At 28.7% G+C, this 52,586-nt stretch overlaps 3 protein-coding genes across 10 annotated transcripts; 1 reads left to right on the top strand and 2 right to left on the bottom strand.

Annotated features, from left to right (window-relative positions):
• Positions 1 to 509: 509 nt before the first annotated feature.
• On the bottom strand, positions 510 to 7,730 carry LOC135136507 (calcium-independent phospholipase A2-gamma-like). 8 transcript variants are annotated; one of them, XM_064065822.1, is made up of 9 exons: positions 7,649 to 7,730; positions 2,922 to 3,184; positions 2,536 to 2,865; positions 2,335 to 2,472; positions 2,005 to 2,278; positions 1,459 to 1,664; positions 1,127 to 1,318; positions 844 to 1,060; positions 510 to 790 (listed from the first exon to the last, which is right to left on the bottom strand). In XM_064065822.1, exons 3-9 carry the CDS (start codon positions 2,827 to 2,829, stop codon positions 537 to 539), a joined length of 1,575 nt encoding a protein of 524 aa, XP_063921892.1. In that variant the 5' UTR covers positions 2,830 to 2,865; positions 2,922 to 3,184; positions 7,649 to 7,730; the 3' UTR covers positions 510 to 536. The 8 variants fall into 8 exon arrangements, with proteins under 8 accessions (XP_063921892.1, XP_063921889.1, XP_063921893.1 ...); XM_064065819.1 differs by having other exon boundaries at positions 2,922 to 3,239; positions 7,504 to 7,718; XM_064065823.1 differs by having other exon boundaries at positions 2,922 to 3,170; positions 7,649 to 7,698.
• A 7,754-nt stretch (positions 7,731 to 15,484) lies between these two features.
• Positions 15,485 to 27,013, top strand: LOC135136111 (probable RNA-binding protein CG14230). The gene is made up of 5 exons (XM_064065240.1): positions 15,485 to 15,858; positions 15,909 to 16,088; positions 16,148 to 16,350; positions 16,451 to 16,926; positions 26,801 to 27,013. Exons 1-5 carry the CDS (start codon positions 15,628 to 15,630, stop codon positions 26,992 to 26,994), a joined length of 1,284 nt encoding a protein of 427 aa, XP_063921310.1. The 5' UTR covers positions 15,485 to 15,627; the 3' UTR covers positions 26,995 to 27,013.
• A 108-nt stretch (positions 27,014 to 27,121) lies between these two features.
• On the bottom strand, positions 27,122 to 38,915 carry Sps1 (Selenophosphate synthetase 1). The gene is made up of 3 exons (XM_064065241.1): positions 38,460 to 38,915; positions 28,115 to 28,519; positions 27,122 to 28,065 (listed from the first exon to the last, which is right to left on the bottom strand). Exons 1-3 carry the CDS (start codon positions 38,763 to 38,765, stop codon positions 27,553 to 27,555), a joined length of 1,224 nt encoding a protein of 407 aa, XP_063921311.1. The 5' UTR covers positions 38,766 to 38,915; the 3' UTR covers positions 27,122 to 27,552.
• Positions 38,916 to 52,586: the final 13,671 nt, after the last annotated feature.

Below are 52,586 nucleotides of genomic sequence, written 5' to 3'. Positions count from 1 at the left end.
GTGTTACTAAGGTGTTACATTATCAGTATCACACTCCTTAATTCTTCACACAAGATTGCCTAGTAGTTCATTTACGGCAGTTAAATTAACAAAATTCATAATATCGTGAACTGGCGGGGGGTTAAAATAATTTCTTCCCTTAGACAGTTAATCTTCGCTAGTTTTTGTTTTGTAAATATTTTGTTGATGAATGTTTCCAATCATAAATTATCTGATGTCCAATCTTAATCTCACCTAAGAATTATTTGTTCTTTAAAATATCACAAGATTGTATGGCGAATTTAAATGTCGTTATTGTAGTTTAATATCAGAGTTATAAGGATTGAACATATAAATGGAATTGAGATTAAATAACACAGAAACACGTGGCAGAAGGGAGGGCGCGGTTCCTAGTCGAGCTGGCGGGAGGCACGCCACTCTCACGATATTGCAATATGGAAAACTGTAGATGCTATACAGTACGAATACGATCCTGGAAGCTTTATAAGCAGGGTCCAGGATATTGCCATTAAATTTTATATTTCAACTTTATTGATTTAAATATTATAAATCTCTCGATTGAAATTGATAAAATCTTTACATTTCTGAACACACGTCTTCTTTTCAATTAAAACTTTAGCTGCTTCTTGGAATTTATCTTCATTTCTTCGCAGGTACATAATGGTGTCTCTTTGAAGTTGCTCCAATTTTTGAGGATTAATTTCTGTCATACTAATCATCTCGGTTAAATATGGATTGAAACGGTAATAAACGTTGTGGGGTAGTAAATCACTCAGCATTACATGGACTCCTTAAACAAAAACATTTAGTATTAATTAAGTAGTTGTAATCTAAAATTGTTACCTTCTGTGTCGGTTGCACTGTCTAAAATTTTATAAAATTTATGCGCCCAAGAAGTGTTGCTTGAATCATCTGGTGTACGTTTGGCATTATCTGTAGGGGTAGGTACGGTTCTTCCAGTTCCGAACGAAACAACGCACTGTATTGGAGTATTGGGCCAAATTAATTTAGCTTCGTGTAGAGCTACAGCAGTTGGATTGTTTACTAAAATGCCTCCATCCTAAAAACGTTAGTTTTTGTTTTTTACAAGCATTTCACAATCACCTCCTACCAAAAATACACTTACTTGGTGTAAAAAATTCCCTAACTTATATTCTTCAAAAATTGTTGGAGCTGCTGCTGAAGCTCTAGCCGCCTGCCACACTTCGTGTTCACTGCTGCCAAAATATTGTGGCTTGACTTTCCACGGTGGCGAATAGTTTCTAAATACAAACGCAGACAGATGGGACTGATTAACCACAGCTGATATAGCACATAACTACAAGAGTCAAAAAAATTAAATAAGATTTACTTTCTGAGTATTTAGAAGTTGTTTCATCTTAACTGATGGGTCAAATTGTTTTAAAAAATTTAAATTAAACACCGTTCAATTGGGATTAAACACTCTATGAGAACTACCTTTGGACAGTGCGAGTTACGATTCGTATCTATTAGGGTACTAGTTCCCAAATGTTCTCTAAGCTTCTTTTCCCATAGAGATGTGTCATAAAATGCTTGATTCCATACTAAATTTCCTGTTCCCCATAACCGAGATTGTTTAAAAACTGCAAAGCTGATGTCTTTGTAATGTTTGGCTATTTCGTCTAAACTTGCATGATGTATACCTAAAAATAGATTCATTTTTTCTGTATAACTTATAAACATTAAATTTATTTTCTTTGTTAAGTATTTCAAATCATAAATAAATTATTACATAGTTTGTTTTGCTGAAAAATACCTATACACCGTCAGGAACAGGCTAATCTAGTCTTATCTAGCCGAACTGATTAATGAGTATCAGTTGAGTTGAAATTATTCGTTGTTAAATTACAGCTTTACCCACACCGATTTTAATTTCCGATCATCTAACACTGGTGTCAGAAGTGGGATTCAGTATTATTAACAATTGGTTTTAGGACGATTCCCGGGCTGACTGGACAAAATTGAAACTAAAACTGAACATACCTAAACTAAACGCTAAGATGGCACCAGTACTAACTCCACAAAACAAATCAAACAGTTCATGTACTCTTTTTTGGGTCAATTCTTCCAACTTTTTTAACATTTCTAAAATAAGAAGTCCCCGAATTCCTCCACCATCCATAGACAGAATTCTAATACCATTTCTAGCAACAGGGTTTGCATACCCTAAACTGGCCAAAGCAACCCGGATTGCACCTTTTACGTTGTCGCTAGTAATTTTTTTATTAATTCGGAGCAGCATCGGAATTGCACCTGCCTACAAATTGTTTAAGACTACACAAATTCCAAAATTAGTAAATCAAAATTCGTTACTCTTATGGCACAATTTCTGCTTTCTGGATATTGCTGAAGATGTACTATTAATGCTTCAATACGCTTCAATAACGCATCTTCGTTTTCTGCAGTTTCTATAGATAAAATTGTATGAAGAGTTTGTGATGAAATACTACACTGAAGACCATCAGATTTACTATATAAAGATATGTCGGATTTTTTAAATTTGTATAAGCTTACCTTTGAAATTATCGTGCTCTTGCGATTCCATTTTGGTGCTACTACAATGGATCTTTTGATATTAAACTTTGTGTTAAAATGTTTCAAATTTTCGAGTAATAGTACATCGTTATTCTTTGAACGATCGATGCATTGTTCAACATATTTTAAAAAATCGCTGATGAATCTCACAGGTAATCGTTGAACTATTTGTAAAGATTGTTTTTCAAAAAAGTCTTGGACGATTTTGTTGTTTGTTATTTTTGAGACTGAATCCTTTAAATGATGAACGATTTTCTGTTGATTGAGCGACATTTCTAGTTTATTCCTCTACCAAGTTACCGAAATAAACTAGAAAAAAATCTATAAATAATGTTTCACATAAATTATACTTTGCTAAAGCTTACCACTGCAGTGACTATAATTATTATTATTCCAACGATGACGGCGTCGTTAATGATATGTTACACAAGAACTCTTATTTTAAAATTCTAGTTTAATTCTTCTTAAACAAATGATGACTTTTGGTTTCAGTATTATCGTTTCCGTTTTTGTGTTTTATGCTACTCAGTGCGCAGGTTTATCACTTCACACGTCATGGATCAATAAAGTACTTTATATCAATATGATGCAGCTGATCACTTTTCACATGGATCCTACCGCGAAAATTCTACATAATATAATATAAAATATATTTTGCAGAACGGAACATCCGATGACACTTTCTATGGAAACAGCGCAGAGCATGGGAAGTACATACAATACTTTTATAAAAGAAAAGAAAATTTCAATGTATGCAACCAGCAATACAGTGGAGTGATAATACGAGATGAACGTATTAATTAATACGTCCCCGTTTAGATAATCTCGGAAATTACCAGACCAATTGCTGTCAAATTTTATATGAATATTAGAAATCCGATATACCTAGTATATGGGAAAACGCTAACCAAAATTTGTCTAATCATCCCCGCCAACAATATGATGACGTCATCTCCAAAATTTACAAAATTAATTTTTTTTTAAATTTTATAGAACAAGACATTCCTGCATTTGTGCTGTATGAATTTGTAGTATATAATTTTTACCCTGGATATCCAGAGTTCTTGAAAAAAATCAAAATTCTACAGCAACATTTTGCAATTTAACTTTGAGGTTGCCAAACCGAATGCTGTAAAATCTTGCAAGCGTTTTAAGGTTATCGAAAGCGTAATTAATCATTAATAAAAATGTATCCCTTTATCCCTCCTTCAAAATGATGATGTCATCTTACAATTTTGACGAATATTCTTCAAATTAGTAAATGTTTACGCTAGGCATCCAGACTTTTGGGAAAAACCGAGTGTGCTTAATTAATTTATTAATCTCTACCTTGTACTGACCGAATTTGAATCAAAATTTCATTAATTATTCGTAACGACGACGACGCCACAATTTTCCCAAGGCGCAGAACTAATTCTTGCGGAAATAAGTGAATTTTCGACCGATGGTAACACGTGTAAATTTGATTCGTTGTTTGTAAATTCACAATTCATGTTAGGATTTTAATCGTTAACTGGTTCTAACTCAAGCTTAACCGTCAGAGATTTTTCCGATAAAGAATTTGCTAAGAGATTTTGCAATTTTTCACCTCATGCATTTTTTTTTCTCACAGTTTTAACTTCAGTAATTTTCTTTGTTGTATCATTTAAATTGAACGTAAATTTTTCTCTAGCTTCTATCCGCACGTAATTTTTGCCTGTACAAGTTTTTTTTCCATGTAAATATTTTGTTGATGAATGTTTCCACCACACAAATTTTCTGATGTCCAGTCTTGATCTCACATAAGAATTATTTGTTGTTTAAAATTTCACAAGAGTGTATGGCGAATTCAAATGTTGTTTATTGCTCTTTTTGAAACTTTGACACTTGTTCAGTTGTAGTTTAATATCAGTCATCGAAATTGAACATTTATAAATATTTAAATAACACCGAAATACGTGGCAGAAGTGGAGGGCGCGGTTTTAAGTCGAGCTGGTGCAACTTTGTATAGAGAAAAAAAATAGAGATGACGTTACGCTGTCGACTTGATCCAATAGTCGAGACCCAAACACGAGTTGGCGACCGTAACGGCCTGCTCGTGCGGCATGTCCGTAATAGAGAAGAGCTGTGCATCAGTCGCAGCTTTTGTTTTTTGATTTTCACAAAATTAAAAATTAAAACATCGAAAAGTTGAAAAATTGAGAAATCGAAATATAAAACAGTCGAAAAATTGAAAGAAATAAAAAACATTCAGGGGTCCAAAAACCGAAAAACTGAAAAATTCAAAAAATTAAAAATCGAAAAATAGAAAAATTCAGAAGTCGAAAAATCGAAAATTCGAAGAATGGAAATATTTAAACATCTCAAAACTGAAAGAAACATCCGAAACTTGAGAAATTAGAAAACTGGAAAATTGAGGAATCGAAAAACCAAAAAAGCAAGGTCGGAAAATCGAATAATTGAAGAACTGAGAAATCGAAACTTTGTGAAGTCAAAAAATGGGAAAATCAAAAATAGATTAACTGAGAAATCGGAGAACTGACAATTTATCAACATCAAAATTTGAAAAATAAAAATACTCAAGATAAATCAAGAAATCGAAAAAACAAAAAATCTAAAGTTTATTAAAACATCGAACAATCAAAATATCCCAAAATTGAAAGATCGAGAAATCAAACATCAAAAAATCAAAAAATTAAAATTCGAAAATCTAACATTTAAAAATCGCAAAATCCTCAAATCTTCAAAACACCAGAATCCTCAAATCCTCAGAACAACAGAATTCTTAAATCCTCAGAACAACAGAATTCTCAAATCCTGAGAACACCATAATTCTCAAATCCTCAGAACACCATAATCCTCAAATCCTCAGAACAACAGAATCGCCAAATCCTCAGAACACCAAAATCCTCAAATCCTCAGAACACCAGAATCTTCAAATCCTCAAAACACCAGAATCCGCAAATCTTCGAAACACTAGAATCTTCAAATCCTCAAAACACCAGAATCGTCAAATCCTCAAAATACAAGAATCCTCATATCCTAAGAACATCAAAATCCTCAAATCGTCAGAACACCAGAATCCTCAAATCCTTAAAACACCAGAATCGTCAAATCCTCAGAAACACCAGAATCCCCAAATCATCAAAAAACCAGAATCCTTAAATCCTCAAAACACCATAATCCTCAAATCCTTAGAACACCAGAATCCTCAAATCTTCAGAACACCAGAATTCTCATATCCTAAGGACATGAAAATCCTCAAATCCTCAGAACACCAGAATCCTCATATCCTAAGAACATCATAATCCTCAAATCGTCAGAACACCCGAATCCTCAAATCCTCAGAACACCGGAATCCTCAAATCCTCAAAACACCAGAATCTTCAAATCCTCAGAACACCGTAATCCTCAAATCCTCAGAACACCAGAATTTTCATATCCTAAAAACACCATAATCCTCAAATCCCCCAGAACACCAGTATCCTCAAATCCTCAAAAGAGCAGTATTCTCAAATCCTCAAAACACTAGAATCGCCAAATCCTCAGAACACCAAAATCCTCAAATCCTCAGAACACCAGAATCTTCAAATCCTCCAAACACCAGAATCCGCAAATCTTCGAAACACTAGAATCCTCAAATCCTCAAAACACCAGAATCGTCAAATCCTCAAAACACAAGAATCCTCACATCCTAAGAACATCAAAATCCTCAAATCGTCAGAACACCAGAATCCTCAAATCCTCAAAACACCAGAATCCTCAAATCCTCAGAAACACCAGAATCCTCAAATCATCAAAACACCAGAATCCTTAAATCCTCAAAAGAGCAGAATCTTCAAATCTTCAGAACACCATAATCCTTAGAACACCGTAATTTTCATATCCTAAGAACATCATAATCCTCAAATTCTCAAACCACAGAATTCTCCAATCCTCAGGACACCAGAATCCTCAAATTCTCAGAACACCAGAATTCTCATATCCTAAGAACATCAAAATTCTCATATCCTAGGAACATCATATTTCTCAAATCGTCAGAACACCAGAATCCTCAAATCCTCAAAACACCAGAATCAAAAGACCAGAATTCCCAAATCCTCAGAATATCAGTATTCTCATATCCTAAGAACACCATAATCCACAAATCCCCAGAACACCAGTATCCTCAAATCCTCAGAATCCCAGATCCTTAAATCCTCAGAACGCCATAATCCTCAAATCCTCAGAACACCGTAATTCTCAAATCCTCAGAACACCAGAATCCCAAAACTGAAATAAATATCCAAAAATGAAGAAATTAGAAAATAGGGAAATTGAGAAATCGAAAAACCAAAAAAGCAAAGTCGAAAAATCGAAACTTTGTGAAGTCAAAAAATGTGAAAATCAAAAATAGATTAACTGAGACATCGGAGAACTGAAAATATGACAACGGCAAAAATTGCAAAAATGAAAAATAAAAATACTGAAAAGCTGAAAAATCAAAAAATCGAGAAAACGAAAAATCGAAAGTTTATTAAAGCATCGAACAATCAAAATATCCCGAAATTGAAAAATCGAGAAATCAAACATCAAAAAATTAAAAAAATAAATATTCGAAAATCTAACATTTAAAAACTAAACTAAAGAAATCGAAACCCAGGAATTTAAAAAAATGGATAGCTGAAAAATCAAAACATCGAAAAATTGGAAGGAAAATCGAAAAACCGAGAAAAAGTCGAGAAATCAAACTATAGGCAATTAGTGTTTCATATTACCTGCAAATTTGATGACGTTACAGTAGGGACAGGGGTCTTTAACATGCTGGTGGGCGGGAGTTGACATACACAGACCTTACTAATAATGTAGGGACTTTGACGAAGTATGCACCCTCCTGTCATTCTACATCTATGGGGTTAACAACACATTGGCAACATTGCGCGACAAATAATAATGCGTTCATCTCGTATTTTCACTTTCCATTATTACCTATATTTTTGGTTGCATATATAAAAACTTAATTTTTTATAAAATGTAAAATCACAAAAATATTCTGAGTAAAGGTCCATAATCTACGTCTGTTGCACTGGATTGTGCATTAGTTACATACACAAAACACTCATATCACACATACCAGTACATATTTAACGCAGTTACATAGCGTATGCACACTCACAGAACAACCAGCTGTTATTTATGCTATAATTAACTAATCACCTTGTATAAAGCGTATTCAAAGATATTGAATAAGTATAGGTGGAGTATGCCGTATCGTATACCTTCCATCATAATTGAATTTGTATGCATAGATTAATATAGATGCGACATACAGGCTGATTTTGCAAAACCACCCTTATTGACATTGGAGTCCTCAACCGCCAAAGGCAAGCGCTGAGAACTTGGTTGATCTACAGACCAGAGCGCGCTCAGGCCAATGTCGACTCTAAGCGTTCAGAAGCGATTTGGTTGGTTTGGACTATAATTTCTGCGGGAAATAGTTTGGTCGATTTTTATAACGACTAATAAGTGAATATTTTGTTACATATTTAGATGATTTTACATATTTTGTTTAACTAAGAATTAATTCTTTATTTGTGTTTTATACTTGCAAAACGTCTTAAACTAAGAATATTGTTGAAATCGTAATAACCCAATGGATTTTTCCGGAAAATGTTTTGGAAACACTGTGTTCTATTTTGTATGAATCTTTAAATGTTTTTAGTGACAATTTTTGTGGTTGTTTTCGATACACTGTATGATATTAACAGTGAGCAAAAAAAACTGAAAAATTAAAATAATCGAAAATTCGAAAAATCCAGAAATCTAATAATCGAAAAATCGAAACCTTAAAAATTCGTAAAACCGAAATATTGAAAATCGAAATATCGAAGAACTGAAAATCGAAAAATGAAACATCAGAAAATCGAAAAAATGCAAAATTTAAAAACCAAATAACGAAAAACCGAGAAATCGAAAAATCAAAATATCAAGAAATCGTGGAGACGAAAAGTCGAACAATTGAGAAACCGAAATAGGCCAAAATCGAAAAATCGAAAAGTTAAAAATTGAACAATTTATAAATTGAGAAATTGACAATCAAAATATCGAAAAATCCAAATCTCGATAAATCTAAAAATCAAAAAATAGAGAAATCGACAAACAAAAAGTTAAAAGTTAAAAAATTGGAAAAACCGAAATAGGCCGAAATAAAAAATTGAAAAACTGAACATATAAAACCAGGAGTCTAAAAATCCAAAGATTAAGAAATATTGAAAAATTAAAATATCAAAAGATTGAAAAATCTAAAATTTAAAAATCCAAAAATTGAAAAATCGAAAAATTGTAAAAAGTTAGACACATCGAAAAATTCAGAAGTCAAAAATAAAAAAGCCGAAGAATTGAAATATTGAAATATACTAAAACAGAAAAATCGAAAAATCAAAAACCTAAAAAATCAAAAAATTAAAGATTTGAAGAACAGGAAAATCGAAACACTTGCAGGTCATGAAATGGGAAAATCAAAACATCGATTAATTGAAAAATCGAAAATTTGAAAAAACGACAATTGAAAAACAGAAAATCTAAAACCGGGAAGTCGAAAAATCAAAAAATTAAGAAATCGAAACATTGAAAAATTTGAAAACTTGAAAAATTGAAATATCGAAGAACTGAAATGAAAAATCGAGAAATCGAAAAATTTTAAATTTTAAAAGTTAAAAAATCTAAAATTTAAAAATCGAAAAATTGAAAAGTCGAAAAAGTAAAAAATCAACACATCGAAAAATCCAGGAATCAAAAATCGAAAAGTCGAAGATTCAAAATATTGAAAAATCTCAAAACTGAAATATCGAAAAGCAGAAAAATGAAAGAAAAACTGAAATATCCAAAAACTGAGAACCTAAAAAGTCGAAAAATTGAGCAATCTAAAAATCCAAAAAGTGACTTCGAAAAATCGAAACCTTAAAAAAACTAAAAAATCAAAAATCAAAAATCTGAAAAATTGAAAAATTAAAGAATTGAAGAATAGGAACATCGAAACCCTCGAAAGTCAAGAAATGGGAAAATCAAAAGATCGATTAATTGAAAAATCGAAAAATTGACAGTTTATAAATATCAAATTTGAAAAATTGAAAAATCGAAAAATTGAAAAAACGATAATTGAAAAACAGAAAATCTAAAACCGGGATGTCGAAATTTCGAAAGATTAAGAAATCGAAACATTTGAAAAATTGAAATATGGAAGAGCTGAACTGAATAATCGAGAAATCGAAAAATCTAAAATTTTAAATGTTGAAAAATTAAAATACCAAAAAATTGAGAAATCTAAAATTGAAAAATCGAAAAAGAAAAAGCCGACACATCGAAAAATCCAGAAGTCAAAAGTGGAAAAGTCGAAGAACAAAAATATTGAAAAATCCCAAAACTGTAATATCGAAAAACTAAAAAATGAAAAAAAAACTGACTAATCGAAAAAATGAAAAATCCAAAAATTGAAATATCCAAAAACTGAGAATCTAAAGAATCGAAAAATCAAAAAAGTAAAGTCGAAATATCGAAACCTTAAAAAAATCGAAAAATTGAAAAATCAAAAACCTGCAAAATCGTAAGATCGAAAAATTGAATAATAAGTAAACTGAAAAATCCCAAAAGTGAAATGTCCAAAAACTGAGAAATTAAAAAATTGAAAAATTGAGAAATCGAAAAATCAAAAGAGTGAAGTTGAAAAATCGACCTGAAAAAATAGAAACATTGAAAAACCAAAAAACCTGAAAAATCGACAAATAAAGAGTTTATAAAAGTCAAAAATTGAAAAATCGAAAGATTAAGCAATCGAAAAATTGAAAAATCGAAAAAGTAAAAAAATCGACACATCGAAAAATCCAGGAGTCAAAAATCGAAAAGTCGAAATATTGAAAAATCCCAAAACTGAAATATCAAAAACTGAAAAATGAAAGAAAAACTAAAAATGGTAAACCAAATCGGGAAATCAAAACATTGAAAAATCGAAAAATTTAAAACGACAATTGAAAACAGAAAATCTAAAATCGGGAAGTCGAGAAATCGAAAGATTAGGCAATCGAAAAAGTAAAAAAATCGACACATCGAAAAATCCAGGAGTCAAAAATCGAAAAGTGAAAGAATCGAATTATTGAAAAATCCTAAAACTGAAATACCGAAAAACTGAAAAATGAAAGAAAAACTGAAAAATGGAAAACCAGAAAAATCCGAAAACTGAAATATCTAAAAACTGAGAACCTAAAAAGTCGAAAAATTGAGCAATTGAAAAATCTAAAAAGTGAAGTCGAAAAATCGAAACCCTCGAAGGTCAAGAAATGGGAAAATCAAAACATCGATTAATTGGAAAATCGTAAAATTGAGAGTTTGTAAAAGTCAAATTTGAAAAATTAAAAATGGAAAATTTGACAAAATGACAATTGAATAAATAATAGTTTAAAAAACTAAAAAAACACGCTTTTATTGCTAATCGAACTAAAAACTAGAAAATAATTTTTAATGACAGAGTTTAATATTACAGTAGTAGAAGATCAAACAATCAATCATAATAAATCACCTCAAATTAAAATTATAATAAAATTTAAGTTATTAACAGAATAATTCAATTCAGAGTAAAAAGCGTGGGGTGCTTGATATTTTAAATATTACAATCATTCTATTGGCAACTATCTATGAGAGGATAGTTATGAACCGCAGTAAAATGCACCCCACGCTTTTTACTCTGAATTGAATTATTCTGTTAATAACTTAAATTTTATTATAATTTTAATTTGAGGTGATTTATTATGATTGATTGTTTGATCTTCTACTACTGTAATATTAAACTCTGTCATTAAAAATTATTTTCTAGTTTTTAGTTCGATTAGCAATAAAAGCGTGTTTTTTTAGTTTTTTAAACTATTATTTATTTTTCATTTTTTAGTCTGCGACAAATTCATAAATTGGGGAATTAATTAGCATGCGCAGATCGCGCGCTAGCTTTATCTCTTTTACTCCACTACACAGGATCCATAAAAGAATTTATAAATCCTGGCGGTCCTAATAAGGATAATGGGAAACTGTTATCAAATTATTGCATTGTCATCGATCCTTGAGACGTGTGCAAAGTTTCAAGATGATCAGACTTTTAGAAACCGATGAAAATTAAGCTCAAAGATTCCGTTACATACATACATACAACCCAAGCTAATAAAAGCGTGATAAAAACAGAAAATCTAAAACCGGGAAGTTGAAAAATCAAAAGATTAAGAAATCGAAACATTTGAAAAATTGAAATATGGAAAAGCTGAAATGAAAAATCGAGAAATCGAAAAATCTAAAATTTTAAATATTGAAAAATTAAAACACCAAAAAATTGAGAAATCTAAAATTTAAAAATCGAAAAAGTAAAAGTCGACACATCGAAAAATTCAAATATTGAAAAATCTCAAAACAGAAATATCGAAAAGCAGAAAAATGAAAGAAAAACTGAAATATCCAAAAACTGAGAACCTAAAAAGTCGAAAAATTGAGCAATCGAAAAATCCAAAAAGTGACTTCGAAAAATCGAAACCTTAAAAAAACTAAAAAATTAAAAATCAAAAATCTGAAAAATTGAAAAATTAAAGAATTGAAGAATAGGAACATCGAAACCCTCGAAAGTCAAGAAATGGGAAAATCAAAAGATCGATTAATTGAAAAATCGAAAAATTGACAGTTTATAAATATCAAATTTGAAAAATTGAAAAATCGAAAAATTGAAAAAACGATAATTGAAAAACAGAAAATCTAAAACCGGGATGTCGAAAAATCGAAAGATTAAGAAATCGAAACATTTGAAAAATTGAAATCGAAAAATCTAAAATTTTAAATATTAAAAAATTAAAATATCAAAAAATTGAGAAATCTAAAATTGAAAAATCGAAAAAGAAAGAGCCGACAGATCGAAAAATCCAGAAGTCAAAAATGGAAAAGTCGAAGAACAGAAATATTGAAAAATCCCAAAACTGTAATATCGAAAAACTAAAAAATGAAAAAAAACTGACGAATCGAAAAAATGAAAAATCCCAAAACTGAAATATCCAAAAACTGAGAATCTAAAGAATCGAAAAATCAAAAAAGTAAAGTCGAAATATCGAAACCTTAAAAAAATCGAAAAATTGAAAAATCAAAAACCTGCAAAATCGTAAGATCGAAAAATTGAATAATAAGTAAACTGAAAAATCCCAAAAGTGAAATGTCCAAAAACTGAGAAATTAAAAAATTGAAAAATTGAGAAATCGAAAAATCAAAAGAGTGAAGTTGAAAAACCAAAACACCTGAAAAATCAATTGATTGAAAAATCGACAAATAAAGAGTTTATAAAAGTTAAAAATTGAAAAATCGAAACATTTAAAAATCGTAAAATTGAAGAGAAAAACTGAAAACCGAAAAACTGAAAAATTGTAAAATCCAAAATTTGAATAATAAATAGCAGTAAACTGAAAAGTCCCCAAACTAAAATTTCGAAAAACTGAGAATTCGAAATTTGAAACAGCAAGAAATTATGGTCGAAACCGGTTAGGATGTGTATCAGATCACGGATCATGGCTTATAGGGGAAAAGTGCCTAAAATGATCCCCTCAGGTCAAATGATCTCCATCAATTGTAAGAAAATTTGTGGCTCCATCTACCAAACATAACTGTCATTTGATTAAGCGCTCTGTAATTAGTACCTTCTGAAAGTTTGATGGCGTTCTGTGTATTCTGCACAGTTTTGTGCCAAAATACGTAAAATAAGCACCTCTGATCTAAGGTAAGATATATTTTAAAAGTCCATTACTTCCATTTGAAAGGTCTTATAGCGGTGGTAGTTGTTTTGACAGAATTAGATACATTTCAGTGTTAGGTTAGTTATGATCTTTTTACCGCATGTAGAAATTGAAGGTTAGTTTACAATTTTTGAATGCGGATATGCTACCTAAGGCGAAATGATCACTTTTTCTTGAGGCAAAATGATCCCGGATCATTGGGCGGAGCTAGTACCTGCTAAGATAAGACTGATTTTTGCAAATCATATACCCTCTAAGAAAAGAGAGGGTGGGTGGGCGGGGCTAGTACCTGCTAAGATAAGACTGATTTTTGCAGATAACATATCCTCTAACCCCGCCCACCTACTCTTTATTTTCTTTGAGGGAATACCATTTGCCAATATCAGTTTTATCTTAGCAAGTACTAACCCCACCCACCCGCCCGTTATTTTCTTAGAATGTATGTTATTTGCCAATATCACCCTTATCTTGCCAAGCACTAGCTCGGCCCATCCGCCCTTTATCTTGTTAGAGGGCTAGTACCTAATAAGATAAGACTGATTTTCGCAAATGATATATCCTCCAAGAAAAGAGAGGGTGGGTGGGCGGGGCTACTGCCTGCTAAGATAAGACTGATTTTTGCAGATGACATATCCTCTAACCCCGCCCACCCACCCTTTAGTTTCTTCGAGGTAATACCATTTGCCAATACCAGTTTTATCTTAGCAGTTACTAGCCCCACCCACCTACTACCTGCTAAAATAAAACTGATTTTCGCAAATGAAATACCCTCTAAGAGAGGAGAGGGAGGGTGGGTGGAGCTAGTACCTCTTAAGACGGGAAAATTTAAATAATTTAAAAGAATTTTAGGGATTTTCGTGTTCTATTTTTGGGAAATTCTCAGTATTAAGAGGTACTAATCCCAGTCACCCGCCGTCACTTTTCTTAAAGGGTATCTCATTTGCCAAAATCAGTTTTATGTTAGCAAGTATTAGCCCCACCCACCCACCCTCTCTTTTCTTAGAGGGTATATCATTTGCCAAATTCAGTTTTATCTTAGCAGTTAGTAGACCCGCCCACCCGCCCTCTCTTTTCTTAAAGGCTATATCATTTGCCAAATTCAGTCTTATCTTAGCACTTACTAACCCCACCCACCCACCCTCTTTTTTTCTTAGAGTGTATGTCATTTGCCAAATTCAGTTTTATCTTAGCAGTTACTAGTCCCACCCACCCACCCTCTCTTTGCTTAGAGGGTATATCATTTGTCAAATTCAGTCTTATCCTAGCAGTTACTAGCCCCACCCACCCACCCTCCCTCTCTTTTCTTAGAGGGTATATCATTTGCCAAATTCAGTTTTATCTTATCAGGTAGTAGGCCCGCCCACCCGCCCTCTCTTTTCTTGGAGGGTATCCCATTTGGCAAAATTAGTCTTATCTTAGCACGTACTGATGACTAAAGTATTGTCTCAAACTCTTCCAGAAATTATACACCCCGTATTTTCGGTGCTTTTCAAACTTTTTTTGTTTATTTTTTTTTAAGAATTTATTTTTTTGTTAATTTTTGAAATAAAATATTTATCAGTTATGTCATGATTTGATTTTTCTTGTTGGTGCTGTCCCCTTATGGTCAAAATTCAAAGGGATCATTATGCCCATGCCGAGGAATCATTTTACCTATGGGGATGCCTAAAATGATCCTTTTGTAAGGTCCTGGAAAAACGTTAATAACTTTTTTTATAATTATCGAATCACCAATTGGCTTATACTGTTACCTAGATAAATCAATGTTCTTACAAATAATGCTACAGTTTTACATGAATAATAATAATTTGTATTTTTTAAAGAATTTCTCCCTTAGGGGGATCATTTTAGGCACCTTTCCCCTAAATCAAATCGTTTCCGAACGCTTAGAGTCGACATTGGCCTGAGTGCGTTCGGGTCTGTAAATCAAACAAGTTCTCAGACGACGAATTGTAATTCCTGTGACCTGAATTCAAATGAAGGAAACAGTAAACAGCTTGTAATATTCTGGTAAAACTAGTGTCAATTTGTCGAAAGTAAAACGCGTGTGTCACTAATATGTGTCATACAAAACAATGAGCGCTGTACTCCCTCTATAAATAAAACATCTTTGGGTTTAGGGGTTTAGTGCACAAATCTAGTGGATTTAGTGTTTTATGTTTTTAGAGGTTATGTTTATAGGTTATGTGGTTGTATTTTTTGGCGACGTAAATTTTCTTTATGGTTAACACGTGGATTATTTCACGTGTTTCGCAGTAAAAAATTAGTTTTATATTTTAACAAATATCAGCATCAAAATCGTGATGTCATGAAGCCCCCAAAAATTAAGCAAAAAAATAGTGAAACAAGTAATGGTGTTTCAGATATGAAATTTAGTGCTATGGAGAACAGCAATGTTAATGATTACAATTCTAATGCAAGAAACGATGGAAACAACAGGGCTGCAGAAGATGAGCTGAAGCGGTCAAAGTCTGTAAAGCAAATGATAACATCGTACCAACAACAGCGACTTACCATTAAAGAGGCCCTGTGTAATCTTGTAAGCTAAGAAACGTTTTAATAAATAAGTCTGACTAAATAAAATTGCAGGATAGAACACCGAGTAATAAAATTGTCTTTGATGAAGATAGCAACATAGAAAATAATGAATTAGAATATAATGTTACAGAAGTAGGGAATAAAAAGTCACTTTTCCAAGATGATGACAGTGAAGAAGACAATTTCAACTTTGAACCTAATAAATATCACTTTACTAATGAAGGACAAAAGGTTTAATAAAAACACACCTATTCTCGAGTAATTAATAAAGTATAAGTTATTTTTTTCAGCTCTATGAATTACAGTCAAAGTTTAAAGGTGACCGCAGATTTCAACTTAATGAACGTTTTCTACCAGATAACAAAGATTCAGAGCCGTGTAGTGTAAATGAAGCATGTTCACTAGAAGAAGAAAAGAAAAGTGAAATTAACATTTTAGAGCAAGTACTTGGAACAAAATTACGTCCAAAGAAGCAAAATTTGGTACCAAAAAGGTATAAATATATTTTTTTTCTTTTGGTCATTGCAAAGTAATAATCTACAGAAAGGAGCAAATTTTTTTAAACATGGCTTTAATGTTGTTAAAACTTGTAGTTCACTTGAAAAGAAAATGTTGAGGTTTGATCCAACTCAGTCAAACCACGTCCAATATCAAATTACGGCCCCAAACAAACCCAATGAAGTGAAAATTAAACAAACTCATCAAAATGAAGAAGAAGAAGAGGAAGTTCAACAGCCACTTGTTTCTAAAGATGTTTTTTACCAAGTCGACAATGATTTGAAGATCAGTCTTCAGTCTCAGCAGGAATTTAGTCTGCTTAAACAGTTTGGTAAAGATGAGGACATGAAATCCGTTGCTGACGTGGAATATGAACAGAGTGAAGAAATCATTGAAAATCAACACAAGTTTGATTTAAACAGCACTAACCCGTTTCGTTATGATTCATCTGATGAGGAACCAGACAGTTCGCAACACGTCGAGCCAGTAAATGCGCAAGAATCTGACAAAGATAATTTGTCATTTCACTCTGAACCGTTCTTTTTTAAAGAAGACGATTTTCGATTCCAAGGCAAGTATTGCAGAGATAATTATTTGCAGGAAAAAATGCGGTTGTTGGGAATAAGTTACAATGTTACAAATGTGATAAGCTTTCAAAATTTTGCATGGTAAATACTATTCAAATTTTATAAAATAACACACTCCTGTATATATTGTTTATGAATCCGGCTTGATTGTTTACGTTGGGCGTCCAAAATTTGTCACCAACAATGAAATGACGCAATCTCCAAATTTTACAATAGTAGATGTAATTTAAATTCTATATCGTCCGTTTACGGTTTATGCATCGTGTTGAGTTTTCACTTAGACGTCGAGATTTTTGGAACAAAATCAACATTTTCCAATTTATAATGTTATTTAAATGTTAAAAAGTAGCATAGTGCTGAACTTGTGATTTATAAATACGCTATTGAGATTTTTCGGCTTTTCGTTTGCTCGATTTTTCAAGTTTAGATATCTCAATTTTTCAATATTTCAATTTTGGGCTTTTTCAACTTTTCCATTGTTCAAATTTTCGATTTCTCGATTTTTTTAATTTTTCGATTTCTCAATTTTCCGATGTTTCAATGATACGATTTCTTAATTTTTGTCCTCTTCAATTTTGCGATTTTTAAATATTTCGATTTTACAATTTTCCAGATTTTCACGTTTCTAAATTTTCAGTTTTCCGATTTCTGAAGTAACTTTATTTTTTATTTTTCCATTTCTCGACTTTCTAAAGTTTCAATTTTTCACTTCTTCGATTCTTCACTTTTTCGATTTTTTAAGCTTACGATTTTTCGACTTTGCTTCTTTAGTTTTCCGATTTCTCGATTTTCCAATTTTTCAATGTTCCGATTTTTTAGTTGCCGGATTTTTCAATTTTTGGATTTTTTAAATTTTGGAGTTTCGAATTTTCGATTTGTCGATTTTTTAGTTTTTCGATTTTTGAATTTTAAATGTTCGAATTTTTTTTGCTTTTTTGTTTAGATTTCTAGATTCTTCAATTTTGAAATATTTTAATTGTTCAATGTTTTAAATTTTTCAAATTTTGACGTTGCTACATTTTCAGTTTTCCGATTTCTCAATCGATCTATTTTTGATTTTCCCACTTCTCAAAGTTTCGATTTTTCAGTTCTCCAATTCTTCGATTTTTCGACTTCGCTTTATTGGTTTTTCGATTTCTCAATTTTTTAATTCCTCAGTTTTTGGATGTTTCTTTCAGTTTTTGAGATTTTTTCAATATTTCAATTCTTCGACGTTTCGATTTTTCGATTTTTTATTTTTGGATTTTCAGTTTTTTGATTGTTTTATATTTCAATTTCTCAATTTTTCTACTTTTCCATATTTTGACTTTTCAGTTTTTAAATTTCTAGATTTTTCGATTTCTCGAGTTTCCGGTTCTATTTCAATTTTCTGAACTTTTAAATTTTCGATTTTTCAATTTTTTGCGATCTCGATTTATCGAGATTTGGATGTTTCGATGTTTTGATTGTTCAATCTCTCGATTTATCAATTTTTCCATTTTGGCCTATTTCGGCTTTTCAATTTTTCGACTTCTCGATGTCTCAGTTTTTGAATTTTACGATGTATCGATTTTTCGATTTTTTACTTTTCGGTTTCTCGACTTTTCGATGTTTTTGAATTATCCGATTTTTGAATTTTCCAATTTTTGAGTTTCGATTTCTCGATTCGTTGATTTTTTAGTTTTTCGATTTTTAAATTTTAGATTTTCGAATTTTTATTTTTTGATTTTTTGATTGGATTTCTCCATTTTTCAATTTTACGATATTTTCATTTTTCAGTGTTTTAAATTTTAGATTTTTCAATTTTTCAATTCTTCAATATTTTTTAGTTTTTCAAATTTTGACATTTCTGAATTTTCAGTTTTCGGATTTCTCAATGAATCTATTTTTTATTTTCCCATTTCTCCACTTCCCAAAGTTTCCATCTTTCAGTTCTTCGGTTCTTCAATTCTTCGATTTTTCAGGTTTTTTATTTTTCAACTTTTCGACTTTGCTTTTTTGACTTTTCAGTTTCACAATTTTTTAATTCCCCAATTTTTTTATATTTCGTTCAATTTTGTGATTTTTTTAGTTTTTCGCGTCTTCGATTGTTTTTTCAATTTTTCGATATTTGAGTTCTGGGATTTTTTTGTATTTCGACTTTTCGAGTTCTCTATTTTTCGATTTCTCGACTTTTTACTTTATGAATTTTCAATTTTCCGTTTTTTAAACTTTAGATTTTTCATTTTTTTAACTGTTTTATGCTTCGATTTCTCGACTATTCAGTTCTTCTATATTCCAATTTTTTAATTTTTGGATATTTTAAATTTTCGATTTTCTAATTGTTTCAATTTTTCAATTAACCCGTCGTTCAATTTCTCGATTTTTGAATTTTAGATTTTTTTGTTTTTTTTCATGTTTGGATTTCTCGATTTTACAATTTTCTCATATTTAAATTTTTCAATGTTTTAAATTTTTGATTTTTCGATGTCTCGATTTTTTATTTCTTCAATAATTCTATTTTTCAATTTTTCGATTTTTTAACTTTGCCATCTTGGTTTTTCGGTTTTTAAAATTTTTCGATTTTTGGATTTCCCGATTTTTTAGTTTCCGGTTTCGTAGTTTCTGCAACATTATTAGTTCTGGGAACTTTTTAATTTCTAGTTTTTTAATTTTTCGATTTTGAAAACTTGATTTCTCGATTTATCGAATTCAGATGTTTCGTAGTTTTGATTGTTCAATTTCTCGATTTAGCAGTTTTTCAATTTTTAACTTTTCTTTTCGGCTTCCGACTCCTCGATTTTTCGATTTCTCGATGGGTCAGTTTTTGAATTTTTCAATGTTTCGGTTTTTTAGTTATACGATTTTTCAATTTTTCGATTTTTAAATTTTAAATTTTTAGAATTTTTATTTTTTGCTTTTTTTATGTTTGGATTTCTAGATTCTTCAATTTTGCGATATTTTAATGGTTCAATGTTTTAAATTTTTTCAATTTTACACATTTTAACGTTGCTAAATTTTCAGTTTTCCGATTTCGCAATCAATATATGTATTTTTGATTTTCCCATTTCTAGACTGCTCAAAGTTTCGATTTTTCAGTTCTCCAATTCTTCGATTTCTCGACTTCGCTTTATTGGTTTTTCGATTTTTTATTTTTGGATCTTCAGTTTTTCGTTTTTTTAACTTTAGATTTTTCAATTTTTCCATTGTTTTATATTTCAAATATTTTAAGTTTTCAGTTTTTAAATTTCTAGATTTTTCGATTTCTCGAGTTTCCGGTTCTATTTTTCAATTTTCCGAATTTCTAACTTTTCGATTTTGACCAATGTATTTCGGTTTATCAATTTTTCGCCTTTTCGACTCCTCGATATCTCGATTTTTTGATTTTTCGATTTCTCGATGTCTCAGTTTTTGAATTTTACGAATGAATCGATTTTTCGATTTTTTATTTTTCAATTTTCCAATTTTTTAAATTTTCGAGTTTCGATTCCTCGATTTGTTGATTTTTCAGTTTTTCGATTTTTAAATGTTAACTTTTCGAATTTTTATTTCTTTGATTTTTTGATGTTTGGATTTCTCCATTTTTCAATTTTACGATATTTTAATTTTTCAATTTTTTAAATTTTAGATTTTTCAATTTTTCAGTTCTTCAAAAATTTTTACTTTTTCAAATTTTGACATTTCTAAATTTTCAATTTTCGGATTTCTCAATTAATCTACTTTTTTATTTTCCCATTTCTCCACTTCCCAAAGTTTCCATCTTTCAGTTCTTCGGTTTCTCAATTTTTTAATCTCCTAATTTTTGGGTATTTCGTTCAATTTTGTGATTTTTTAGTTTTTCGAGTTATGGATTTTTCGATTTCTCGACATTTTGGATTTTCAATTTTCCGTTTTTTAAACTTTGGCTTTTTCAATTTTTTAACTGTTTTATCCTTCGATTTGTCAATTTTTCAACTTTTCAATGTTTTAATTGTTCCATATTTTAGCTTTTTAAATTTTTAAAATTTTCGGAATTTTTAAATTTTCGATTTTCCAATTTTTTAATTTTTCGATGTTTGGATTTTTGAATTTCTCGATGTTTGGATTTTTGAATTTCTCGGTTTTTCGATTTTTTAGTTATCCGATTTTTCAATTTTTCAGTTTTTCGATTTTTGAATTTTAAATTTTCGAATTTTTATATTTTGCTTTTTTTATGTTTGGATTTCTAGATTCTTCAATTTTGCGATATTTTAATTGTTCAATGTTTTAAATTTTTCAATTTTTCAAATTTTGACGTTGCTAAATTTTTAGTTTTCCGATTTCTCAATCAATCTATTTTTGATTTTCCCACTTCTCAACGTTTCGATTTTTCAGTTCTTCCATTCTTCGATTTTTCGACTTCGCTTTTTTGGTTTTTCCATTTCTCAATTTTCTAATTTTTTAATTACTCAATTTTTGGATATTTCTTTCAGTTTTGAGATTTTTCAATATTTCGATTCTTCGACTTCTGTATTTTTCGATTTTTTGTTTTTGGATTTTCAGTTTTTCGTTTTTTCAACTTTATATTTTTCAATTTTTTGATTGTTTTGTATTTCAATTTCTCAATTTTTCAATTTTTTGAGATCTCGATTTATCAATTTTTCCATTCCATTTTCCATTTTCGGTTTCTCAATTGTTCCACACACGACTCCTCGGTATTTTGATTTTTCGATTTCTCGATGTCTCAGTTTTTGAATTTTACGATGTTTCGATTTTTCGCTTTTTGGTTTTTTCCAATTTTTCGATGTTAGATTTTTGAGTTATCCGATTTTTCCATTTTTTAAATTTTTGAGTTTCGATTTCTCGATTCGTTGATTTTTCAGTTTTTCGATTTCTAAATTTTAGCTTTTCGAATTTTATTTTTTTTTATGTTTGGATTTCTCCATTTTTCAATTTTACAATATTTTAATTTTTCAAATTTTGACGTTTCTGAATTTTCAATTTTCGTAATTTTTTATTTTCCCATTTCTCCACTTCCCAAAGTTTAGATTTTTCAGTTTTTCAATGTTTTTTATTTTTTCAAATTTTGACATTTCTGAATTTTCAATTTTCGGATTTCTCGGTTAATCTATTTTTTTATATTCCCATTTCTTCATTTCCCAAAATTCTTTCAGTTCTTCGGTTCTTCAATTTTTTGATTTTTCAATTTTTCGATTTTTTAAGTTTGCAATTTTTCGACTTTGCTTTTTTGACTTTTCGGTTTCTCAATGTTTTAATTCTCTAATTTTTGGATATTTCGTTCAATTTTGTGATTTTTTAGTTTTGGGATCTTTTTGTATTTCGACTTTTCGAGTTCTGGATTTTTCGATTTCTCGACTTTTTGCTTTTTGGATTTTCAATTTTCCGTTTTTTAAACTTTTGGTTTTTCAATTTTTTAACTGTTTTATGCTTCGATTTCTCGAGTTTTCAGTTCTTCTATATTTCAATTTTTCAATTTGCGATTTTCCAATTTTTTTTTAATTTTTCGAGGTTTAGAATTTTGGATTTCTCTGTTTTTCGATTTTTTACTCTTGGATTTTTCAATTTCTCGATTTTCCAGTTTTTCAATTTCTCGATTTATCAATTTTTCAAGTTTTAATTTTCCTTTTCGGCTTCTGACTTCTCGATTTTTCGATTTCTCGATGTCTCAGTTTTTGAATTTTTCGATCTTTCGATTTTTGGATTTCTCGGTTTTTCGATTGTTTACTTTTGGGTTTTTCAATTTTTCAATGTTTCGATTTTTAGTTACCCGACTTTTCAATTTTTCGGTTTTTTAAATTTTGGAGTTTCGAATTCCCGATTTGTCGACTTTTCAATTTTTAACGAGTTTTAAAGTTTAAATCTTCGAATTTTTATTTTTTGCTTTTTTATGTTTGGATTTCTAGATTTTTCAATTTTGCGATATTTTAATTGTTCAATGTTTTCAGTTTTTCAAATCTTGACGTTACTAAATTTTCAGGTTTCCGATTTCTCAATCAATCTATTTTTTTAATTGCTCAATTTTTGGATATTTCTTTCAGTTTTGAGATTTTTCAATATTTCGACTCTTGGACTTTTCGACTTCTGGATATATCGATTTTTTATTTTTGGATTTTCATTTTTCGTTTTTTAAACTTTAGATTTTTTAATTTTTCGATTGTTTTCTATTTCAATTTCTCAGTTTTTCCATATTTTAATTTTTCAGTTTTTAAATTTCTAGATTTTTCGATTTCTCGAGTTTCCAGTTCCATTTATCAATTTTTCCATTTTTTTCTTTTCGATTTTGGCCTATTTCGGTTTCTCAATTTTTCGACTTCTCGACTCCTTGATCTTTTGATTTTTCGATTTCTCGATGTCTCCGTTTTTGAATTTTACGATATTTCGATTTTTCGCTTTTTGGTTTCTCGATTTTTCGATGTTCGATTTTTGAATTATCCGATTTGTCAATTTTTTAAATTTTCGAGTTTCGATTTCTCGATTCGTTGATTTTTCAGTTTTTCGATTTTTAAATTTTAGATTTTAATTTTTTTTATTTTTTGATGTTTGGATTTCTCCATTTTTCAATTTTACGATATTTTAATTTTTCAAATTTTGACGTTTCTGAATTTTCAGTTTTCGTAATTTTTTGTCTTCCCATTTCTCCACTTCCCAAAGAGTCAATCCTTCAGTTCTTCAGGTGTTTGATTTTTCAATTTTTCCACTTTGCTTTTTTGACTTTTCGGTTTCTCAATTTTTTAATTGCCTAATTTTTGGGTATTTCGTTCAATTTTGTGATTTTTCAGTTTTTCGATTCTTCAATTTTTCTTCTCTTTATCAATTTTTCGATATTTGAGTTTTGGGATTTTTTAGTATTTCGATTTTTCGAGTTCTGGATTTTTCGATTTCTCGACTTTTTACTTTTTGGATTTTCAATTTTCCGTTTTTTAAACTTTAGATTTTTCATTTTTTTTACTGTTTTATGCTTCGATTTCACAATTTTTCAACTTTTCGATATTTCAACTTTTCAATTTTAAAAATTTTTGGTTTTTCGATTTCTCGAGTTTTCAGTTCTTCTATATTTCAATTTTTCGATTTTCCAATTTTTTTTTTTGATTCTTCGATTTCTCAATTTTCTCAACTTTTCGATGTTTTAATATTTCAATTTTAAAAATTCTAGGTTTTTCAATATCTTGAGTTTTCAGTTCTGTAGATATTTCAATTTTTCGAATTTTTAAATTTTCGATTTTCCAGTTTTTCTTTTTTAAAATGTTTCAATTTTTCAATTTTTTGATTTCTCGATTTATCGAATTCAGATGTTTCGTAGTTTTGATTGTTCATTTTCTCGATTTATCAATTTTTTTAATTTTTAACTTTTCTTTTTGGCTTCCGAGTCCTCAATATCTCGATCTTTTGATTTTTTGATTTCTCGATATCTGTTTTTGAATTTTACGATGTATCGATTTTTCGATTTTTTATTTTTCGGTTTCTCGACTTTTCCATGTTCCGATTTTTCAATTTTCCAATTTTTTTAATTTTCCAGTTTCGATTCCTCGATTCGTTGATTTTTCAGTTTTTCGATTTTTAAATTTTAGATTTTTGTATTTTTATTTCTTTGATTTTTTGATGTTTGGATTTCTCCATTTTTCAATTTTATGATATTTTCATTTTTCAATGTTTTAAATTTTAGATTTTTCAATTTTTCAGTTCTTCAATATTTTTTAATTTTTCAAATTTTGACATTTCTGAATTTTCAGTTTTCGGATTTCTCAATTAATCTATTTTTTTATTTTCCCATTTCTCCACTTCCCAAAGTTTCCATCTTTCAGTTCTTCGGTTCAATTTTTTGATTTTTCAGTTTTTTGATTTTTTAAGTTTGCGATTTTTCGACTTTTCGGTTTCTCAATTTTTTAATTTCCAAATTTTTGGATATTTCGTTCAATTTTGTGATTTTTTAGTTTTTCGATTCTTCAATTTTTCGATATTTGAGTTTTGGGATTTTTTTGTATTTCTACTTTTCGAGTTCTGAATTTTTAGATTTCTCGACTTTTTGCTTTTCAATTTTCCGTTTTAAACTTTGGGTTTTACAATTTTTTAACTGTTTTATGCTTCGATTTCTTAATTTTTCAACTTTTGCATATTTTAGCTTTTCAGTTTTTAATTTCGATTTCTCGAGTTTTCAGTTCTTGTATATTTCAATTTTCGGAATTTTTAAATTTTCGATTTTCCAATTTTTTTTTTTTAATTTTTCGATGTGTCGATTTTTGGATTTCTCGGTTTTTCGATTTTTTTTACTTTTGGATTTTTTTAAATGTTTCGATTTTTTAGTTATCCGATTTTTCATTTTTTCGATTTTTATATTTTGCTTTTTTTATGTTTGGATTTCTAGATTCTTCAATTATGCGATATTTTAATTGTTCAATGTTTTAAATTTTGACGTTGCTAAATTTTCAGTTTTCCGATTTCTCAATCAATTTTTGATTTTCAAAGTTTCAATTTTTCAGTTCTCCAATTCTTCGATTTTTCGACTTCCCTTTATTGGTTTTTCGATTTCTCAATTTTCCAATTTTTTAATTTCTCAATTTTTGGAAATTTCTTTCAGTATTGGGATTTTTTAATATTTCGATTCATCGACTTTTAAGACTTCTGGATTTTTCGATTTTTTATTTTTGGATTTTCAGTTTTTCGTTTTTTAAACTTTTGATTTTTCGATTGGTTTATATTTCAATTTCTCAATGTTTCCATATTTTAATTTTTCAGTTTTTAATTTTTAGATTTCTCGAGTTTCCAGTTCTATTTTTCAATTTTCCGAACTTTTAAATTTTCGATTTGTCAACTTTTTGAGATCTCGATTTATGAATTTTTCGATTTCTCGATGTCTCAGTTTTTGAATTTTACGATGTTTGGATTTTTCGCTTTTTGGTTTCTATTTTTCGATGTTCGATTTTTGAATTATCCGATTTTTAAATTTTCGAGTTTCGTTTTCTCGATTCATTGATTTTTCAGTTTTTCGATTTTTAAATTTTCGAATTTTTATTTTTTTGATATTTTGATGTTTGGTTTTCTCCATTTTTCAATTTTACGATATTTTAATTTTTCAAATTTTGACGTTAATGAATTTTCAGTTTTCGTAATTCTCAATTAATCTTTTTTTTTTATTTTTCCATTTCTCCACTTCCCAAAGTTTCGATCTTTCAGTTCTTCAATTTTTCGGGTATTTGATTTTTCAATTTTTTAATTTCCTAATTTTTGGATGTTTCGTTCAATTTTGTGATTTTTCAGTTTTTCGATTCAATTTTTCGAATTTTTTAGTATTTCGACTTTTCGAGTTCTGGATTTTTAGATTTCTCGACTATTTACTTTTTGGATTTTCAATTTTCCGTTTTTTAAACTTTAGATTTTCCATTTTTTTAACTGTTTTATGCTTCGATTTCTCAATTTTTCAACTTTTCCATATTTTAACTTTTCAATTTTTAAAATTTTAGGTTTTTCGATTTTCCATTTTTTTTTTAATTTTTCGATGTTTCGATTTTTCAATTAACCGATTATTCAATTTGTCGATTTTTAAATTTTAGATTTTTCAGTTCTTCAATATTTTTGTTTTTCGATTTCTTAATTTTGCCATCTTGGTTTTTCGGTTTTTAAATTTTTTTGACTTTTTGATTTTTAGATTATTACACGATATTCCCAAAATACATATAAAATTTAACAATATTTTCCATACTCTCAAAGTCGTAAAACGTTGAAAAAAGCATGCAATAAGCCATTCGCTGAATGGATAATTACGTATGAGGTTATATATACCACAAACAAAAAAGGGAATAAAGAAAGCTATTTCACATATTGTAAAATTTTTGTAAATATTAATTTTTAAATATTAAATTTATTCTGTCAACAGATTTCAGCCATCTATTAGTTACATAATTATAAGTATCTTTTTTTTTGCAGATGGATCCGACTTTATCAAACGTGTTGGTTCTGAAAGAAATGCGGCATTTGTAGAACAAAGAAGAAACTTGAAACACATTATTAAATCAAAAATTAGAAATAACAATAGAAAAAGCAATCCGTTTAGAAAGAAGTTAGGTGGAAATAAAAAGAAAAAAAATGTTAGGATCAAAAAGGCGTTGAAAAGACATTAAAATCAATGTAGAAATCGAATCTCGAATTATTGCTATTTTATTATATAAACCCATATTCTTCTAACTGCTCACCATATATGTTGTTACTGAAATAAGGCAGGGTTACGTCAGATCAAGTGAAAACACATTTCTCAGCAGAATTCTTAATTATCTGAAAAATTATTATACAAAATACCAATATGACTTTACCTAATTCTAAAATTTGACAGAAACATAAATACGAAATGAAATATTATACAGATAAGATATAATCTAAGACTATTAACGAGAATATGAGATTATTTCTAGTGGAAAATGCATCACTAAACATTTTAAATCTGTAACAAAAGCTGAAATCAATTAAACTGCTTAAACATATTTTAACTACAAGCTATAAGGTAGCAGTAATCAACAAAATTTCAGAGTTAAAAACCACGCAAATTTCGACCAATTTCTTTAAAAACTCAAAACTTATAATTATAAAAAGCTGAAACTGTTACTGTAAAGGGTTATGACTAAAGCAGTTATAAAATTAACAGCTAGTCATAAACAGCAAATACTTGGAATATTGAAATGTATTTATTCTTTAGCTGGTACTTCAATAACCCGAGGTTTATCAATAATTCTCGCAGTTCGGTTGCCTTTTTCCACAATACCGATAATCCAAGCTTGGTAACCTTCTTGCTTTTCTATGTCTTTACAGTAGGCAGCTGCCTGTTCGCGAGGTAAACAAATTAAAAGCCCTCCAGAAGTTTCCGCGGAGTGGCCTTGCAACAATTGGAACATATTGCCACAAGCTTTAGCGACAGCGGCCATTTTAGCAATTACCGGCAAGTTATGTATAACGAACGAAACTTCATTCTTTTGGTGAGACGCTAAAGTTTGTGCGTGTCCTAAGAGACCAAATCCTGTGACATCTGTAGCACCGTGAGCATTATATTTATGCATCAGGCGGCTCGCGATGCGATTTAAACGAGCCATAGAGTCCATTGCACGATGATACGCTTTGCGAACATCTTCTTCACTTACAACTAATTTAATACGATTCCAGCGCTCCGGCTGATCTAACCACTGATGTGCATTTACAGCAACCTGCAAAAATATCAATTTTTTTCGTGACTAAAATTATAAGATAATGTACCTGTGTGCCTAGTGGTTTTGTTAGAACGAGTACGTCTCCAACGACGGCGTTATCGGGTACGATATATTCGTTCGGTTGACAGACGGTCGTTGCAACACCACCTATTGTACACCACGGATTTACCACAGTCTGTCCGCCTGTGACAGTTGTGCCTGCTTCAAGCGCTGAGTCTTTGAATCCTCGCATTATTAATGGAATAACTACATCACGTTCTTTTTCTGTCATCTTGGTACTGACTCCTAGTAGCATAAGCATATTGTCGCATTCAGTCACTCCCATCGCGTATAAGTCGCTCAAAACATTGGCACAAGCTATTTTTCCCATCATGTAAGGATCATCTACTAAGGGATAAAAGAAGTCAGTTGTCTGAACCAAACATAAACCTCCATGACGAACGGGTGTCACCTAAAACAGTAAGTAGACAATCGGAATGTGCCAGAAACAAGTAAAAATAATTTGCTCTTATACACCAACCTAGGTATTACATTTACTACTTGTAAATAATAGTTTTTTTTTCAATGAATCTAATTTATAATTTTGAAAAATAACTACAATATTCTACACAAAAAAAAAATAAATGTAATCCTAGAAAACGTTCCCCAAGGTTCTTTTAAAAACCCCACGCTAAAATTACTAATGTGCATGACAACACGCTCTTGATGTAGCCCGCAGTTGTATACAGAGTGATGGCAAATTTAATATTTTGGACTGAAAACAATTTTTTTGACATTTTACGTTGACAGTTGCCCTTTTTTCTTACCATACTAGTCTTCTTTTCACAATAAGAATCTTAAAACATTGAAAATGGTAAATTTTTGTAGGGAAATATGGATTTTGCAATTACGCTCCGCCCCTTGGTCTAACAACGAATGAAAAATGAGTGGATCGTGCTTCATTTTTACTTGTTTTTGTTTCGTAACACATACTTTTCTTTGAACAAGATACTTGAATCATATTTTATATGGCAATTTTTTATAGAAAAATGAGGATTTTGAAATTAAACTCCGCCCCTCCGGCTCACGGCGAATAAAAAAATCATCACAATTGAGACAGGGCGGGTGGGTGGGGTTTATAGTTTGCCCTTTTTTCTTGACATACATTGCCGTCTTTTCACAACAATAAACCTTAAAACATATTCAAAATGGTAAATTTTGTAAGGAAATCATAGTGTAGAGGCTTTCATTATTTCCAATTTAATTTGGAAATAATCCAGAGCGTAGTCTTCGAAAATTGGCTTATTTAATTTTTTCGTACCCCTTGATAAATTTTTGGTATACAGAAAGCAACCTATGGAAAGAAAAGGCGAGTGGGCGGGGCTAGTACCTCTTGAGATAATGCAGATTTTGCCAAATAACATAACGTGTATGAAAACAAAGGGATGGTGGGTGGGGCTACTACTTGCCAAGATGAGAATTTTTGCAAATGCTGGGTTAGTACTTGCCAAGGTAAGACTGATTTTGGCAGATGATATACCCTCCAAGAAAATAATGGGCGGGTGGGCGGGGCTAGGATTTGCTAAGACAAAATTGACACACCCTCTAAGGAAATAAAGCGGTGGTAGGCGGCGCTAGTAGAGAACGAGAAGAAAATGTATTAAATAAATATACAAAATATGTTCATGGTATACCTACAATTCAAAAACCTTCTTCAAACCAGTCTCGCTCAAATACAATGTAATTTAAATATTTATAATAATAATAATAATAAAAGCGTTTATTGTTCTACAAAAGAGACAATGTGAGAACAAAAGGTTCGGCTACAGCTCAACGCTGATACATTTCTAAGAACCAAACCCGTAAATACAAACAAGAGTATACAAAATAAAATAAGACGAGAAAAAAGAAACACATTAAAATTTTATTGTGTCAATGTTGAAATTATTGCTCAAAATTTGTTTATTTATTTTGTTTTTAAGATTAAAATTAGAGTACCCACATGCTAACTCAGGGCACTTATTGAAAACGTAACTAGCCAAGTAAGAAAATGAAGTTTTAAACATTGACATTTTATGCGAAGGTATATCAAGTTGTGCATCGACAAATCGTAATTTTCTGGAATGAACTTGACTTCTTTTCAATATTTTATCGTAAAGATAAACTGGTGCATGTTCCTTTAAGACACTGTTAAGAAAACAACTGTAGTGAATACAACGTTGTTCGTTCATTTTAAGTAAACCAAAAGATCTCAAATATGGAGTAATATGATCACCAAAAGGAACATTTGTAATAAATCTAATGCAGTTGTTTTGAATTTTTTGAAGCTTTGCTTTGTCATTTATAGTAAGGCAAGGACCATACAATTGATCGCAATAATTGAGGCGTGATAAAATCAACGAATTCATAAGCAAAAGTTTAGTTTTTCCATTTAAAATATGTTTTAGAGGAATAAGTTGCCTAAATTTTAAGTAACACTCTCTACAGATATGAGACACATGAGAGGAAAATGTTAATTCAGAATCGAATATAACCCCAAGATTGTTAACCTTGTCTACGTACTCTATTTTTTCATTATTAATAGTAATTTGAAGACTGACGCCTGAAAGTTTATGTGATGTGCCAAACAAGATATTGTGACACTTTTTTGTGTTAATCAATAATGAATTTGATGATGTCCATTTGTAAATCTCGTTTAGGTCATGATTGATCTGTTCTTGAGCACGTAATACTTCACAGGGAGGGAAACTTAAAAATAATTGAATATCGTCGGCGTATAGATGAATTTTACAAAACTTTGGCATATAAACAATGTCAGATATAAAAAAGGAAAAAAGTAGAGGGCCTAATTTGGAGCCTTGAGGAACCCCATTGCTAACTCTGCGCTCACTAGAAAAAACTTGACCTTCAGTTGTATTTAAACGACAGACTTGTTTACGATTGTATAAATAGCTTCTGAACCAATCAAAGTTTGGATTACAGATACCATAATAGTAGAGCTTTTCTAATAAACAGTCTATGTTCAATGAGTCGAACGCTTTGGTTAAGTCTAATAACGTTACAGAAGTTAAATTTCCTAAATCTATATTGCTAATTATATGATCTGTTAACGACACAAGTGCAGTAGCGGTACTATGACATTTACGAAAACCTGATTGAACCGGTGGTATGATGTTTTTGGAATTAATAAATTCACTAAGCTGCTGATAAATAACAGACTCAGCAATCATCAAAGCAACAGGCTGAATGCTAATGGGCCTCATGTCATTCAGAGATGTAAATTTATTCTTTTTTGGTATGGGAGTTACGCATGAAGTTTTCCATAATTTGGGAACATAACCATTTTCAAAACTGAAGTTAATGATGTGTGTCAAGGGGGCACTAACAAATGGCAAAGCAATTCTCAACATCCTACCAGAAATACCGTCATACCCCATAATAGAAGGTTTTAATTTCAGTATTGCTTCTTCAATTTTCTCTACTCCCACAGGTGAAAATACAAAATTACTCTCATTAGAAAAATGAGAGAGTCAATGTAATCACGAAAGCTAGATGTTGTAGTGACCGCAGGAACAGAATTTATAAAATAGTTGTTTATCTGGTCAGCATTAGCTAGTTCAGGAGGTATGGTTTCATTATTTTTACTTGCTATTATATTAGAGTTCCGTAAAGTTGCCCAAAATTTTCTTGGATTATTTTTACAATTCTGTGTAAAGTTGTATGTCATAAAACCACGTTTTTCTTGCTCTAGTGCAGTATTATAAAAATTTCTTAATTCACAATAGTACCTTTTATGTTGTTCAAGCTTTGCCCTACAAAAATGATTCCAAGCTTTCCTTTTTAGGATTCTCAATTTTCTAAGATTGTGAGTATACCATGCTTGATGAGATCTTTTAGTTTTATGACAACAGATTCTTAATGGAGCATGTACGTTAAAAATACTTAAAATGCATTCGTTAAAATATTTAACTTTTTCATCTAAGTCTGGCAACATATATATGTATTTGATTCCAGTTAATTCTCTCAGCATCCTTGGCAAATTCATTTATGTCTAAATTTTTAAAACTTCTAATAATTTTATGATTAGTTATCTCGTTATAATTATTAAAATCTACTATACAATGAATATTGTTGTGGTCGGCTAGTGCAAGATCAGATACCCAAGATTTAATAATTTCAACATTTGAACTAACAATAATTAGATCTAAGAGAGATTCGCTATCCTTGGTAATCCGTGTGGGATCATTAATTAGTTGGTTACAATCAAGTTCAAATAACAAAGATTTTAGAAATTTGCTACCAGGAGAATCAACAAGCAAATCAACATTGAAGTCACCAATAAATATAAAATCAAGTTTTTTAAGGGTCAAAAAATTTATAATATCTCCTAGCAAATTTAGATTGTTAAAATTAATATCAGGTGGTCTGTAAAATGTACCTACGGCAATCTCTTGTGAGTTTATCTTAAGTTTAATTAATAAGTATTCAATAGAGCTATCAGAAGTTTCATCCGAACAAAACTTTAAAATTTCAAATTTAAGAAAAGACTTAACATATAAAGCAACACCTCCACCTACTGTGGCACGATCCTCGCGAATGATGTAGCCTGGCAAGCTAAAAGTATCGTCTGGAACATCCGGTGGAAACCATGTTTCACTGACGCCGATGAGGGAATAATCATGTTGGAGTACTATGTCTTTGAACTTGTGAAATTTGTTACACAAGGATCTTGCGTTCAGGTGAGTAATAGCTAGGCCACTTGGTTTTGATTCGTGCGCTTCCAAAAAAATTTATTGACAGTTACTCCAGAAGGCCAAAAATTTGAATCCATTACAGATTCAGTTAATGAGTTTGGGACGGTGATTTTAAAAGACGAGTATACTTCTGGATGTTTAGAGCTCATTTTCTCGCAGTTTATCTCTGATGACGTTGATGCAAAAAATGCAACTACAACTTCAACGGTTGTACCAGGAAGAAGGCGGCTTATATGAAAGCTAGAAGTTTTATTGCGCTTTGGAACACCAACTAAGGTATTCGCACTTGACGAAACACCACTGCCAACTATTGGTTTAGATCTCCTTTTCTCGTTAAGAGAAGGTTTTCCTTTGGGGCTGCTATCAGAGTTAAGTTGTTTCTCATTCTTATTGCCACGTTTTTTATGAGTCACCAGTTTAAAACCATCCTGGAAGACATCATCGTCTGCGTCATGTTGAGTTTTGTTGCCATCTTCATTCAGATAGATAATTTCATTCATAATTTGCAGCTGTTTATCGTGCATCAGCTGTGCATTTTTTGTTTTCTTATAATCAGCAGCAGTACCTGTAGAAATAAGTCTTTTATCAATCGCACACTGAGGTTTTTCAACGCTCACGATTGAATTCGCAGTTTTATTATATAGGTCGATTTTAATTTGGTGAATTTCGTTAATAATTTGATGGAAGCGTTCATTTACAATGTCGACAGATGCATATTTACCAAGTATCGAAGTATTTTTAACTTGCTTAAGTTGTTTCGTGAGAGTATCAACTTCAGTTCTTGAGAAGTGTAGTTGTTCTTTAAGCAATTCTATTGTTGTTGACATTTCTGCAATAGTTGCTTTGAGTTTCATGTTTTCCCATTGAAAATTTGTAAGAATATCTTGTGAGGTCACATTTTCTTCAATGTCATCGTCGCCGTCGTCAGCGAAACTTTCGTTTTCATGATAGGCAATTGTTGATTTCTTGGAACAGCAATTTGTTCTTTGTGCACAACTTTGATGAAATGTAGCTTTACAATTAACACATGTCACTTTTTTCTTAATTACTGGTGTTTTACACGTAGTACAATTGAAATTAATAAGAGCTGCTTTCTGCACTGTATTAGTGTCAGCCATTTTCTTTCAACTTCCTTCTATTTACTATCAAAACATTAGGGGTTTTCGAACAAAAACGCTTAACTTCTTTAGCAATCTTTCTACTTTTGGTGATAATTATAATATAATTTCATGCTCGCGTAATATAAATTTAATAATACTTATTAGTGGCCAAAATCAGTCTTATCTTAACAAGTACTAACCCCGCCCACCCACCCTTTATTTTCTTAGAGACTAAGACATTTGCCAAAATGAGTCTTATCTTAAGCAAGTATTAGCCCCGCCCACCCGCCCTTTATTCTCTTGGAGAGTAGGTCATTTGCTAAAGTCAGTCTTATCTTAGCAAGTGGTACCCCGCCCACCCGCCCTCTATTTTCTTAGAGAGTAAGTCATTTGCCAAATCAGTCTTACCTTGCCAAGTATTACTATTTATTCTTTTAACGATTAAAAAATATTCTTTTTGCAAATAATAAATAAAAATAACTATTTGTAGCCTTCTTGATATTCAACTTTTTTTATTTTAAAGGCACATGCCCATTTTTTCACTACTTTGGAATAATTTTTTTTCTGAATCCAATGATGTACAAAAAAAAATTCTACAAACAGCTATTAAGTTTGAGGTATGATACATTGTCGTGCGATTTTTAATAATTTGTCATCCACCCTGTATACCTTCGGTTTTTTTTATTTGAAACCCCTGTAACTTTTTTATTTTTAAAGATAAGCATATAGTTCTTTGAGCAAATTTGTATGATTTTAAAAGATCACATGTGAATAAATGGCATGAGTGTCAATTTTTGAAGCTACTACATTGTCATCAATAAATATGAATTTTTCGTCTATTTTATTGAATAACTTTTTAAGTATGATTTTAGAATATTAGTTGCTTTGATTTTTTTCCACATATGAAAAAATATACGTAGTGTTCCATAAAAAAATTAAGTTGACGTCATTTCCGGTTCGGATAATAAAAATGAGATTGCCATCACATAGATCTTTTAAATTGATACAAATTTGCTCAAAGAACTAGACCTATTTTTCCGAATAAAAAAGTTGCAGGGGTTGCATTAAATAAAAGAAACACCCTGTATAATGTAATACTTTAAAAAATGACTCAAATTCAAATACTGACAAGCTGAGTATTTTATTAGCCTTCGATTTGTCTGTAATGTTTTCATGAACAAAATGAGAAGTAAACATGGTTTTTCCAAAAAGAATTTTTTTAGACATGTTTTATAAATTTCTTGATGTCGAAATAAGTCTGCACATATTAAGAGAAAAAAGGCAAATGTAGCCCCGCCCACCCGCCCTATCTCAATTGTGATAAATTTTTCATTAGTTGTCAAATCGAGGGGCGGGGCTTAATTGCAAGATCCCTATTTACCATTTTAAACATGTTTTAAGTGTCTTATTCTGAAAAGAAAAAGGCAAAATATAAGCCCCGCCCACCCGCCCTGTCTCAATTGTGATATATATTTTTTTAATCGAGAGCCAAAGGAGTGAAAATTAACTGCAAAATCTTTATTAATTCTCTACAAGAAATTACCATGTAAGACATGTTTTTAAGTATAGTATTATTCTAAGAATACTGTGTCTATGTATCAAGAAAAAATTAAACCCCACCCATACCTGCCCTGATCTAAATAGTAATCCAGTTTTTATTCGTTGGTAGACCTAGGGGCGGAGCCTAATTGCAAAATCCATATTTCCCTACAAAAATTCACCAATTTAAGTGTTTTAGGCCCGGTTTATAGAACGTCGTGTTAAATTTTAACAGTGAGTTAAGTTACTCGCATTCCCATTGGCTGAAGTACCTGGTTTTGACCAATGAGATGTCAGCATTTCAAATTAACTAGATGTTAACATTTAACACCCAATTAAATATTTAACTCGCGTTCTATAAATCGGCCCTTAAATTTCTAAGAATAAAAAAATCATCAGAATTGAGATGGGGTGGGCGGGCGGGGTAAATATTTTTCTTTTTTTTTTTCCTTATATACATAGTATTCTTTGACTAACCCGATACTCAAAAGCATGTTTCTAATTTCTTGTAAGGAAATTAGTATTTTGCAGTTAAACTCTGCCCCCTTGGTTCATGTGGAATAAAAAAAATCATCACAATTGAGATAGGGCGGGTGGGCGGGCTCACATTATGGCTTTTTATTTGAATATGTGTAGACTTCTTTTCACAACATGAATCTTCAACATGTTTAAAATGACAAGGCTCCGTCCCATATTGAAAAATTGATATTTTCTTGCAAAAATGTACCATGTTCTAAGTTTCTTGTTGTGAAAAGATAGCCATGTATATTTAAAAAAAAAAAAATCAAAATATAAGCCCCGCCCACCCGCCCGATCTCAATTCTGACGATTTTTTTTTATTCGTCGTAAGCCGACGAGGGGCGGGTTTAATTGCAAGATATCTGTTTACAAGAATTTACCATTTTAAACACGTTTTAAGTTTCTTGTTCTGAAAAGACGACTACGTATATTAAAAAAAAAAAGACAAAATATAAACCCCGCCCACCCACCCTGGCTCAATTGTGATGATTTTTTTTAATCGTCGAGAGCCAAAGAAGCGAAATTTAATTGCCAAATTCTTATTATTTCTCTACAAGAAATTACCAGTGAGTATCGTGGTATTCAAAGAATAGTATGTATATTAACTACTTGCCCTGATCTAAATAATAATGGAATTTTCATTCGTTGACAGACCTAGGGGCGGAGCCTAATTGCAAAATCCATATTTCCTTACAAAAATTTTCCATTTTAAACGTGTTTTAAGTTTTTAAGAATAAAAAAATCATCAGAATCGAGGTGGGGGTGGGTGGGCGGGGCTAAAACTTTCTAAGCTTGGAGTGAACAATATTAAGAGTAGTCACTGAAACGAAAAAGGAGTGGGTGGGCGGGGCTACTGCTTGATCATAAAACTAGAAACAAGCTTAATTTAGCTCCGCCTATCTTCTTTCTCCATTTCACTGACTTATTTTATTTAGTGTACAATGGAAATTGAAAAATAACAGAATTGTATTGTCAAAATTTTCTGGGAAAATCAACCTGTTTTAATTAATAAAATAAATTCACTGATTCATTTTTTTGAGTCAGCCTGTATAAGAAAATCTAAAAAATATGAATGCAATTAATATAAATAAATTACAAATATAGAGTGATCATATTTTGCACATTTCGACAGGATTTATTCAGCAAATTTTTAATTTTATAACCCGCATGCGCAATATTAAATATATAAATGTCATCAATTGTTAGTATGAATGCATTGATACATTTTTATGATATTTTCCTATCTACAGACAAATGAAAACAAGAAGCCGACATTTTCGTATTCTACAAGCTGTGACACGTCGATAAAACATGACAGACATACGTCAATTCCTATCCTGCACCAATAAAATTTGTTATCTGAACAAAAAAAAATTAGATGCTATCGCTTAAACAAGAGATTTTAGGGTGGAGTTTTTTATTTAACCATCTGCGCAACCAAAAACGACTCGTCATTTTACGTTATCTCTGGGGTACCGTCGTGGGTATTGTTTATGTCTTAATAACTATGTGCAAAGGATACAAAGGTTTTAAATTATCTATATTTAATTAATTAACTAAATTCGGAACACCGATCGTCATTTTTTGGACCATTGTACCTTTGGACGTGTATAGGTTTAGGTTGGAATAATTTGGGCGAAATAATTTTTGCTAAGAAATAACTTTAGTTCGTTTTGTAGAATTGTAGCTTTACGTCGATTTATTTCGGATGCAAATTACTCGAAGTCGGCACTTCATCTCAGGTTTGGTGTTTTCAGGGTGTTATTTCAATTCTATATTTCCAAGTAGATTTAATGGTTTTATATCGACAATGCCATCGCTATTTCACTGCTGTAACAAATACACCAAGTAATCAAAAGTATTCTACGCCAACATTTGAGACATCCGGAAAATTACAATTAGATAAAAAATTAAAATTATTTCCAGTTCATATTGTTGACATTATTAAATTATCCCTAGTAACAATTATTTTACAATACTAATAAGCTTGAAAGCTAATTAGAATCAGAAACATCAACAGCGATGGTTTACTTTTTTGAATTTCCCGCGCTGTCAACATTTAATATTTTGACAACATTCAATTTTGAGGGACAGAATTAGAAACAATCACAGAATGTGAAAATTAGCGGCAAGGGAATGCAGTAAGTGTAGAAATTATGCTACACATTGTTTTTAAATATATATTCAATACAGTTATAATAAAATTACTCAGCTTCATCAACATGCACACGTATTTCACCTGTGAAAATAGCAATGTTTACAAAAACGCAAAAATACTAAGTAATTGTTAATACGAAAAGTTTGAATCATCCAGTACTTGTTCTTTACCAAAATATGCACGTGCGACCATCAAAATTCTAAAAGCCGGCTGTAACTAGTAGAATTATAACCTAAAGACTCAGTTACCCACGAGGCTGCACATTTCGTAAACTAGCAATTTTTTGCGTGCTACCATAACTCGAACGAATCTGAAAGAACGTACTTATTTTGTTAAACTCACCGAGCAATCCAAACCAATACCAATTCTCGGAATGGCCAAGTGCATGAAATGGGCATGTTCATGATCGGCAGCGGTGTTGTAGTCCTGCTGAAGCCCCTCCACAAGTTTGTTGAGGACCTCTTGGGGCACCTTGCAGCCACGGCCTTTTAAGTCGGCAAAACGCGTCAGTCGGAAACTCGCTTCCAAGTCGTGGGCCAGAGGGTCAAAAGGCCGACGCAATGCCAGAGCATTTGGATTTCCACCGAGCTCTAGTTGGACAGCCCCGAGAGCATCCTGTTGAACTCCCGCTACTTGATAATCACCCATGCCGGCTTTTTGGCTATCGGAGCTTTACGATGACAATAACTGGTACTACCGTGTTAAAAACACTGGCTCGTCGAGAGCGTTTCTCAAACAATCACCCGACGCTCACAAGATGGCTACCGCTGCTTCCACAGCCCCGGCGATTTGCGCACGCGCAAGCACGGAAATTGTTTGGATTGGTCGAATCGAGATGCGCAACTATGCAGGAGGTTGTCAAAATTTTTGGGATAAAAATTACTTGGCGTTTATTTTTAGAAAGTTGAAGGCCCAGTACTGTTTAAAGCGATTGGGGAGTCGATCGACTGATAGTTACCGACTCAGGTACTAATCTAAGCGGCTTCTGGAATGCTGGATATATATTGATTTGTTTTCTGTGGTGACAAGGACGCTGTAATTTCTTGAAAGATAGTAATTCGGCGGCGATGTTGCCATATCAACAACTAAAGCTAGCTTTACAGAACTATTTTGGTGTAAATAACAAATTATACGTTTGTTGCTTTTAAAAAACTACTAGTAAGGCCCCTTTAGAACACTTTGTTTTTTTTAATCACTTTCGACTGTTTTTCCAAATGTCAACATTTCAAGGAAAATACCCCGCTTTTCCAAACAAGAATACGGTTTCGTCCAAACAAATCTCCCTTTCAAAAACACTCAAAATCAGGAATTTTGCCTTGTGTTAAAGACTTTTTTCCTGTTAGGCCCCCTCAGAACACTTTGTTTTTTTAAAGATTTCGACCTTGTTTTTTTAATCCTTTAGTTTTTTAATTTTTCAGCGAAAGAACAAATTTATCCAAATTAATTATTGGAAAATCGGAAAATTGTATCATTGAAACAATGAGGAATACAAAAATTTTAAAATGAAGAATCCAAAAATTTCAAAATAAAAGTCAAGAAACCAAAAAATCGAGACAACGAAAAATTGAAAAAAATTAAAAATAATTTATTCAAACCGAAATTTTGAATTGAATTGAGAAATCAAAAAATTGAGAAATCGAAGAATTGAAAAAATTGAAAAATTGAAAAAACGAAAAAGAAAAATTTCTATAAATTAAATAATCAAAAATACAAAAATTGTTAATTTCAAAATCTAAAGATTTTAAAATGAAACTTGAAATATCGAAAAATTGAAAAATCGAAAAATTGTAATAACGAAACCTCAAAACCCTGATTAATTAAAAATCGAGGAGTTGAAAAATCGACAAAACGAAGCAATTCTGCAATTTTTTGATATTAAATTCTTCAAATTTTCGATTTTTAATTTTTCGTTTTCTCGATTTTTCATTTTTTAATTGTTCAATAAAGGACAAATTGATCAAACTGAATTTTTGAAAAACCGGAAAATTGTAAGACTGAAAGATCAAAAAACAAAACAATTAAAAATCGAGAAATTGAAAAATCGGCAAAAAGAAACAATTCTGCAATTTTTGAATATAAAATTTTTCAAACTCTCGATTTTTAATTCTTCATTTTTTCGATTTGTCATTTTTCAATTGTTCAACATAGGACAAATTTATTCAATCCGAAATTTTGAATTGAATTGAAAAATCAAAAAATTGAAATATCGAAGAACTGAAACAATAAAGTACTTTGAAAAAACCGAAAAAATTAGACTTAAAAACTGAAAAATGAAATTTGAAATAGCGAAAAATGAAAAAAACTGAGAAATTGAACAATGTGATAATTGAAAAAGCAATTGAAAAATCGAAAAATTGTAATATTGAAACCTGAAAACTCTGAAAAATCGAGAAAGTGAAAAATTGAAAAAACGAAAAACAAAAACTTCATAAATTAAAGAATCAAAAATACAAAACAAAATTAATCCAAAATGCAAAAATTGTTACATGAAAACCGGAACACTAAAAAATTAGGAAACTGTAAAAACGAAACACTGAAAAACCGAAAATTTTAGAAGTTGAGAAATCGAAGAATTGAAAAAATACAGAAACTGAAAAATCGGAAAATGGAAAAGCCAAACAATCGGCAAATTTAAAAATGAAACAATTACGAAATTGTAAATTTGAAAAAAAAAATTAAGAAGAAATGAAAAATTTTAAATCAGAAATTGAAAAATCAAACTTGAAATTTCGAAAAATTGAAAAAATTGGCAAACTGAAAATTGAGTAACGAAAAAACAATTAAAAATGGTTCAACTGAGAAAAACATAGAAACTGTAAAATCGAAAATTTGTAACATTGAAATCTAAAAAAGTGATGATTAAAAATCTAGGAATTGAAAAATCAAAAAAACGAAAAATTGTAAAATATAACACATAGAAAATCGAAAAGTTAAAGAGCAAATTAGAAAATCGAAAAATTAAAATATCTACAAATTTAAAAATCGAAAAATTTTACTGAAAAATGAAAAATTTCATAATGAAAATCGAAAAACTAAAAAATGGAGAAATCGAAACACGGAAAAATCGAAAAATTATCAATTAAGAAAAATATAAAAATCTCGCATTGAGAAATCAAAAAATTGAAGAAACAAAATAATTTGGAATTACCTACTTGGAAGTACTTTATTTTTAATTTCTTATTTTCTCATTTTTTCGTTTTTTAATTTTTCAACAAAAGGACAAATTTATTAAAACTGTAATTTTAAAAAATCAAAAAATCAGAAAATTGTAGCACTGAAAAATTGAAAAATTAAAAATTAAGAACTGAAAATCGAATTGAAGAATTGATAAAAATAAAGAAACCCAAAATCGAATAATTAAAAGTTGAGAAATCGAAGAATTGAAAAAAATGCAGAAATAGAAAAATCGGATAATTGAAAAGTCAAGAATTGTACACTTGAAAATAATCCTAATAATAATTATTTGAAAAGTGAACAATTTTATTACAAAATTGTAAATTTGAAAAAAACAATAAAAACGTAAAATCGAAAATTTGTAACACTGAAACATCAAAAAACAAAATAATTAAAAATCGAGAAATTGAAAAATCAACAAAAAGAATTCTCAATTTTTAATTCTTTATTTTGTCGATTTTTCATTTTTAATTGTTCAACAAAGGGACAAATTTATTCAAACCGAAGTTTTGAATTGAATTGAAAAATCAAAAAATTGAGAAATCGAAGAATTGAAAAAATTGAAAAAATTGAAAAAACGAAAAGAAAAATTTCTATAAATTAAATAATCAAAAATACAAAAATTGTTAATTTCAAAATCTAAAGATTTTAAAATGAAACTTGAAATATCGAAAAATTGAAAAATCGAAACAATTTTGCAATTTTTCAATTTTAAAGTATTCAAGTTCTTGATTTCCAATATATGTAGTAATAATAATTTCGATATAATATTTTTCAAATTTTTTAATTGTTCAACAAAAGGATAAAACTGAACTTTTGAAAATCCGAAAAATTGTATCACTGAAACATCAAAAAACAAAATAATTAAAAATCGAGAATTCTCAATTTTTAATTCTTTATTTTGTCGATTTTTCATTTTTAATTGTTCAACAAAGGGACAAATTTATTCAAACCGAAATTTTGAATTGAATTGAAAAATCAAAAAATTGAGAAATCGAAGAATTGAAAAAATTGAAAAATTGAAAAAACGAAAAAGAAAAATTTCTTTAAATTAAATAATCAAAAATACAAAAATTGTTAATTTCAAAATCGAAAGATTTTAAAATGAAACTTGAAATATCGAAAAATTGTAATATTGAAACCTCAAAACCCTGATTAATTAAAAATCGAGGAGTTGAAAAATCGACAAAATGAAGCAATTCTGCAATTTTTTGATATTAAATTCTTCAAATTTTCGATTTTAAATTTTTCGTTTTCTCGATTTGTCATTTTTCAATTGTTCAACAAAAGGACAAATTTATTCAAACGGAAATTTTGAATTGAATTGAAAAATCAAAAAATTGAAATATCGAAGAATTGAAAAAATAAAGAAAACTTGAAAAAACCGAATAAATGAGACTTAAAAACTGAAAAATGAAATTTGAAATATCGAAAAATTTAAAAATTGAGAAATCGAAAAATGAAAAAATTGAGAAATTGAACAATGGGATAATTGAAAAAGCAATTGAAAAATCGAAAAATTGTAATATTGAAACCTGAAAAGCCTGATTAATTAAAAATCGAGAAAGTGAAAAATTGAAAAAACGAAAAACCAAAACTTAATAAATTAAAGAATCAAAAATACAAAAAAAAATTAATTCATAATGCAAAAATTTTTAAATGAAAACCGGAACACTAAAAAATTAGGGAATTGTAAAAACGAAACATGGAAAAATAAAAAAATTGTAACATCGAAAAAACGAAACACTGAAAAACCGAAAATTTTAAAAGTTGAGAAATCGAAGAATTAAAAAAAATACACAAACTGAAAAATCAGAAAATGGAAAAGCCAAACATTGAATAATAAAAATCCTAATAATTATTTGAAAAAAGTGAAAAATTAAAAATCGGCAAATTTAAAAATGAAACATTTACGAAATTGTAAATTTGAAAAAAAAAAATTAAGAAGAAATGAAAAATTTAGAATCAGAAATTGAAAAACCAAACTTGAAATATCGAAAAATTGAAAAAATTGGCAAACTGAAAATTGGGGAACGAAAAAACAATTAAAAAATGGTTCAACTGAGAAAAACATAGAAAGTGTAAAATCGAAAATTTGTAACATTGAAACTTGAAAAAGTGATAAATTAAAAATCTAGGGATTGAAAAATCGAAAAAACGAAAAATTGTAAAATTCAACAGATAGAAAATCAAAAAGTTAAAGAGCAAATTGGAAAATCGAAAAATTAAAATATCTACAAATTTAAAAATCGAAAAATTTTACTGAAAAATGCAAAATTTCATAATGAAAATCGAAAAACTAAAAAATGGAGAAATCGAAACACGGAAAAATCGAAAAATTATCAATTAAGAAAAATATAAAAATCTCGAATTCAGAAATCAAAAATCTGAAGAAACAAAATAATTTGGAATTACCTACTTGGAAGTACTTTATTTTTAATTTTTTATTTTCTCATTTTTTCGTTTTTTAATTTTTCAACAAAAGGACAAATTTATTAAAATTGTAATTTTAAAAAATCAAAAAATCAGAAAATTGTGACACTGAAAAATTGAAAAATCGAAAAATTAAGAACTGAAAATCGAATCGAAGAATTGATAAAATAAAGAAACCCAAAATCGAATAATTAAAAGGTTAAGACAATTGAAAAATCGATAAAATTGAAACCTGAAAACCTTGATTAATTAAAAATCGAGAAAGTGAAAAATTAAAAAAACGAAAAACAAAAACTTCTATAAATTAAATAATCAAAAATGCAAAAAAAAATAATTTCAAAATCCGAAAGTTTTTAAATGAAAACCGAAAAACTAAAAAATTAGGAAATTGTAAAAACGAAACACTGAAAAACCGAAAAATTTAAAAGTTGAGAAATCGGATAATTGAAAAGTCAAGAATTGTACACTTGAAAAAAATCCTAATAATAATTATTTGAAAAAAGTGAACAATTACAAAATTGTAAATTTGAAAAAACAATAAAACATAAAATCGAAAATTTGTAACATTGAAACCTGAAAAAGTGATAAATTAAAAATTGGGAAATTGAAAAATCGAAAAAACAAAAAATTTTAAAAAGAGGGAAAATCTAAAAATTAAAAAGCAACTTGGAAAATCGCAAAATTAAAATATCTGCAAATTAAAAAATCGAAACAATGAAAAATAAAAATCATGATGAAAATCGAAAAACTAAAAAATCGAGAAATCGAAAAATGTAAAAACGAAACACGGAAAAATCGGAAAATTAACAATTAAAAAAAAACAAAAATTTAAAAATCTCGAATTGAGAAAATAAAAAATCGATTAAACGAAACAACTTGTAATTACATACTTGGAAGTATTTTATTTTTAATTTTTCATTTTCTCAATTTTTCGTTTTTTAATTTTTCAAAAAAAGGACAAACTTATTAATCGGAAAATTGTAAAACTGAAAAATTGAAAAATCAAAAAATTATAAACTGAAACGTCGAAAAAGAAACAATTTAAAAATTGAGAAATCGAAGAACTGCAAAAACAAAGAAACTTAAAATCGAATAATTAAGAGGTCAACAATGGGAAAAGAAAAAATTGTGACCTTAAAAATGAAAAAACCGAAAACTTGAAAACCAGAAAAATCGAACAATTATTGCAAAATTGAAAATCAAAAATAGAAAAAACGAAACTTGAAACACCGAGAAATTTAAAAATTGTAATCTTAAAACTTGAGAAACTGAAAATTTCAATAATTGAAAAAACAACTGAAAATTTGAAAAACTAAAAAAAAAGAAACTGATTAATTAAAAATCGATAAATAGAAAAATACGGAAACAAAATTTTCTAGAAATAGAAAAATCGACAAATTGTAAAATTCAAAAGTTGAAGAATGTCAAAATAAACATCGAAAAACTGTAAAATTAAAAAATCGAAAACTGAAAAATTTAAAAAAGGAAACATTGAACAAAAAAAAAACTGAAATAACGATGTTGAAAAAATAGCGAAAGTAAAAATCGGATAACAAAAAAATCAACAATCAGTAAATTAAAAAAAAAACAATTGAAAAATCAAAAAATTAAAATATCTTAAAATGAAAAAATCGAAAAAACAACTCCAAAGTAAAAATCGAAAAACTGAGAAATCCTAAAATCGAAAAGCTAAGATTCTTAAAAACTTCAAGTTAATGTATGCTGGACCCAGCACATTATACTTTTGCGGTGTTGTCACTTTGTATCTCATGATTGGTATTTAAGAAGGCTGGAAAGATTTCTAAAAATTTTATTTAAGTACAGTTACAAACACAAATGATTTTCGAGTAGAACTTCCTTATTTCTTAATTTTTCAAAGAATTAGAATTATTATATTTGTCGGACTATACTTCAAGGGCGAGGGAAGTTCTGTCAAAATAACCTTCCATTATTTACTATTCTTGGTAGCGTCATCAAAATTCCAAAAACAGCAAAATTTTTCTACCACAAACCAAATGCTGGAAAATCGAAAGACTGGGAAATTTAAAAATTAAACAAAATAAAATATATAAAAATTCGGAACACTGAAAAATCGAAAAATCGTAAACGTAAAGAAAATAAACCGAAACTAAAAATTGCAAATAGAAAAACTGAAAAATCCGAAAATTGAAAAATTTCACATTTAAAGAACAATTTAAAATTAGTACCTTGAAAACCGGAAAATTGAAAAAAAAATTAAGAAAATAAAAAACTGAAACAAAAAGTTGCAAAATCCAAAAATTCAAACATCCAAAATTCGTAAAATAGACTAAACCTGAAAAATTAAAAAAAAAAGTCATGTCGTAAAATTGAAGGAAAAAATGAACAGTTGAAAATCAAAAAATTAAAGACATGCCAAAATGGAAAAATCGAAACATTTCACATTGAATAAAAGAAAACTTATAAAATCAGAACATTGAAAACCGGAAACTTAAAAAAAATAAACAAAATAAAAAACCGGAACGAAAAATTGAAGTCGACAATTTGAAAAATTATCCAAGAACTGAAACATTCATAGGTAGGAAAATCGGACAACTGCAAAATAGAAAAATGAAAACTCGAAAAGTTGCATATCGTAAAATGAACAAACAATTGAAATTGAAAAAATAAAACATTGCAACATTGAAAAATCGAAAAATTGAAAAGTTGAATTAATGAAAAAGTTTTAAAATCCAATAATTGAAAAATGGAAAAATTCTAAAATTGTAAAATTGAAAAGTGAAATATTTAAAAAAATATCATTATTTCATGTTTAAAATGAAAACTAGAAAATTGCAAATCAAAAATTGAAAATTTTCACATTTAAAAATGAAAAAATTGGAAATCGAAAAATTGAAAAGTCGGATAAATGAAAAAGCTTTAAAATCCAGAAACTCAAAAATGGAAAATCGTAACTGAAAAGAGAGATTTTAAAAATCATGATTATTTAAAATGAAAACTAGAAAAATGCAAATCAAAAATTGAAAAAGCAAAAAATTGAAAAATAATGAAACTGAAAAATCTAAAATTGAAGAAATAAAAAATCCAAAAGTTATTACAAATCCAAAAACCCAAAAATACGAAAATTGGAAGGTTTCACATTGAAGAAAAGAAAACGAAAAAGATGAAGCTGAAAAATCGAAAAATTGAAAAGTTGAATAAATGAAAAAGTTTTAAAATACAATAACTGAAAAATGGAAAAATTCTAAAATTGTAAAATTGAAAAGTGAAATATTTAAAAAAATATCATTATTACAAGTTTAAAATGAAAACTAGAAAATTGCAAATCAAAAATTGAAAATTTTCACATTTAAAAATGAAAAAATTAAAATCAATAGATTGAAAACCGGAAAACTAAAAAAAATTAAGAAAATAAAAAACTAAAATAAGAAATCGCAAATGGAAAAGTTGAAAAGTCGAAAATTGAAAATCGAAACGAAAAATTGGAAATCGAAAAATTGAAAAGTCGGATAAATGAAAAAGCTTTAAAACCCAAAAATTCAAAAGTGGAAAATCGCAAAACTGAAAAAAAGAGATTTTTAAAATCATGATTATTTAAAACGAAAACTAGAAAAATGCAAATCAAAAATTGAAAAAGCAATAAATTGAAAAATCATGAAACTGAAAAATCTAAAATTGAAGAAATGAAAAATCCTAAAGTTATTACAAATCGAAAAACTCAAAAATACGAAACTTGGAAGGTTTCACATTGAAGAAAAGAAAACGAAAAAGATGAAGCTGAAAAATTGAAAAGTTGAATAAATGAAAATGTTTTAAAATCCAATAATTGAAAAATGGAAAAATTTTAAAATTGTAAAATTGAAAAGTGAAATATTTAAAAAAATATCATTATTACATGTTTAAAATGAAAACTAGAAAATTGCAAATCAAAAATTGAAAATTTTCACATTTAAAAATGAAAAAATTAAAATCAATACATTGAAAACCGGAAAACTGAAAAAAATTAAGAATATAAAAAACTGAAACAAGAAATTGCAAATTGAAAAGTTGAAAGTCGAAAATTGAAAATCGAAACGAAAAATTGGAAATCGAAAAATTGAAAAGTCGGATAAATAAAAAAGCTTTAAAATCCAGAAACTCAAAAATGGAAAATCGTAACTGAAAAAGAGATTTTAAAAATCATGATTATTTAAAATGAAAACTAGAAAAATACAAATCAAAAATTGAAGAAGCAAAAAATTGAAAAATTATGAAATTGAAAAATCTAAAATTGAAGAAATGAAAAGTCCAAAAGTTATTACAAATCCAAAAACTCAAAAATACGAAAATTGGAAGGTTTCACATTGAAGAAAAGAAAACGGAAAAGATGAAGCTGAAAAATCGAAAAATTGAAAAGTTGAATAAATGAAAAAGTTTTAAAATCCAATAATTGAAAAATGGAAAAATTTTAAAATTGTTAAATTGAAAAGTGAAATATTTAAAAAAATATCATTATTCCATGTTTAAAATGAAAACTAAAAAAATTCCAAATCAAAAATTGAAAATTTTCACATTTAAAAATGAAAAAATTAAAATCAATACATTGAAAACAGGAAAACTGAAAAAAAATAAAGAAAATAAAAAACTGAAATATAAGAAATCGCAAATTGAAAAGTTGAAAAGTCGAAAATTGAAAATCGAAACGAAAAATTGGAAATCGAAAAATTGAAAAGACGGATAAATGAAAAAGCTTTAAAACCCAAAAATTCAAAAGTGGGAAATCGTAAAACTGAAAAAAGAGATTTTAAAAATCATGATTATTTAAAATGAAAACTAGAAAAATGCAAATCAAAAATTGAAGAAGCAAAAAATTTAAAAATCATGAAACTGAAAAATCTAAAATTGAAGAAATGAAAAATCCAAAAGTTATTACAAATCGAAAAACTCAAAAATACGAAAATTGAAAGGTTTCGCATTGAAGGGGAAAAAAAAAACGAAAAAGATGAAGCTGAAAAATCGAAAAATTGAAAAGTTGAATAAATGAAAAAATTTTAAAATCCAATAAATGAAAAATGGCAAAAATTCTTAAATTGTAACATTGAAAAGTGAAATATTTAAAAAAATATCATTATTACATGTTTAAAATGAAAACTAGAAAAATTGCAGATCAAAAATTGAAAATTTTCACATTTAAAAAAGAAAAAATTAAAATCAATACATTGAAAACCGGAAAACTGAAAAAAATGAAGAAAATAAAAAACTGAAACAAGAAATTGCAAATAGAAAAGTTGAAAAGTTGAAAATTGAAAATCGAAACGAAAAATTGGATATCGAAAAATTGAAAAGTCGGATAAATGAAAAAGCTTTAAAATCCAGAAACTCAAAAATGGAAAATCGTAAAACTGAAAAAAGAGATTTTAAAAATCATGATTATTTAAAATGAAAACTAGAAAAATGCAAATCAAAAATTGAAGAAGCAAAAAATTGAAAAATCATGAAACTGAAAAATCTAAAATTGAAGAAATGAAAAATTCAAAAGTTGTTACAAATCGAAAAACTCAAAAATACGAAAATTGGAAGGTTTCACATTGAAGAAAAGAAAACGAAAAAGATGAAGCCGAAAAATCGAAAAATTGAAAAGTTGAATAAATCAAAATGTTTTAAAATCCAATAATTGAAAAACGGAAAAATTCTAAAATTGTAAAATTGAAAAGTGAAATATTTAAAAAAATATCATTATTACATGTTTAAAATGAAAACTAGAAAATTGCAAATCAAAAATTGAAAATTTTCACATTTAAAAATGAAAAAATTAAAATCAATACATTGAAAATCGGAAAACTGAAAAAATGAAGAAAATAAAAAACTGAAACAAGAAATTGCAAATAGAAAAGTTGAAAAGCCGAAAATTGAAAATCGAAACGAAAAATTGGAAATCGAAAAATTGAAAAGTCGGATAAATGAAAAAGCTTTAAAACCCAAAAATTCAAAAGTGGGAAATCGCAAAACTGAAAAAAGAGATTTTAAAAATCATGATTATTAAAAATGAAAACTAGAAAAATGCAAATCAAAAATTGAAGAAGCAAAAATTGAAAAATCATGAAACTGAAATATCTAAAATTGAAGAAATGAAAAATCCAAAAGTTATTACAAATCGAAAAACTCAAAAATACGAAAATTGGAAGAAGAAAAAAAAACGAAAAAGATGAAGCTGAAAAATCGAAAAATTGAAAAGTTGAATAAATGAAAAAGTTTTAAAATCCAATAATTGAAAAATGGAAAAATTCTAAAATTGTAAAATTGAAAAGTGAAATATTTAAAAAAATATCATTATTACATGTTTAAAATGAAAACTAGAAAATTGCAAATCAAAAATTGAAAATTTTCACATTTAAAAATGAAAAAATTAAAATCAATACATTGAAAATCGCAAAACTGAAAAAAGAGATTTTAAAAATCATGATTATTTAAAATGAAAACTAGAAAAATGCAAATCAAAAATTAAAGAAGCAAAAAATTGAAAAATCATGAAACTGAAAAATCTAAAATTGAAGAAATGAAAAATCCTAAAGTTATTACAAATGCAAAAACTCAAAAATACGAAAATTTTAAGGTTTCACATTGAAGAAAAGAAAACGATAAAGATGAAGCTGAAAAATCGAAAAATTGAAAAGTTGAATAAATAAAAAAGTTTTAAAATCCAATAATTGAAAAATGGAAAAATTGTAAAATTGTAAAATTGAATAGTGAAATATTTAAAAATATATCATTATTACATGTTTAAAATGAAAACTAGAAAATTGCAAATCAAAAATTGAAAATTTTCACATTTAAAAATGAAAAAATTAAAATCAATACATTGAAAACCGGAAAACTGAAAAAAATGAAGAAAATAAAAAACTGAAACAAGAAATTTCAAATGGAAAAGTTGAAAAGTCGATAATTGAAAATCGAAACGAAAAATTGGAAATCGAAAAATTGAAAAGTCGGATAAATGAAAAAGCTTTAAAATCCAGAAACTCAAAAATGGCAAATCGTAACTGAAAAAAGAGATTTTAAAAATCATGATTATTTAAAATGAAAACTAGAAAAATGCAAATCAAAAATTGAAGAAGCAAAAAATTGAAAAATCATGAAACTGAAAAATCTAAAATTGAAGATATGAAAAATCCAGGAGTTATTACAAATCGAAAAACTCAAAAATACGAAAATTGGAAGGTTTCACATTGAAGGAAAAAAAACGAAAAAGATGAAGCTGAAAAATCGAAAAATTGAAAAGTTGAATAACAGAAAAAGTTTTAAAATCCGATAATTGAAAATTTGAAAAATTCTAAAATTGTAAAATTGAAAAGTGAAATATTTAAAAAAATATCATTATTACATGTTTAAAATGAAAACTAGAAAATTGCAAATCAAAAATTGAAAATTTTCACTTTTAAAAAAGAAAAAATTAAAATCAATACATTGAAAACCGGAAAACTGAAAAAATGAAGAAAATAAAAAACTGAAACAAGAAATTGCAAATGGAAAAGTTGAAAAGTCGAAAATTGAAAATCGAAACGAAAAATTGGAAATCGAAAAATTGAAAAGTCGGATAAATGAAAAAGCTTTAAAACCGAAAAATTCAAAAGTGGAAAATCGTAAAAATGAAAAAAGAGATTTTAAAAATCGTGATTATTTAAAATGAAAACTAGAAAAATGCAAATCAAAAATAGAAGAAGCAAAAAATTTAAAAATCATGAAACTGAAAAATCTAAAATTGAAGAAATGAAAAATCCTAAAGTTATTACAAATCGAAAAACTCAAAAATACGAAAATTGGAAGGTTTCACATTGAAGAAAAGAAAACGAAAAAGACGAAGCTGAAAAATCGAAAAATTGAAAAGTTGAATAAATGAAAAAGTTTTAAAATCCAATAACTGAAAAATGGAAATATTCTAAAATTGTAAAATTGAAAAGTGAAATATTTAAAAAAATATCATTATTACATGTTTAAAATGAAAACTAGAAAATTGCAAATCAAAAATTGAAAATTTTCACATTTAAAAATGAAAAAATTAAAATCAATAGATTGAAAACCGCAAAACTAAAAAAAAAATTAAGAAAATAAAAAACTAAAATAAGAAATCGCAAATGGAAAAGTTGAAAAGTCGAAAATTGAAAATCGAAACGAAAAATTGGAAATCGAAAAATTGAAAAGTCGGATAAATGAAAAAGCCTTAAAACCGAAAAATTCAAAAGTGGAAAATCGTAAAAATGAAAAAAGAGATTTTAAAAATCATGATTATTTAAAATGAAAACTAGAAAAATGCAAATCAAAAATTGAAGAAGCAAAAAATTGCAAAATCATGAAACTGAAAAATCTAAAATTGAAGAAATGAAAAATCCTAAAGTTATTACAAATCGAAAAACTCAAAAGTACGAAAATTGGAAGGTTTCACATTGAAGGAAAAAAAAAAACGAAAAAGATGAAGCTGAAAAATCGAAAAATTGAAAAGTTGAATAAATGAAAAAGTTTGAAAATCCAGTAATTGAAAAATGGAAAAATTGTAAAATTGTAAAATTGAATAGTGAAATATTTAAAAAAATATCATTATTACATGTTTAAAATGAAAACTAAAAAATTGCAAATCAAAAATTGAAAATTTTCACATTGAAAAAAGAAAAAATTAAAATCAATACATTGAAAACCGGAAAACTGAAAAAAATTAAGAAAATAAAAAACTGAAACAAGAAATTGCAAATCGAAAAGTTGAAAAGTCGAAAATTGAAAATCGAAACGAAAAATTGGAAATCGAAAAATTGAAAAGTCGGATAAATGAAAAAGCTTTAAAACCCAAAAATTCAAAAGTGGAAAATCGTCAAACTGAAAAAAGAGATTTTAAAAATCATGATTATTAAAATG

Source organism: Zophobas morio, unplaced genomic scaffold (assembly GCF_036711695.1).
Source record: "Zophobas morio isolate AGI-343-1 ecotype UQ-CSIRO unplaced genomic scaffold, CSIRO_AGI_Zmor_V1 ptg000026l, whole genome shotgun sequence".
Lineage (NCBI taxonomy): Eukaryota > Metazoa > Arthropoda > Insecta > Coleoptera > Tenebrionidae > Zophobas > Zophobas morio.
The sequence above is the reverse complement of the archived record's forward strand: the minus strand, read 5'-3'. Positions and strand labels throughout refer to the sequence as shown.

What these genes read in the sequence shown, in the direction of transcription:
- LOC135136507 (XM_064065822.1), bottom strand. Translation starts at nt 2,829, where the DNA reads ATGTCGCTCAATCAACAGAAAATCGTTCATCATTTAAAGGATTCAGTC. An exon ending in AGAGCACGATAATTTCAAAG is followed by an intron (nt 2,473 to 2,535) that starts GTAAGCTTATAC and finishes GATGGTCTTCAG; the next exon opens with TGTAGTATTTCATCACAAAC. An exon ending in CATCTTAGCGTTTAGTTTAG is followed by an intron (nt 1,665 to 2,004) that starts GTATGTTCAGTT and finishes ATCTATTTTTAG; the next exon opens with GTATACATCATGCAAGTTTA.
- LOC135136111 (XM_064065240.1), top strand. Translation starts at nt 15,628, where the DNA reads ATGAAGCCCCCAAAAATTAAGCAAAAAAATAGTGAAACAAGTAATGGT. An exon ending in AAGAGGCCCTGTGTAATCTT is followed by an intron (nt 15,859 to 15,908) that starts GTAAGCTAAGAA and finishes ATAAAATTGCAG; the next exon opens with GATAGAACACCGAGTAATAA. An exon ending in AGACGATTTTCGATTCCAAG is followed by an intron (nt 16,927 to 26,800) that starts GCAAGTATTGCA and finishes TTTTTTTTGCAG; the next exon opens with ATGGATCCGACTTTATCAAA.
- Sps1 (XM_064065241.1), bottom strand. Translation starts at nt 38,765, where the DNA reads ATGGGTGATTATCAAGTAGCGGGAGTTCAACAGGATGCTCTCGGGGCT. An exon ending in GTATTGGTTTGGATTGCTCG is followed by an intron (nt 28,520 to 38,459) that starts GTGAGTTTAACA and finishes TTACTGTTTTAG; the next exon opens with GTGACACCCGTTCGTCATGG. An exon ending in CAAAACCACTAGGCACACAG is followed by an intron (nt 28,066 to 28,114) that starts GTACATTATCTT and finishes ATATTTTTGCAG; the next exon opens with GTTGCTGTAAATGCACATCA.